The sequence below is a fragment of the Glandiceps talaboti genome, chromosome 11, assembly GCF_964340395.1.
Source record: "Glandiceps talaboti chromosome 11, keGlaTala1.1, whole genome shotgun sequence".
NCBI lineage: Eukaryota > Metazoa > Hemichordata > Enteropneusta > Spengelidae > Glandiceps > Glandiceps talaboti.
The window spans coordinates 18,291,688-18,353,045 of record NC_135559.1 but is presented as its reverse complement, the minus strand read 5'-3'; the positions used below and the strand labels follow the sequence as shown (position 1 = coordinate 18,353,045).

The following is a 61,358-nucleotide window of genomic DNA, read 5'->3' as shown; positions in this document are numbered from 1 at the left end:
TGGAATTATAGGTTTTTGACCAAAAAGATACATTTTCAGACCTAATTTGCATATTACTGAGGGAATCATCATGTCATGAACAAATCTTAATTTACTCACCCTAAAAATGTTTCCACCAAATTTCATGTCAATCTGCCAAGTAGTTTTGGAGTTTAAGTTTTTGACCAAAAATCACATTTTTTACCCGAAACCCACATCTCTGATGCAATCATTTTCATTTGAACAATTTCCCAACTAGACACCAAAAGTAACATGACCACCAAATATCAAAGCAATCGGTCCAGTAGTTTTTAACTTTAAGTCATTTACATACACATACACACATCCACACACACACAGACAGACAGACAGACAGACAGACATACACAGGGCGATCCCTAAAGCACTACTGAACCTCCGTTCAGTTGTAGAAATTGCTAAAAATGGGTAAAATCCCCAATATCAAAATTTTTATAAAATACAGTCATACATTTTTGAAATCCTTGAAAATTTTTCAATATGTTTACATTTTTCCCCTTATTTTTGCATTCCATATAATTGTCCCACGCTAGTAGATTTTAATAAGATCATTTAAAAATAAAATTGCTTTCAAGTTATTTTGAGCCTCTATAAACAGAATACTTTGTTCAAAAAAAATTTCTGGCGACATTTTCTGAAATCATAGCAAGCCTGTCCCTTCATATTTTTTTTTTGAAACTGTATTTGTTGTACACATTTAAAAGTACATTGTAACATTATTTTTCGACTGTCGCACAAAAAATGCTCACGTTGGGATTATAAAGTCATATTGTAATGTATTGTATTGTATTTTATTCATATGTACCATTGTAAGTAAGATCACTACCATGAGAAAAGAAAATCTTTCAGAGGAACATCGAAAATAAAATTAAAAATTTGTCCTCGAAAATTTATTTGGTTAGCTTGTCACACATCTTGTTAAGTTTCTCTCTTTAGTGGGAAAACCTTGTTACAAACATCTGACCATTTGATTATGTTCTGTGGATTATATAGGTAATATTTTCAGTGTGCTGCTTTGGTGAAACCTTTTCTTTAGTATAGTTTCTGTTAAGTGCCTTCGGGCAGTCACTTTCCTTTAACCTTTTGCAACATCTACATAGAATGTATTCTATATTTCCAGCTTCTTTTTATATTCTATCAGACTACCACTATACTTAAAACCTTCACCACTTTCTTTACATATAACCATGCTTTCATTTGTGTGGATGTTTTCACAGTGATACTTTCTTTAAACCCTTGTATGGATTCTTAAATGTTTCTTAAGTGCACAGCTTTGAATAAACCCTTTACTACACTCTTTACATACATATGGTCTTTCATTTGTATGGATTCTTCTATGTGCCTTCAGTGCACTGCTTTGCGTAAACCCTTTACCACACTCCTTACAAACATATGGTCTTTCATTTGTATGGATTCTTCTATGTACCTTTAAATCGCTACTTGTATTAGCCCCTTTACCACACTCCTTACAAACATATGGTCTTTCATTTGTATGGATTCTTCTATGTACCTTTAAATGGCTACTTGTATTAAACCCTTTACCACACTCCTTACAAACATATGGTCTTTCATTTGTATGGATTCTTCTATGTCTCTTTAAATGGCTACTTGCATTAAACCCTTTACCACACTCCTTACAAACAAATGGTCTTTCATTTGTGTGGATTCTTCTATGTACCTTTAAAATGCTACTGCTATGGAACCCTTTACTACATTCCTTACATACAAATGGTCTTTCATTTGTATGGATTCTTCTATGTATCTTTAAATTGTCACTCGTATTAAATCCTTTACCACACTCTTTACATACAAATGGTCTTTTAGTTGTGTCTTTCTCCAAATCACTACTTATAGGAGAACCTATACCAATCTCTGACTTTTTCCTTCTGAATGTCATACATGTACAGTGATTTTCAACATTACTATGTTTGTTGTTTGGGTTTACTGAAGTTTTACACAACATGTTTCCTTTATCATTAATGTCTGAATATGAAGTATCTATCCTTTCTACAGTATCTCCATACAATGTGACATTCATTATTTGAGATGGAAATGGTTCACTTATGAGATTTTCTGCAATAACAGCCCTATGTTCATTCCTGTCCTCACACTGTAAGCACTGAGATTGTATGTTTGTTGGTTGATTATTATCACTTTCTTTTTTCTCTATTGTTATGGAGTTCATCACATAATCATCTGTACTTGTATTTTGTACAAAACCTGTATCAACAGAATTGTCAGGAGAGCCATGATTGTTTGTTCCACATTCACGTGCCCAGTCTGGTACAGTTTCAGAATGGTTTTCTGTTCTTAATAGTTGGTGATTATCAGCTAGGTAGAAGTCGGTTCCAAGTTCTTGGCCTGCCATCACCTCCCCTGAGTCTTGATAATACTGATCATCTCTGGTTTCTGATTTCACACATCTATACTGTCCAGTTGTCATCGCCTCTGAGTTTTGAAGATACTGGTCACCTATGGTTTCTGATTTCACATGTTTGTCCTGTCCAGTTTTCATCTCTGTGTCTTGTTGATACTGGTCATCTATGGTTTCTGATTTCATATATCTATTAGTAAAACATAGGTAGAAATGTTAAAGAAATAACTGATATGTTAGATTGGCTTGTACCTTAGTAAAGAGTAAATATCACTTTTGAGTAATACATGGTTTTCATACAGTCTTCTGTGATTGGCTTAGACCATGTCACATGGTACAATATACATGTATGAACTATTGACCCATAGAGACCTTAATTCACATATTCAATGGCCACTGTTATACTTCTAATTTTAAGTAAATTATTTATGTTGCATTGGAGTCCTATCAGACCAATGAAGGCTTTGATTATACATTTGAGAGCTCTTGGATGACTTACTGAGACTATATTGTGTATACTGTATTTATATATAATCCCATGAAATCAATGTTAGTTTTACGTCATAATGCTCCGAGTATGATTCTGCGAACTAATACAAATTCAAGCCAGTAGGCGAGAATTTGTAGCTCGCGGAATCATACAAGGAGCATTATGACGTAAAACTAACATTGATTTCATGGAATTATATACATGTATTTATCACATAACTAAGTATTTCCCCGTATTTTTCTGAAATTTTAAATCGTATTTTACGAATACTGTATAATTTCATCTCACTATATTCTTCATCGCGTATTAAAAATTGGCGCCCAACAGCTATGCAGATTACATAATTGCGTGACCAGTCGCGAGGTCACGAGTCAAGCTTACCATATACATGGTATCGGTCGTAGTCATAGTGTTCTGTGGTTTCTCAACCAAAATTATCGGTTATAACCTTGCGATGTACATGTAATATCGAATTAAGTTTAAAACATAAGTAGAATTTGTCTGAATACGACTTTTGTGTCGTCATTTTAATCATATTTTCTCGGGTCTGTAAGTTCGGAGATCTGAGCTCGACGGAAAGTAAGCTTGCCGGCTGCTGCTAATGCTACATCGATAATCTACGTGATTTTTAACTAGAATAAATCAAATAAAAATAAAAGTACCTCTATGTATCAAACTCATGCCATCCAACTTGGATACATGTAACGTAATGTATGCATTTACGTTTTGAAAGCACATAATTATTACGATAAACTTGATTGTAGCGTAGGATTGGCACAAACATTTGAACAGTACGGAGAGAAAATAGTTCGGTAGAACAGGGGTGATATGTTCTGAAATCACCCCCTGTTTGACGTCACACAGTAGAAGATATGCATGTATTTATGTGATAAATCACAATATTACAACACATACTTATTTTTGTGTAACGACAGACATGAGTCAATAACCACAGTGTAATTTACGCTCATTTGTGGCTCACACTAAGGGCTAACATTGTGAACACAGTATTTTTTGGTTAGTAATGTTGAAGTGACATACATTGGCACTGATATCATTCAAATATTTACATACAATTACATGGGCAACATTTAGACGACATTCATGTACGGTAACACCTGAAAAGCTAAGAAATTTCTCCTCTTCCAATGTTCTCCCCAGGATTTGTTGATAGGATATAGGCTCATTAGCACAAAATAACATAAATTTATGTGACAAAATAATTATATTCCTAGGTAACTTAATGATCAAATCAAAGTACATCACAATATCAGACAAAAGTAGTACTAGTACCTACACTATGACTGTGAAATACATGTAAATGCAAAAATTTGAATTCTTGCTGCTTTCCCAAGGAGTGTACTTAGCCATGCATCATGGACTGTACAGCGTTTTTGCTGAGGTTGGGAAACCACGGTAACAGAAAGGACTTTACCTGCATGATGCCCTTAACTAAAGTACTACACAATGTACATTGTAGTTGTGATTCCATTTGGTCCCCATTACATTCACTACATTCGTCCCAGTTCATCTCATCCCAATTTCATTTTGTCCCACTTTCAACTTGTCCCAATCATTTACAAATTTAAAAGATGAATGTCGCGATTCCTCTGCAATATTCTTGAAAGTCTCTCATGTAGTGAAACAGTTACCACAGTAGTAATAGTCATGGCATTGTTTGATTTATTTTCAAGTAAGTATTGAGCTTTTTGAAATTTGGGATAAGTTTTTCCCCAGACTGTATTTAATATTAGTAGTGTTAGGAATCCCCTTCTCTTTATTACTAACGGCCCTTTTCAGGGCCACAACATCCTTCAACAAGCAACCTATCGGTCAGAATAGCTCTGCTGTTCTTTTTATTTTCAATTTTGGTAACATGTAGAATGGTTCAGTTGTTCAGCTCTTCACTATGCAGTTTTGTTTTAGCGATGTAATAAAGTGGTTAGTGGTTTCATATGATGTCTCAATATAAACCACATTTTACACAGAAAGTTGGTAAAATATTGTACTTATATACCAGTCACCATTTTATAAAAAAATCTACTGATATGAAAATGAAAATTACACAAAATCTCAGAAAATAATGACTGGGAAATGCACACACACACACACAAAGGATTTTTGAGGTTGGCTATAAATAATTCCAGTGTCTTACAGTTTTAACCCTGGAAAAATTTAATGATGAATGAAATAAACTAGGGATGTAAAATAATTTTGACGCAATTCGAATTCGGCGATCAGGCTAAAAACGTAAACATGTACTACAAAGGTCAATTCAAGCTAAATAACAATGGTAAGATAGCAATGCATGATTAGCCGACATCTACATCAAATTTTAATCAGATTGGGCACACAATACGTAGAATTATGACTATAGCACATTTTGAAAAGTGTCAGTTTACTTAAAGTCTCGTGCACTGATTTCCAATATGGCGTCGGTCACAATGCTCATTAATATATTAATTTTTTTGTTAAATTACAAAAAAAAAAAATCATCAAAAATAGAAAAGATGTGCTGACATGAAATTAACAAACCCGAGTAAGCTACCCTCTGCACATCAACACACCAGATATCAAAGCAATCTGACAAGTAGTATTTGAGGAGATGATGAAAATATCATTTTTGAAAATTTTTTTACAAAAAAAATGAAAATGGCACAGATCAACTTGGCATGAACAAATCAGAATAGCCTCCCCCCAGGGAACATGTACACCAAATATCAAAGTATTCTGACTGTCACTTTCAGAGAAGATGATGAAAATAAAAAAAGTTGACGGACACCTTTGATTCACTTATACTCTATACTCTATACCCACCTATACCTAAAGCTATGCTTTCAGCTTTCGCTGACAGCGGAGCTAAAAAGAGAACTACATGTTGTATAGTTTTACCAAATAAAGTCTTGAGAATAATCTCCCGATATGGATAGAAGAAATTTTCAAGACAAAAACACGAAACACACCTTAAACACCTTGGTAAATTATAAATAAATCCAAGAGAAAATACAAACGGTGGTTTTCCTCTAGTAGCCTCTGTTTGTAGATGTCTACAAACAAACATGAGGTTGTAGTATGGGCTCACCAGCTTCTCCAGAGATAGCTGACATTGCATTCCTCAAACTGGTCATTCAGACTACACCAAACTGACTGACACTTTTCAGTACCTCCACAAACAATTATGCCACCCAAATTTGGACTTTAATGGGTTGTTATTACAGGCAAAACAATGAGGTATGAACGGGCAGCAACAAAGAAGATTTCCAAAACAAATTGAAATTCTTCTTAAATAATTTGACTCAAAGAGGATACAACAAATCAGAATTGATCCGTTCGTTAGGTCCGTTATGAGGGGACTTATCTCCAAAATCAGACACCAACTCAAGAGATTCCTCAAGTCTTCAAAACAACATATATAGTCCCAACATCAAAGCGTCTAAACTAAAAGATGCATTAACAAAACATCGGGAACTGCTAGAAAATAATGTAACCTTGAACCAACTCTACCTGACCAAACCAATCATAGCAGAGGAAACATGTTGTGCTGGAACCTGGAACCTGGCGCCTGTCACCAGCACATTGTGCACATCGTACACATCGTGCTGGTGACAGGCATGACCTTTGACCCAGGCTTTTGACGTCCTCATGACGTGTTTCGGTGTCAAATATATACACGTTCTTATTACCTTTGAAATTGATTGCTCAAACATTATATCAAAACTGTTAACTTACGTGTGATAGCTCATGTCTTTTCCAACAAGTGGGCGTACCCACATGTACACCGTCACGTTAAAGTTATGGCCACATGTACATGTATGATGTATGGTGTAGTACAAGCACGTTATGCTGCTGACAGGCACCGGTCATGAGACACTCCAAAATCTTAAAGACATACTTTTCACAACTAAACTGAAGTCCTCTGTCTCCAAATGCAAGGCTGAAAGTAGCCTTGCTGATCATAATGTGATTGAAATACTAGCATCTCTGCTTGATGAACAATATTAAATGTTAAGCCATACAAATGCGAGAACGTTGTATTGTTAGACATTACTGCAACTGAACAGTGATGATTGACCACAAAAGCCAGTCCAAAACATCTTAAAAGAAGGGTCAACTAGGTATCGACCAGGGGACGTATCATCAATGTCTTCCCTGCTGACCTACCCTAATACCACGGTCAATAACATTGACAAACCGGACACTTGGCTAACTGACCTTTAAACCAATTTATTATACCAATTTAACAAAATAATCAAGTTTGAACCAGCTTTGGAAAATGCTTCCACTTATTAACAAACTTGAATTAACAACCCTGTGGTTATATGGTAAACGCGATTGTATAGATTGCAATTCACTTCGTCCCAATTTCAAGTCGTCCCATTTCAACTCGCCCCAATTTCAACTCGCCCATTTTCAACTCCCCCCCCCCCCCCCCCCCCGACAACATTAGTAAACGTTTATACATCTAAACGATGTTGACTTCGGCAGTTTCTAGCAGTTACGGGGATGCCGTAACTGCTAGAAAATTTGTAACATGCGTAGGAACTAGGATGCTAGGTTGTATCCATGAAAATAGTTCGTAACTCGCCATCATTACTACTGCGTACACACTCAACTCATGCAACTATGTCGTCCGAAATGATGGTAAGACCGAACACTCTTTTTTGAATGTATCACTGTATCACTCTGTAGTTGTCTTTCTTGTTCAACAAACTTTAATATACATGTGCTAATAAGTTTTTTTAATAAATTTATTTGTAAATACGTTTTCAGTAGGGAATTACGTAGACGTGGTCACAAATAAATGTAATAAGCATAAATATAGCGCACTACTTTGCTCTGAGCAAATATTCTTCTGCTCTGAGGTAGGATGAGGGCTCAGTCTCAGCTCTGATCGATAAAGTCACGATTACTACAAAATCTTTTGTAGTAACCGTGATAAAGTCAAGTTTATCAGGAATATTTCGAACGGGCCGTTCGTGTACATCTTCATATACATGGACGTTTTAACTTGTACATGATGAAAAGGTCATCAGGATAGCTTTAACCTTTACGAAATGATTGATTTGGACAATATCTTTTAAGTAAACCTCTCAGGGTCTGACGTAGGGTCTAATCTCTGTAGGCTCTGCGACCTCTGTGATAGAGGGCCCCTCTGTTTGAGAAGTCAACTCTACCGCTGATTTCAGCACATCACAACAATTTTTTTTTTTACTTTCTGTTTGAACATTTTTTTCTCAAGCTATTACGAAATTATTCGTTTTCCTCCATCCAACGACAGATTTTTTTCTTTCACCCCCCCCCCCCCTCCGAAATCAAATGGTTCACCCCGAAATGAACAATGCAGACCATATATTAAACTGACTTACTTCATTGTAATAGACGTAGACTGTGATATATCATCACTTAGGGTGTCATACTCTGTCGATGTCTCCATTTTGACTTGTCTCTGGCTAACACCACGGGAGAGGAAGCCATGACTGCGGTCACCATCTTGTTGTTGACAATCACTTGGGAAACATTCCTCACAGTACTGTCTGTGAATTTGTATAATGTGTAAAGCAAACACACTACTTGGAACTTCTGAGTAGCCAATAGCTTTACTGTTATGCCACACATCGTACGTAACATCTAGATCGATCAGTGTATTGTTTGCACTGACGGGCGCCGCCATGTTTGATCGAAGTAAACCGTGGTGTATTGTGGGATAGTTGGCACTCGCCAGGCAAGCTCGGATTCATATTGAGTACATTCGATTCGCACAGATTGAGATTGACAGACAGAATGACAGATAAAGAAACACGTATTAGATAGACACACAGACAGATTTGAAGTTCAACATTTTTGACAGAAAAATACATTTTAAACGAAATTTGCCTAGTAATGTCACTATTTCATGAACACTTAATGTACACATTCCCAGAAACATGCCCACCACATTTCAAATCAAACCAACATATACCTCGCAATCGCAATAGTTTTATAGTTCCACATATTTGTCTTTACTCTTAAAATACCTTTTTATATCGAATTTGCATATCCTGAGAGCGATGGATAGCATGTAAAGAATCATTCTTTATTGACACTTGCCGTGACGATTCCAACATAATTTCAAAAGTTTGCTTACAGTAGTTTGAAAGATTTAATCATTTTGTCTCACACACACACACACACACACACACACACACACAGAACCATACCTACCCACTCCTGTATATTAAACTCATGATCAATTGAGTTCTGCTAAAAAATGAATTAGTCTTGTTATCATCGAAGAAATTGTGCCTGCTCGGGGCATTCTGGATAACAGTTGGAAGACAACTTTTTCAATTTGATGGTGCTGAATATAAAACATGCCTTCTAAACAAATTTTCAGTAGGATAATTTCGAGCTGGTCACCAATCTCAAATCCCTTCAAACACATTTTTTGGTGATTAAATTCAAAAATACATGCAAAATTTGATACTCATAAAACTTGGTGTAAATACATGCAAAGTTATTTATTTCAGGGCAAAAGGCATACATTCCATGAGATAACATTTTTCTTGTCTGCTAAATGAACAACTTTTGTACTGTAAAATTAACTTTTATTGAGAAATCATACAAATTAACAATTTTATATCAATTAAATGCTTATTAGTCAATGAAATTTAATAAGCACAAATTTTACTCCGTCAATAAAAGATGTACATCAAATTCCAATTCTCATAGGCAAATCCTTGTAAAACAAATAAAAATCAAGGAAAAATTACCCAAATTATGCTAATGAGAGGATTTAATAAGCACATATTTATTACTTTTCATGAGATTGTCCAGAAATTTGAAAAATAATACCTTGAAAAACCAGACAAAATCGATACTTCTGCCAAACTGTAACATTTTGTTTTACTTAATATGTATCACTGTAAGGAAAATCACTACCATGAGAAAAGAAAATCTTTCAGAGGAACATGGAAAATAAAATTAAATATTTATCATCTAAAATTTGTTTGGTTAGCTTGTCACACGCCTTGTTAAGTTTCTCTCTTTATTGGAAAAACCTTGTCATAAACATCTGACCATTTGATTATTTTCTGTGGATTATATAGGTAATATTTTCATTGTGTTGCTTTGGTGAAACCTTTTCTTTAGTATAGTTTCTGTAAGTGCCTTCGGGCAGTCACTTTGTTTGCAACAATCTACATTGAATGTATTCTATATTTCCAGCTTCTTTTTATATGCTATCATACTACCACTATACTTACAATGTTTAACATACATGTATTCTTTACATATAACCATGCTTTCATTTGTGTGGATTTTCAGAGTGATACTTTGTTTAAACCCTTTACCACACTTTCTTTATGTAAAATGGTCTTTCATTTGTATGGATTCTTAAATGTTTCTTCAGTGCATTGCTTTTCTTAAACCCTTTACCACACTCCTTATATACACATGGTCTTTACAAATGGATTCTTCTATGTCTCTTTAAACTGCCATTGATATTAAACCCTTTACCACACTCTCCACGTAAAAATGGTCATTCATTTGTATGGATTCTTCTATGTGTCTTTAAACTCCCACTCGTATTAAACCCTTTACCACACTCCTTACATACATATGGTCTTTCATTTGTATGGATTCTTCTATGTCTCTTTAAATCACTACTGCTATTAAACCCTTTACCACACTCCTTACATATAAATGGCCTTTCATTTGTATGGATTCTTCTATGTGTATTTAGATTGTCACTCCATTTAAATGCTTTACCACACTCCTCACATACAAATGGTCTTTCATTTGTATGGATTCTTATGTGTGCCTTTAAACTGCTATTGCTATTAAACCCTTTACCACACTCCTTACATACAAATAGTCTTTCATTTCTATGGATTATTATGTGTGCCTTTAAAGTGCTGTTCCAAGTAAATTTTTTACCACACTCCTTACATACAAATGGTCTTTCATTTGTATGGATTCTTATGTGTGCCTTTAAACTGTTATTGCTATTAAACCCTTTACCACACTCCTTACATACAAATGGTCTTTCAGAATGTTTTTCTGTTCTTAATAGTTGGTGATTATCAGCTGAGTGAAAGTCGGTTCCAAGTTCTTGGCCTGTCATCACCTCCTCCGAGTCTTGTTGATACTGGTCATCTCTGGTTTCTGATTTCACATACATATCCTGTCCAGTTGTCATCTCCTCTGAGATTTGAAGGTACTGGTCATCTATGGTTTCTGATTTCACATGTTTGTCCTGTCCAGTTGTAACCTCCTTTGTGTCTTGTTGATACTGATCATCTGTGGTTTCTGTTGCCACACCCTGTCCAGTTGTCACATCCTCTGTGTCTTGTTGATACTGGTCATCTGTTGTTTCCAATGTCACACATCTACCCTGTCCAGTTGTCAGATCCTGTGAGTCTTGTTGATACTGGTCATCTATGGTTTCTAATGGCACACATCTATCCTGTCCAGTTGTCATCTCCTCTGAGTTTTGAAGATACTGTCCATCTATGGTTTCTGATGTCACACGTTTGTCCTGTCCACTTGTCAGATCCTGCATGTCTTGTTGATACTGGTCATCTATGGTTTCTGATTTCACATATCTATTGGTAAAACATGCATAGAAATGTTAAAGAGATAACTGATATGTTAGATTACATGTAGTTTGTACCTTAGAAAAAAGTAAATATCACTTTTGAATAATACATCGTTTTCATACAGCCTTCTGTGATTGGCTTAGACCATGTCACATGGTACAATATATGAACTATTGACCCATAGAGACCTCAATTTACATATACAATGACCACTATTATATTTCTAATTTTAAGTAAATTATGTTGTAGAAATTTTTCCCTTTCTATTGTGGTTTAATTGTTGCCACTGACATAATATTCTACATTTGTCTCACACATGCAGCGTTTGCTCTGGCTGTGTATGGGGGTTAGTCACTCTGGCTAATGACAACAACAATGGTTAGCTGAAAATGAAAGTCACAAGTCCACGGTGGGTGGGTTGGGGGGTTGTAGTGTTTCAGAAGCTGAAGTAAGATTTTAGAATTGAAATGTCTGTATTTGGTGACCCTTTTAAATCATCATATGCTAAAATCATGAAATATTTGAGTTGATATGTGTGGACTTTCTGTTAGCAAAAGTATGATATTGTTGCCTTTATATTTGTATATTACTAGAAATTAGAATAAGACTTGTCCACAGAACTTTCTGTATTGTAACCCTTCTCTAAATCTTTTAATCTCTCTAAACTCAATCTTTGCACACTGAATTTTTTCAATCACAGTTTTTGATTCATTTCTCAGAAAAGCTAAAATTGTTTCAAACTAAATATCCACAGATGAGTAGTTTCAAAACTGTGAAAAGTTGTGTATATGTTCTGACATACACATCTCGACAAAATCTTGTATACATGAGACCTGCTATACCTTGCTGCTCAGGACTCCAAAACCCTGCGATAGTTTGTGATGTCATTACCCACTATTTTGGAAAATACATGTTTTCATTGTCGTACAATTTACGATACAAACTACTAACTAAAAGTGTTTTCAGAGTAAAGTTGAACAGAAAGCTAATGATCATACAAAATGTCACCATTTTATCAAAAGGTATATGAGGCTGTTATGCTTTTTTGACAATGCTGAAGAATTCTAGTTGAAAGTCAACATCATGTTTGGCATGTAATTCACACATTACTGTACACAGATATCAATGTATATCATCAGCTTTGGTCGGTTCACACTTCGTCTTTGAAAATAGTTGAGTATTAATGGAGTATATAACGGTGACCTCTGAGATAACTCCTAAGCAGTGAATAATTTTGACACATTCGCTAGTTTGTCGCTCGTTGATGAAAGGCTTGATTCCAAATTTGGAGTCGCCAGTTTGCCTAAAGTAGCATAAAACTGAGTCGCCAGTCAATAAATAAATTTGATAGTTGACCATCTCATCGTGCAATCAGCGGCACAAACACTGCACATGCATATTCAGTTGAAAGAAAATTCAAATAAAATCATTCTGTGAGAAAGCATTGTAGGTGATGCATAATTACCATATGTAGAAACCAAGTGTGAAATTGACAAGGAATGGATAGTTCTGATTATGGTGCGAGTTGAAGCCTGAATGAAATTGACTATCACAGTAAATTTTTCTCCTCTACAGACAAAATGTGGAACCGACCTTTGTCCATGTACTTTTAAATACAACAGTGACATTGCATCAAATCAATTTGTGTTGTTTGACTTGGTATACATGTATGTTATAAGTAAGTGGAACTACATTGAAGATTACTGCATATCTCTTATTAGTATGATCAGAGAATAAGACACATTGTACTAAGCAGCCATTACTGTATGTCTGTTTGATCATTTACTATCATAAGTTTTGTGATGTCAACGACAGTAATGGTGTAGAACAAGACAGAAAACATTGAAGCACATTATTCCCATGATTTATATCTAATTTAGACAAATGACCATACAAAATGTATCAGATAAGAAGTACATGTAACGTCAAGTTTATGATTACAGATAGATCTGTAATCTTTTGGTACATGTAGCATATTTACTGACTGGTGATACAGAATACATGGAATGATTTTGAATTCATCCACTGGAATAAAAAGCTTGTAGACACTATGTTTTCATCACCAGCTCATCTCCCTTTTTGGGAAAAAACACATTGAGCAATTAATCTTTAATCTTTGTATTACGAAGGTGTAAATTTTGTCCAGTCAATCTAGTGGAAATTTGGCCGAACCAAGACATAATTGAAACAGAAAATAACTTTCAGTGCATCTTGCTCAGACCTTTATGCTGTCATAATTTTATTATCAAAAAAAAATGTTTCATAATATGTAAAAAAATAAAATAAAATTATAATCGCACTAATAATGATTTTCCAATATGTCCAACATTTAATATTCATTTACAAATGTAATTGTGAACACCAAACAAACTGTTGTCTATTCAGCTTTGTATAAAGAAATACTGCAGATATAAAGTGACAAAGATGTGTATTTGTTTCTTTAAATACCTCTTTGGTCCACATTAAATACATATGCTCACTGTTTGGGTTGATTTGTTTCTAAAAGTCTTGGATCAGCACGCACCTTTGAAAGAGAAACGTGTCCGTCATCTCTGTCTACCTGAATGGTGGAATAAAGAAATTGCTGATGCCATTCGTATTCGAGACAGAATTGATAAGAAAAACGATTATGAGGCCTACAGATATTGGAGATCAAATGTGAAAAGGTTGATTTTTTGCACAAAACGTTCTTATTATAACAACATCCCGTCTGCTGATCAGACGGACATTCACAAATTTTGGAATGCATTCAAAGATATTTTTCCATCAAAGAAGGTTGCTACTGCAGAACAATATGTAATTGGTCAAAATTATGTAAGTGATCCATCAGTGATAGCAAATTCATTTAGTGATTATTTCAAGTCAGTTGTTAATGATCATCTACCGACTAACAACTCAGGGACATCAAATTCCACTTATAATTTTGATAAGATTATCGAATTAGTTGATATGCGTAAAAGTCCGGTCTCATTTCTTAATATTCCATCTCTGTCGCAGGACTTTGTTACATCTCAGTTGTTGTCACTAGACACTAAAAAGTCCACTGGTACTGATTGTATTCCAGCTCAGTTTCTAAGGATGTCAGCGAATGTTATTGCATCTTCTCTTACTGGTGTACTCAATCACTGTATTAATAGAGCTCATTTCCCCTCTATGTGAAAACTAGCTAGATTAGTCCCAGTCTATAAAAAGGGACCAAAAAACATCCTAAGTAATTATCGACCAATTAGTATTCTGCCTGTGCTATCGAAAATCTTTGAACGTCATATTCATAACAGTTTTAGTGCATATATGGATTACAATAATCTGTTCCTCAGTAACCAATCAGGGTTTAGAGCGGGTCACTCATGTGAATCAGCTTTGATTTCTCTCGTAAGTGATTGGTCGCAACAAATAGATAAAGGGAATCTGACTGGTGCCGTACTTTTAGATCTCAGTAAAGCATTTGATTTGGTCAATCATAAAATTTTGCTTTCAAAGCTCAAACTATACGGTTGTACCGATCATGCATTATTATTTTTTAATTCATATTTGACGCATCGGAAACAATATGTGAAATATAAAGATCATTGTTCTGATATTACAAATGTAGATGTTGGTGTCCCACAGGGTTTGATCCTCGGACCCCTGTTGTTCATTACATATGTCAACGATTTACCTTTATATTTGAATGATACCAGTTCCATATCATTTGCTGACGACACAACCGTATATGCTTCTGATAACAGCATTGTTAAAATTACATCAGCAATTAACAAAGATCTAACGAGTATTAGTCGCTGGGTCTCAGACAATAAGCTCTGTATTAATGGTACCAAATCTAAATCGATGTTGATTACAACTGTACAAAAACGATCACACTTGCATACACAGTGTCTTGACGTTTCTGTTAATAATATACAATTAGACTGTGTAAAGAGCGAAAAATTACTTGGTGTTATGTTACAGCATAACCTGGAGTGGTCTGATCACATAAGGTATATAGAATCCAAAGTAAAGCCAAATCTATATCTTTTATCGAGAATGAAACATTTCCTTACAGTACATTCCAGAAAAATATTTTACTGTAGCTTTATTCTACCCTATTTATGCTACTGTTCTAATGTGTGGGGTACTACATCGGCTGTTAACATTCAAGTATTAGAGCGTATTCAAAGACGCTGTATGAGATTAATTCTAGACACTGATCATACAGTACCAACAAAAGATCTTTATCTTCGTCTAAAATGGTTACCCCTGACATTAAAACTACAGTTAAACAGACTTGTCCTTGTATTTAAAGCTATAAAAAAAGTTGCACCTGATAATGTAAATGCTCTGTTTAACCTATACTGTCCCACACGAATTTTACGGTCAGTTGATCAGTACCTTTTAGAAATACCTAGAGCTAAAACTGAGTTTTTTAAAAAGTCATTTACAGTAAGAGGAGCCAAAGAGTTTAATAATCTACCTGTACATTTGCGTAAAATAGATGCAGTTGATGTTTTTAAGAGGGATTGCTATAATTTCTTATTTACAAAGTATGTGGATGAATCATTTTAAGTCAATTGTACTTATTGTATCTGTAAATGTATTTTAAACAGTCTATTGAAATTTTATTCCTCTTTTGATTGTCACCAATGTCAATTTTTAGTGTTTGTTTGGTATTGAATATTTGTAGTGCACTGTATTGCCGTGTATGTAATTGTGTTGTTATTTTGTATTTTGATGTATCTCGACCTCCACGAAAAGAGGTTTAAAAACCTATGGAGTTATCGAGATTAATAAATAAAGATTAATAATAAATAATAATAATAATACCTAGAGAGCTAGACTTTGGTGCAATGTGGCACTTTCTCGTCAACCAGCCTCATCTGCAAGAAAAAGCCAAAGGATCTGACAAACTTTTCGGGAAAGGCTACAGGATGTATTGTGCTGGCCACGTCAGTAAAGTGCAATACCACCACATGTCAGATGACTCTCCTTACATCTACCTCAAGGCTGCTTTTCTACCATCAATGAGGTAGAGTTTAACATATACTACACACATATCCATTCAACAGTCCACCCTGAACATTCATTCTGCAAAATTTTTCTGTCCTGTCTGGTATTTGTTGTCATGTTGCAGCATTCCTGTTTGCCTTAACACAGAACAGCACAAATATAAGCACACCGTCCTGCACATCACTACCTCAGAAGTGGCATGTACCATACCAACCAGAGAAAGAAGAATATCAAATTTACCAATCAGTGAAGCCCAGTTCATAAAACATGACCCAAGAAAATCCAACAAAAGAAAACCAAAACCAAGACAGATCGACCCACGGCCAAAGAAACTCTAGAAAAACAACTGCGATAGAGTGTTGGCACTAAGATATAAGCTTGAAAAGCTTGAAGAAAAGGGCAAACCAACGGCATTCCTTCACATACTGCCATACGCCAAACCCAGAACTGCCATTGTTCATGACCATGACTACTTGGCCCATCCACAACCCACAACATCAGAAACGACAGTAAATCAACCACCAAATGAGAGCACACATGATAGCGCGACCAGCCAACAACAACTGCAGTCAACCCCATGTAAACAGATCAGAGAACTCTATCAAACAGCAACCAAAGTCAACGCCATTATCACAACTACCAGAGGACAAGTCAGATTCAACATCAATTATACAGAAGCCATCAAATCAAGAAGTGTCTCACAGTATTAGTATTGGTCAACAGTCACCAACATCCCTACTGCAGCCACCAACAAGTCCAAGCTTACCAACTCACGATCTTCACCCACAGCATGCCAACTATCACCCAGTAATAGTATTAAGAAAATAGAAAATGCAAATAATAAATCACAGTCTGTACCACCAAATGAAAAACTGTTACAAGGTAAATCGTTCAGAGAGCAATGTGTTATCTATTAAAAAGGGCAGTATCTTTCTATGAAAGAAGTTCAAGACATTGGGTAATGAGAATTGGTTTCTACACAGGTATGGCAGGATAACAGCATCAATTGTTGGCAGCATTGTCAACATGAGGAAAACAACACCCTCAGACAACATCATCAAGAAAATAATGGGCTACAGTACACGGAAAGGTACACTGAAGGCTTGTCAGCATGGCATAGACTTTGAACCGAAAGCATCCAACGCATATGTAGAATATATGAAGGAGAATGGCCACCCAGAGAAACTGGACTTGCTGTAATGCCAGAGAATGCCTGGCTGGCAGCAAGTGTAGACCGTGTAGTCACAGATCCTACAAGTCAACCAAGTGAGGGATATGCAGAAATAAAAAGTACAAATGCAAATGTAACCATAACCCAGTTGGCAGTTAAAAGAAGTACATCATTTGCTCTTAGACAAGACAAATCAGGAATTCTAAAGCTAAATCGTCGCCATGTCTACTATTACCAGGTGCTTAGCCAGATGGCTGTGACCAAGTGGAAGTGGTGTGACTTCATCATGTGTACTGATACACTACAGGGTACAGATATTTACGTTGAACGAATTTGGTTTGATGAAGTAGAGTGGTATAACACAGTATTTCCTAAGCTCAGAACATTCTATATCGATAATGTTGTACCTGAAATATTGACAAGATGCATTAAGAACGGCCATCCACTTCATCCCGACCTGTACCACTACAAACTTGCAACATAAACAGACACTAAACATGTTGAACAAAAAACAAGTAGCTCAAAATATTATCAGTGTTATCATATTGTTGCAGTTGCAAAGAAAATATTAGCAACAATAAAGTTGTGTGCGATATATTTACAGTTCATTTGGATTTGAAAACAATCATTGCAATATTCTTCCATAGAAGCAGTACTGTTTTTACATATTTTTTTTTTGAGATCTTTTTGTGATATTCGACAATTACATTCTGAAATGACAGTATCTCAAGTTGTTGTACCAATGTAGGAATACTCTGTTGCATTAAATGCATTGATGTATACATAGCCAGTGATGTTTACTTGTAACCAATGTGACCCTTACTTATTTCAGGAACTAAAGGTGGCAAAAAGTTTGTCAATAGTGTACAGACAAAACAAATTTGGTTTGCAAGTCCACACATAGTAACTGGTATGGGTCTATCAAATATATGATAGTTTTTTATCCTTTCCATGCACCTTTCAACATGTATGCGAAGTGAGGCAATGTTCCTTGCAGCGATGACATCTTCAATAGACATTTGCTGACCACCTTGCATAAATGGTGGGATATTTAGAATAGCACCTCTAGCAGCTAGCTGGTCTTGAATGTCAAAACCTTTGTCAGCCATCACTCCATCACCTTTTTCTAGTTTGCTTGGTAGCTTTGATAAAGCAGTGAGTTCTTTGTCAGATATGGAACCTGTAAAAAACAAAAATGATATAATTTGTTAACATATACACCAATAGTAGTAGTATTATTTAACTGTAGAAAAGTACAGCCAAACAAAGTTGGCCTATTTTGAGAGCCAAAGTGACCAAATATTATGGATGGAAAGATTTGTAAAGTTCACATCAAATGACATATAATGTCAACAGATTACACTTGCATAAATTTCAAGGTTGAAATGAGTACAAAATTTCTAAAAATCATTTGCAAATATAACCTGTGTATACTAATATCATAAATATGAGTTTCTTTCTCACAAATTTAAACACATTTACATTACAAATTTACAATGTTTAAATGCAAGTTTTAGACAAAAATGCAATTTTACAGTGTTGTATCTATGTACTTTTAGAAAAATGCAATGGGCTGTTTTGTTTGAAATGTTTTTACTTTGTTACTTGACATAAACATAAAGAGATATGTGTTGTGATTAATAACAATTTTAGAGTATTCCTTCTATCTGATAGCACACTGCAACATTTACATGGAAACATTTACATACATAACTTGTTTTTGAATGCAGGACTTGTTCTGCTATCTTCAATATTTCATAGTACAGTACATTTCAATGTAAAATGTGGATAATATTATGAATTTCACTTTTGTAAAAATTACGAAAACAGTTACAACATGATTGAAAATAGAATTTAAGCACTTCCTGATTGAAATAAACACTTTTAATTTATATTTCATATTCTCTATGTACCTGAGAAGGATAAAACATATTGTGAATGCATGCTAAGTTGTGAAAACATGATACTGAATTAATGTTTCTGAATAAATATAAATGTTTTTAAATATAAATGTACATAAAGTTTTAACGTGGTGTTATTGTCAATGTTTCATAATGAAACAATGTTACATTCAATGTGTGACATACTGACCTGTGTAGAGATCTGATACAAATGACACTGCTCCACTCGGGGTAATTCCTATTAGTGCCTTCACCGTATTCCTACTTTTGTAAGTTGAATATGTCACAGACTGCAAGTCAGGTGACGATGGCATTTCCATCTGGATTTCTGTGGCATCAATGATAACACTCGTTGATGGATACTTCATCTTGAAACACTCGGGCATTGTGTCATCGACAAGTTCATGTGATCGCCAGATATCGTTTTCTTTCAGTTCATAGAACATCGTGTTTATCCATTTAACGAACGTCTTTGATACATATGACACGCTGACATCGAATCGCTCCGCCAAATCTCTCATTAAGAGACCAAGTCTAAGTTGACACATTACCATGAAAAATTGGTTCATTGCTGACAGTTTCTGTGTTGAGAAAACATCATCATTGTAGAAATAATCAAAGCAAATCCCGAATCTCTCAAAATCAGGAAAACCTGTGTAAAAAGAAATGGCTAAGTCGTCATCTTTGAATTTTCCTATCCCAAATTTCTTGGCTTCCATGTCACAATTGTTGCGTTGCAAGATACTGTTTTCTGTTTGCAGTTTATCGTTTACTGACTGTAGTTCTGTCACGTTCCGTTGACACTCTCAGAGTTTCATTAACAATCTGTCAACTTCCCGTTTGAGGAAGGCTAAAACGGCGTCTGCATTTTCATTTTCCGTTTGGCTTTGGGTACGCACGGTCGTGGTTGACATGGAAGCTGTGGTAGCTTCTGGACTTCTACGCACTGTGGTTACGGGTGATTCTAGCTCTGGCGTAAATGTCTCTAGTGTAATTATTGTCCTGATCTTTGGTGGCTTTCTCGGCTTAGGTTGCCTTGACCAAGGAAGCAAAGTGAGGATGTTAGACGTAGCTGTCTTCTTCCCCCCCCGGCAAAATGATTGAACACTGCATATCGCGTATTTTTCGAATCCAACTTCGCGTTGTCGTTTCTCATTAGCTGGAAATAACGCTTCTTCTAGGTTTTCTCCTTGGGTATGCGGTAAAAGTGTGCATTTTTTAAAACTATAATGGCAGCGTGGAACACAGCAGTGCTTCATAGCTGTACATTGAGTGTAACATGTGTAGAGACGCTATACCCTCAGGGGACGCACAGACGCCCTCCCGGTTGAAAATATAAAGGAGAATAGTTGACGTATAAATGCGTTTATAATATACCTAGTGATAATGCTGTGTCATGATTCGCTAGAATCAGTCACATGACAGGAAAATAGAATGACTATTTCCATAGGGGAATAGTTCCACCAACTATTACATGGTCACGTGACCACCGCGAGTTCACAGCAGGTCAAAATGGCAGTTTCGTCTGTCTACAGCATGAGGTATATATTATGAAACACATATTGCCTGGCCTATTTTCGGGCTATAGCACCCGTTTATTACCCCCTAGTGACTGTGAGTTACCAGAATCACATGATATTTCCCGAGGCTGAATAGCACGTGATTCTGGTAACTCACAGTCCCTCGGGTGTAGTAAACGGGTGCTATATCCCTCATGGCCAGCAGGCAATACATGTATGTGTTCACTATGATGAGCGGCGATGCGATGTGACATTGCACTGACAAAAGTCGCCGTCATTCTGCGATTTTTCGTGAAACAAATGCAGACCATAAATTAAACTGACTCACTTCATCGTAATAGACGTAGACTGTGATATATCATCACTTAGGGTGTCATATGTCCATTCCGGTAGCCATGACTGCTGTCACCACCTTGTTGTTGACAATCACTTGGGAAACATTCTTCACAATACTGTCTGTGAATTCGTAAAATATGTAAAGCAAACACACTACTTGGAACCTCTGAGTAGCCGATAGCTTTACTGTCATGCCAAACACCGTACGCAACATCTAGGTCGATCAGTGTATCTTTTGGACTGATGGGCGCCGCCATGTTTGATCGAAGTAACCGTGATGTATTGTGGGATAGTTGGCACTCGCCGGGCAAACTCGGATTCATATTGAGTAAATTCGATTCGCGCAGATTGAGACTGACAGAGAGAGAATGACAGATAAAGAAACACGTATCAATACAAACTTCTTCAACGTAAACACCGTATTCCTAAATTACGTCCAGAAGATGCACAATGGTGCGAAGGCATACTTTCAAACAAAGAATGTTATGAAATATTGAAGTCAATGCAGAAGTCGCCAGGCTCGGATGGCCTTTCGGTAGAATTCTATTTTGCTCTATGGGATGATTTGGGAGACCATTTCATGACCGCCCTTAATTATGCTTTTAATCAAGACGAAATGTCTACTTCATAATGTGAAGCGGTAATTAGTTTGATTCCAAAGTCCAGTCAGACGCTTGAAAATATCAAGAACTGGAGACCTGGAATTTCACTCCTCAACATTGACTATAAAGTTGCTAGTAAAGCAATTGCTAAGAGAATGCGCTGTGTCGTTTTTTCAGTAATTCACCCTGACCAAAGGGCTTTCATTAAGGGTAGGAATATTGCAGAAAACATTCACCTTACTCGCGATTGTCTTGAGTACACAAAAATGACAAATATCCCAGGTGTCGTACTACAGTAGATTTAGAGAAGGCATACGATAGCCTCGAGTGGCCGCTTATGTTGAAGTCTTTGAATCTGTTTGGGTTTGGTCCCTCGATTATTAAATGGGTTAAGGTTTTTTACACCAATATAAAAAGTTGTGTTTTAAATAACGGTCACTCCACCGGTTGGTTCAGTCCTTCTAGAGGTATTAGGCAAGGGTGCCCCCTGTCTACGATCCTTTTTATTATGTCAATATAGCTCCTCGCCATTGCTGTCAGAAATACCGAGGAGATAAAAGGGGTAAAACTCCCTGAAAACAATAGCACAAAAATTGGCTTTATTTGCAGACGATATGTCAATCCTTCTCGGTGACAAAGTTTCTGTTATTGCATGTTTATCAGTTTTTCAGCTGTTTTCTATTTGTTCAGGTCTTAAAATCAACAAGGCAAAAACAGAACTTGTTTATATAGGCTCCATGCGTAAAAATTTAAATGAGTTTCCCATGTCACATAAAAACGGCCCCGTAACATTGGTATATTGGCATTAATATTGCATGTATAGTAAAGTCATCGGTATGTTAGAGAACTTTAGGTGGTCATACCTTGTGTATAATAGAAACTGGAATCTGATGAGATGTGGTGATTTGTAGTGTCAATAACATGTAGTGTCCAAAATAGAAAGTGTATTAATCCCTTCTGACAAGTTCATAGTGACGAGTAGGGAACATTTTAGATTAACTTTTATAAACTATCTATGAAGATTACCATTATGAAACCTTCAAATTCACTTTTGCCCCAAAGTGCAATATAAGTGAAGCACTGATTGTGAAACAGCCAAGCATTTACATGACATGTTCTGTAACTAGTGTGGTAGCTAGGTAATACATATATATGTGTATGTATAGTTATGCTTGAAGTAATAAGTAATATTAAAAGAATTCATTTAAGAAACACGGAGAAGAACAAATATCTACATGTACCACATTTCAGACAAGGCTATATGCCATTGCAGAAAAAGGATTTTTTTCTTCCATCACAATCCAAAACACAATGATCCCCTATCCACAATTTTTAAAACAGCATGACCCCCCTACTGCCAATTTCAAAAACAGGGTGACACCCCCCCCGATCCCCCCAGCCAAAGAAACTGACCGGTCCCTAAGGCCTCAGAACCCCTTCCATATTCCCTTCTAACTAAATTGGTAAAATTGTTGTACACAGCACAATCAATTTCAAATCAGCATGTAGTATTATGTAGTGCTATGAATACAAAGCCAGTATGTAGTGAGGAAAAATAGCTCTTTTATATAAACAATAAATGTATTTTAGTGCCATGCATAAAATTTGTTTCCCATTTTTAGGTGATAATATATCGATGAAGTCTGTGTGTGTGTGTGTGTGTGTCTGTGCGTGCGTGCGTGCGTGCGTGCGTGCGTGTGTGTGTGTGTGTGTGTGTGTGTGTATCACGATTTCCGAAACAACGCCGGCAGCATCAATTCAAACGAAATTTCATAGACATGTTCCGTAGGGTAATGGCCAGAACTGATTAGGTTTTAGTAATAATCCAAAGAATATTAATGACCAATTTGAGTAATTAATCGATCGAATGAGTATAAAGTTGGCGTCAGATTCAGATTCAGGAAGCATTATCTTATGAACGTTATATTGAGCGTCAGATGGCCTCAGATCCGAAGACATGCGACGGACTCAAACCTGAATTAATACTGTTGAAACCACAGGGAAGGATTCTGTTTCACTGTCGTCAGGTGTATTCGGATCTGAGGCTACCTGAATCTGACGCCAACTTTATACTCGTCCTCTACATAGCTCTACACTGAGAAAGACTCTGTTTTCAGGGGTTTTGTACGTGCCAACCTTATTTTGTGTTTCCCTTGGAGCTGCACTCTGCATTGGCTGGACAAACACGAGAAAAAAAAGAAAACTCCGAGGCAGGGTATTTAAGTGATTCAAACTCACCAGAAAACAATTTTTTTTCTTGGCCTTAAAATAGGTTCACAAACAGGTGAAATATTTATCATTGTTTCAATTTCGTCAAATATGGACTTATCATTTTCAAATTTCACACACCAATGCCGGATGAATAAAGAGAAATCATGTCTTTGTAGATTTTCGATTAGAAGTTTAGGAAGTATTATATTGACCACGAACCGTCTACTTTTTACCGTGTTCTTTTCCGATTTCTCTCAATAACAAACTACCACTGTTTGTTGCAAGGCTTGTACATAATTATTTATCTAGCTCTGTATCTCAGGATATAAATACACTCTCACATATTTATCAAGTATAATAATCTATAATTTATACCCAAATCATGTGAGTGGTCAAAATATGGAAAATAGACCAAGCCTCGCCTAGCCTGCGAAGAAAATTTATCAATAATGGTGACCTATACATTGACCTCTATATAATAGTGTACAGTGAGGGCGTGCCACTCAACAAAATCTTGACAATTTTCCTGAAACTCGTGGTGGGACAGAAGGAAGTTCAACACACACATGCCATATCCCTGGTATGTAGGGGATCATGAAAGCAGAGTGAAGTCGAGGATGGCAAGCTTTCCTGTGCTGAGAATAGGAGGCGTGGCAGGCATTTCAACAACAACTATTAACTTTCATTGGGATTTGTCGAATCACAGATATAGAGCTAAATTTCTTGCATAAACAAGGAAATTCCTTACGGAAGGCATTCAGTTTAAATCTGGTTCAATCTGACATTTTTAGAATTGTTTGTATTGGGGAACAAAACAGATTTCATCATAAAAGACCTCCTCTCCCCCCCCCACCCTACACTAAAAGAATTTAGTTTTTACCCTACATTAAACTATTGATCTCAAGCATAAATCAATTTGGGACTTCTAAATTTCAAAACAGTTAGCTTACACACACACACACACACAACCATGCCTACAGCACTCCTGTAGATTAAACCCATGATCAGTTGAGTTACACTAAAAAATGAATTAGTCATGTTATGATCTAAGAAAATATGCCTGCTGGGGGCATTTTGGATAACAGTTGGAAGACAACTTCTTTTTCAATTTGATGGTGCTGAATATAAAACAGGCCCTCTAAACAAAAGTTATAGATTTTACATCTCTCAAATTAATATATTTATACATGTTTGATTCTGGTTTTTTTCTAAAAATTAGATTAAAAGAAACATCTTTGGCCTTTCCAATACACATCTCAGATGTGAAAATTCAATTTAGTAGTCCCTTGTTGCATCATATCATAATTAGGATTTTTGATTTTATGTAATTTTTCCTTAATTTTCAGTAGGATAATTTCGAGCTGGTCACCAATCTCAAATCCCTTCAAACACATTTGTTGGTGATTAAATTCAAAAATACATGCAAAATTTGATACTCGTAAAACTTGGTGTAAATACATGTAAAGTTATTTATTTCAGGGCAAAAGGCATACATTCCGTGAGCTTTCATTTTTTTTGTCTGCTAAAAGAACAACTTTTGTACTGCAAAGATTAACTTTTATTGAGAAATCAATCAAATGCTATTAGTCAATGAAATTTCATAAGCACAAATTTTACTCTGACAAAAAAAGATGTACATCAAATATTAATTTGTATAGGCAAATCCTTGCAAAACAAATAAAAATCAAGGAAAAATTACCTAAATTATGCTAATTAGTGTAATCCATATGCACATATTTATTATTTTTTATGAGATTGTCCAGAAATTTGGAAAATAATACCTTGAAAAACCAGACAAAATCCATACTTTTGCCAAACTGTAACATTTTGTTTTACTTAATATGTATCATTGTAAGGAAGATCACTATCATGAGAAAAGAAAATCTTTCAGAGGAACATGGAAAATGAAATTAAATATTTTATCATCTAAAATTTGTTTGGTTAGCTTGTCACACGTCTTGTTAAGTTTCTCTCTTTATTGGGAAAACCTTGTCACAAACATCTGACCATTTGATTATGTTCTGGGATTATATAGGTAATATTTTCAGTGTGTTGCTTTGGTGAAACCTTTTCTTTAGTATAGTTTCTTTCAAGTGGATTCAGACTGTCACTTTGTTTAAACCTTTTGAAACAATCTACATAGAATGTATTCTATATTTCCAGCTTCTTTTTATATTCTATCAGACTACCACTATATTTGTATGGCTTCTTCTATGTGCCTTAAAATTGCAACTAATATTAAACCTTTTAACACACTCCTTACATACAAATGGCCTTCCTGTTGTATGGATTCTTCTATGCATCTTTAAATTGTCACTCCTATTAAACGCTTTACCACACTCTTTACAACAAATGGTCTTTCAATTCTATGGATTCTTATGTGTGCCTTTAAATAGCTATTCCTATTAAATCCTTTACCACACTCCTTACATACAAATAGTCTTTCATTTCTATGGCTTTTTATGTGTGCATTTAAACTGCCGTTTCTAGTAAACTTTTTACCGCACTCCTTACATACAAATAGCTTTTCATTTGTATGGATTCTTATGTGTGCGTTTAAACTGCTGTTCCTAGTAAACTTTTTACCACAGTCCTTACATACAAATGGTCTTTCATTTGAATGGATTCTTCTATGTACCTTTAAATCGCTACTGCTATGAAACCCTTTACCACACTCCTTACATACAAATGGTCTTTCATTTTTATGGATTCTTCTATGTCTCTTTAAATGGCCACTTGTATTAAACCCTTTACCACACTCCTTACAACCATATGATCTTTCATTTGTATGTATACTTGCATGTCTTTTTACATGGCTACTTGTATAAAACCCTTTACCACACTCCTTACAAACATATGGTCTTTCATTTGTATGGATTCTTCTATGTTTCTTCAGTGCACTGCTTTGCTTAAACCCTTTACCACACTCCTTACATACATATGGTCTTTCATTTGTATGGATTCTTCTATGTACCTTTAAATCGCTACTGCTATTAAACCCTTTACCACACTCCTTACATACAAATGGTCTTTCATTTGTATGGATTCTTCTATGTACCTTTAAATCGCCACTAGTATGGAACCCTTTACCACACTCCTTACATACAAATGGTCTTTCATTTGTATGGATTCTTCTATGTACCTTTAAATTGTCACGCTTACTAAATCCTTTACCACACTCTTTACACACAAATGGTCTTTTAGTTGTGTCTTTCTCCAAATCACTACTTGTAGGAGAACCTTTACTAATCTCTGTGTGTCCAAATGACGTATTCCTTCTCAATGTCATACAGTGATTTTCAGCATTAGTATGTTTGTTGATTGGGTATACTAGAGTTTTACACAACAAGTCTTTTTCATTAGTGTCTGAATATGAACTATCTATCCTTTCAACAGTATCTCTATGCAATGTGACTTTAATTATTTGAGTTGTAAACGGTTCACTGATGAGACTTTCTGCAATAACAGCCCTATGTTCATTCCTGTCCTCATATTCTAAGGACTGGGATTGTTTGTTTGTTGGTTGATTATTATCACTTTCTTCTTTCTCTATTGTTATGGAGTTCATCACATTATCACATGTACTTGTATTTTGTGCCAAACCTGTATCAACAGTATTGCCAGGAGAGCCAAGATTGTTTGTACCACATTCATTTGCCCAGTCTGGTACAGTTTCAGAATGGTTTTCTGTTCTTAATAGTTGGTGATTATCAGCTGAGTAGAAGTCAGTTCCAAGTTCTTGGCCTGTCATCACCTCCTCTGAGTCTTGTTGATACTGGTCATCTGTGATTTCTGACTTCGCATGTTTGTCCTGTCCAGTTTTCATCTGTGTGTCTTGTTGATACTGGTAATCTGTGGTTTCTGATCTCATACATCTATCCTGTTCAGTTGTAACTTCCTGTGAGTCTTGTTGATACTGGGCATCTATGGTTTCTGATTTCACATGTTTGTCCTGTCCAGTTGTAACCTCCTGTGAGTCTTGTTGATACTGGTCATCTATGGTTTCTGATTTGATATATCTATTGGTAAAACATTGGTAGAAATGTTAAAGAAATAACTGACATGTTAGATTGGTTTGTAGAAAAGAGTAAATATCACTTTTGAATAATACATTGTTTTCATACAGCCTTCTGTGATTGTCACATGGTACAATATATGAACTATTGACCCATAGAGACCTTAATTTACATATACAATGGCCACTGTTATATTTCCAATTTTAAGTAAATTATTTATGTTGTATGGGAGTCCTATTGGACAATTGAAGGTTTTGATTATACATTTAAGAGCACTTGGATGACTAACTGAGACTATACATGTAAACTGCATACCACGACATTACAATGCATACTTATTTTTGTGGAAGGACAGACAAGAGTCAATAACCACATTGCAATTTAAGCTTATTTGTGCATAAATTAGCATAAATTTATATGACAAAAGAATTATATTCCTAGGTAACTTAATGATAAAATCAAAGTACATCACAATTTCAGACAAAAGTAGTACGTACACTATGACTGATATACATGTAAATGCTACAACACTGAATTCTTGCTGCTTTACCAAGGAGTGTACTTAGCCATGCATCATGGACTACAGCTTTTTTGCTGCGTTGTCCTTGAAAGTCTCTCATGTAGTGAAACATTTACCACAGTAGTAATACAGTGTAGTCATTTGATTTACTTTCAAGTAATTATTGAGCTTTTCCAAATTTGGGACAAGTTGAAATAGGGACTTCAACAGTTGACGTATACGGTATAAATGCGTCTAACGCCAGCAACGGTCTATGATCAGCGTCGATGCGATGTGACAATTGCACTCACAAAAGTCGCCATCAGTCTGCCATTTTTCGTGAAATAAATGAACAAATGCAGACCATAAATTAAACTGACTTACTTTATCGTAATAGACGTAGACTGTGATATATCATCACTTAGGGTTTCATACTCTGTCGATGTCTCCATTTTGACTTGTCTCTGTCTGGAGTGGTAGCCATGACTGCGGTCACCATCTTGTTGTTGACAAACAGTAGGGAAACATTCCTCACAATACTGTCTGTGATTTTGTAAAATGTGTAAAGCAAACACACTACTTGGAACGTCTGAGTAGCCAATAGCTTTACTGTTATGCCACACATCGTACGCAACATCTAGATCGATCAGTGTATTGTTTCCACTGATGGGCACCGCCATGTTTGATCGAAGTAAACCGTGGTGTATTGTGGGCACTCGCCAGGCAAACTCGGATTCATATTGAGTCAGGGGCATGAGGCAACAATTCTGGTGAAACTCGAAAATGATAATGATGTCATACAGGTAATAACGGCCCAAGTTAGCTATGAGTCACATTTACATACTTACTTCTTTATTTATAGTATATTTTAATACTCATTATACCCGTCTACACATATTTGTTATTTTGGGTATAAGGTCAGAAATGGAATGATTAAAAATATTATATGTATGTACTTATACACTTTCTGGTCTTTTAAAACCAGATTTAAACTGAATGCCTCCCGTAAGGGAATAACTAATTATGCAAATAACTCATTAAATAAAAAAACAATGGTAACAGGCTTTGTTTTTGGACAAGCGTGCTTTCTTAGGTTAATGTATGTAAGAGTGTTAATTACTGAATATCGTTCATTATTCAAAATACTCATTAAAGGTAAAAGTTGTAGCAACAAACTTCATAGGACAGGTGTGTATTATTATGGTTGATATATGTATCATATTATACGAAATTTGAAGCTTGCATTTTTAAGATACAACCTAGTTACCTAAAATCATTAATTATGCAAATTTTTCATTAAAACTGTAAGCTATATCAAAAGTTTTATAGGAGATATCCGCTTTGTTATGGTTAACGTATGTACTAAATTGTATTGAAATTGAAATATGCAGTCTTAATATAAGATATAGCCTAATTACCGAAAATCCTTAATTTGGCAAATTATTCATTAACACTAAGGTACATCAACTAACTTTATAGGACATACACAATTTGTTATGGTTAATGTATGTACTGAATTGTATTGAAATTGAGGTATGCAGTCGTAAGATATAGCCTAATTACCAAGAATCATTAATTATGCAAATTATTCATTAACACTGAAAGGTACACCAACAAGCTTTACAGGACACATGTGATTGTTATGGTTAACGTGTGTACTGAATTATATTGGAATTGAAGTATGTATTCTTAAGATATAGCCTAATTACCGAAAATCATAATTATGCAAATTATTCATTAACACTGTATGGTGCATCAACAAACTCGATAGGACATATGTGTTTTCTTATGGTTAACGTATGTACTAAATTATGTATAATTTGAAGTATGTATTCTTAAGATAGAGCCTAATTACCAAAAATAAATAATTATGCAAATTATTCATTAACACTGTATGGTGCATCAACGATTTTTATAGGACAAATGTATGTTGTTATGTTTAACGAATATACTAAATTATATTGAAATTGAAGTATGCAGTCTTAAGATATTGCATAATTAGTTGATTTCATTAATATGCAAATTTCTCTAATTAAACATTAACAGATCTGGCTCAAAACCTAATCAGATCTACCTATTACCCTAATGATTATACAGTGGGCCTTGCTAACTCGCGCCTCGGTAAGTCGCGGATTCGGCTAAGTCGCGGGTGTCACCTTGGATCCCATTTTTTCTTTAGTTTTCCTATTGTTTTCGGAACTCCTCTTTGTGTATTTTTTTTAAACAAATGGCACGTCTGCCAATTTCAAACTCGTTGGTGTTTCGCTGAAGAGGTGTCGCGGTTGACTTTGATGTTAGCAATCGCCTTCTATTTATTCGGACTGCCTCACAAGTTCCTTATGCACTTCTCGGCGAGTCAACAAACATTTTCGTCTGGCTGGTGAACGGTGCATTGATCGTGTTAGATTCCAGTCGCAGGATTCGACAGTCGAATTCGAACATTGTCCACAAAAACAAATTAATAACTAAAGCTTGTCTCGCATTAATATATCGTTTGATTTTATTTGATTGATTTAGAAGTCACCTAAAAACGTTTTGTTTCTTTAAAATTTTGAGGAAAAACGTCATTTATGTAACGAAATTTCGGACTACGAATAACTGAATACGTTCATCACTTGCGTCTCTATGTTTAATATCTACCGACTTCATGCGTCACGCCACGTGTTGCCGAACCTTGTGATTTCTCAACTCAACCCCATCATTTAGGAATGTTACTGTACTGAGAAACATAAAAAATTAGTTGTTGTTTTAGAATATATAAAACAAATCCCGTTATTCGATGATATAAAAGTCAAAACTGCACTTCCGCAACCCGGAAATTCAACAGCATTTCTTGGCCCTAGCATGGCCGCCAGGCCTGAGCTTGTAAGTTGTACTGTTAGTTTGTCGACCGTGCAAAAAACAAAAAAGAAAGTCTAGCCGCGATTGATGCTTTGAGAGTCACACAATTGTACGATAATCTTCCTCAGAGATTTACTGTTAACCCAGGACTGTTACAATATTACGTCCATCACAATAAATTTCGAATACATACCGTCATGTTCGTGAAAAGATTTACTGAATATTGAAACTTTGATTTCGTGCGTATCTTATTGGTTTTTTTTATGAATATCGCCCATGAACTTGCACTCATAAAAACATGTACAGTACTAGTTTCATCAGCACATTACTGAAGAATGAAGAAAAGCTGACGTGTGACGTGTGTTAATGTGTGGTTATGAATATATAATGAGCACCTCGCTAAGTCACGGTTTTTTTGATGGACCCAGACACCCGCGAGTTAGCGAGGGTCTACTGTATATCCCAAATTTCATTACAATTGAGCCAGCCAATTTTTAGAAAATGATGACACAGACACACACACAGACACATTTCCCTTTTAATACCTCTCGTACCCTTACGGGAGGTAAAAATGAAACATTTTTTACAAAATTATAATAATCGCAGAAAAAAAGTTTATATTAATATGGAAGACTCCAAAAATTAAATAAAGGAAAAAGAAAGTATACGGATAGACATGGTGCAAAATCGACACTTAGTGCACTCGCGACAGCTGACGTGCTCCGCTGCTTGGCGTGCTCGAGCTCAAACGTATTCCTTGCTTAAACTTGTATTATATAATAGCATTACCAATTCCAGTGAATTTTGTGATATCATCGCTGTACATTATTACTGATATTAATGTACTCCGTTATTGGGCATCGCGGCCCCGGAACGAGCATAACAATACAAACTTATGTCCGTAAGGCAATTTTTTCGAAATGTATGTTGTTACTTATGATTGTCATTTCTGCTGTTTAAAAATACAACGCATTCATGAAACAAATTCGTGTTCACAGCAGTTCATTGAAGTGTATATGTGTGTGTATGTGTATATATATTCATATGTCGCTATGTCAGTATTCAGCATCCGGGCTGAACATGGCAGACGATGTTCAGAGCTTTGTATATTATACGTTGTTTTGCGTTTTTCGGTCTACAAATTCACTGGAATTGGCAAAACTATAAAATGATAACAATAATGTACGCCCTTCCAGTCAATAATGGACTGAAGCGAACTTTGCACTCCATAATGGGCTCGGCTGTCGCCTCGTCCATTATTGTTTAAATACAGAGGGTAGGACGTGGCTTCGAATAAATCAATCACAAAGCTTGAAATCGGACATTAGTCTATCTGCTAGACCTCGGATGTTCTTCCGATAGAATACGACACACTCCCGAACATCGCTATCGAGGATGGAACATCCAAGGTCTAGCAAATGTCATCAGGATATAAATAACTGCCAATCAGAGAACCGTATTAGCGACAAGCACAAACAGAGGACAATAGCTAATTTTTCATGTATAGTCATCTTAAGGAGTGGCTTGTAAAAATAACCACCAATGCAGTTAACTTAAATGTGTGAATGACAACGTCTACACACTCATCAAACACAATTACCATAAACTGATAAGACATAGTAATGACATAAATGTGTTTGTCAACACCTGCATGCAGAGATTGAATATATTAAAGTATATATATGCATACATGGCCCAACCCACTAATCTCAATGGAATGTCCGGTCTGAAAATGACATTCGCTAGACTGTTCGGGCAAGCCCTCACTGCGAACTTCGTTCGCTTATAGTATGGAAAGAAAGCCCGAACGTCTAGCAGCAAGACTAATTGAACATGTGACCCATGAATTTTCTCTTGAAGCTTGATACCACCTGCTGCCCTCTTGTGGTGAGATATATATTTCACATGCTGCAGTACTAATGGTACATTGTTGTCTATATTCACATCATTCGATATTGTTATAGACACCAGAATTGTTGCCTCATGCCCTTGATTGAGTAAATTCGATTTGCGCAAAAGATAGATTGAGACTGACACACAGAATGACAGATGAAGAAACACATATTAGCTAGATACACAGACAGATTTGAAGTTCCACATATTTGACAGAAAAATACATTTCTAAACCAAATTTGCCTATTTGTTACACACACACACACACACACACACACACACACACACACACAAATGGAACCAAATTAAACTACAGGAGAAGTAATTTACCATGTGCACATCCACATAATATCTTTCAGCTTTGCCACAACAAAATACACTTCCAAATAATGTATGTAGTGCATAGCATAATTGTTTCAATTCTGGTATTTTATTATGTCTATGGTTTGATATTTTATGCTTCTAAATAACCTCCTACACTGTCTTATTTTCACCTTTGGAGTTGTCTCCGCCCAATGCATCATTGTACCATATATATATTATTTATTTGCCAGAGGTCGAAATGTTTTTACATATCAAGTGAGGAAAATGAAATAATCAAGTAATCACATTGCCAATGAGAAAAAAGTATATAAAACAGAATAACTTGAACTTCTGGGTGGACCACAAAAATAGTTTGTTCAAACTAGTCGAGTTCGAGGCCAAGGAAAACATATGCTTTTATATCTCCACTGTTTATAGTATTTTATTTGCCACAAACTCAAAATCATATCAACATAACAAGAGAGAAAGTAAAAAAAGACAGTGGAATAAATATTACACATAAACTGATGGATGAATACAGAGTTTATGGCTGGACCACAAAAATAGTTTGAAACAAACTAGTCAAGTTTGTGGCCCATACTACAATTGATTAAACAAAATAATCAAAGCAAAAACAAAAACAAATTTGAAATTAAAACAAAAACAAACAAAAAACAAACAAAACAAAACGCGTTCTCATAAAAAAAATATAACAACTGGCATTAAATGCAATGTAAGGTAGAAAAAGCTGAATTAAGTTTGTAACAAATACTGTTTTAACTGAGATTTAAAAGTAGTCCTGGATTGTATTTTTTTCAATTCTTCAGGCAAGGAGTTCCAATGTTTTGCAGCTGCATACTGAAAATTGTGTTGCGTCAAAGTAAGATTTACTTTTGGAATGTAAAAGTTATCTCTCGTTGTATTCCGAGTGTGATACGTATTTGGTGGTGTGTTGAAATAGTCGTTAACTGTTTGCGGGAAGTGACCGGCCCTCAAATCAAAAATAAATAAAGAAGTATTAAATTTGCATTGTTGGTGGACATTTAGAATTCCTAGTTGCTGAAAAAGAGGGGAGGAGGGAGCATCAATATTTGAAAAAGTTATAAAGCGAATAACTTTCTTTTGAAGGTTTAAGATAGGCTTGAGAAATGTATTGTATGTATTGCCCCATATCTCTATACAATATGAGATATGGGGCAAGATCATAGAGTTATACAGCAGAAGAAGAGTAGATTTAAGTACGTAATAGCAAATTTTGGAAATTAGGCCAATAATTGGAGAAATTGCTTTCCTAACTTTTTCAATGTGTGATGTCCAAAGCATATTTTGATCTAAACACACGCCAAGATAATTGGTTGACGTTACTTGTGAAATTTGTGAGTGATTGATGCCCAGTAGTGTGACAGAAGGGGTGGCTAAAATAATGCTTGAGTTTCAATTGGCGGGGCTTAACATTTTATGAGAAGAGAAGAGAGGGTGAGAGGAAGTACACCATTTGTTTAACCGTAAATTGTGTACATTTCCTAACTGTAGCTATGCAGTCAAATTGCATGAGATAGTATTAAGATGACTGAATAAGTTCTATCTAAACTCGACCTGAAATATTTAGCTATCATTATATATGGTTTGTTTCATCCTTGTCAAGCATTGTGAAAAAATGAAATCGACCTCTTTACCCAATGTGATGGGTTAGGTTACCCGTTGACCAGCATTTTTTCTGACCTTACACATATTTAATTGCATATGCTTAAAAATACATTATGTAAATTGTATGCAAATTTATGTAAATTAGTAGTTTTCTGACTTGTAAATGCAAGATTGCACCAAGACAAAGTTCTGCCCCCTAGGCAATTTGGTCAGGCTACGGCCCTGGTAGTAGTATGTAGTGCTATGAATACAAAGACAGCTGCAGTATGTAGTAGTATGTAGTGCTATGAATATAAAGCCAGTATGTAGTAGTGTGCATTACTATTAATAAAAAGCCAGTATGTAGTAGTATGTAGTTCTATAAATACAAAGCAATAATAATAATAATAATAATGTTTGGTTTCCCACTCCATGCTCAAAGCGCTTTACAATTTTACCCCTGGCTCGGATCAGAACGGCACAACAGCCTTTAGTCTTCCCCAACTCCCCGGGGAGCATACAATCCATTTTAAGCGCATAGGATTAAAGCCTTCACATTGCAACCTACATCCTACCAGGTCCCCAGTTATACAGCTGGGTTGACTGAGGTACAGTCGTGGACTTTAGCCATACAGAAACAAACAGCAGGCAGCGACAGGGCTCGAATCTGCAACCTGTAGATTCCAAGCCGGTCATGCTAACCATTCATGACTCCACAAGTATGTAGTATTATGTATTACTATGAATACAAAGCCAGTATGTAGTAGTATGCAGTGCTATGAATACAAAGCCAGTATATAGTAGTATGTAATACCATGAATACAAAGCCAGTATGTAGTAGTATGTACAGTAGTATGTAGTGCTATGAATACAAAGCCAACATATAGTAAAATGTAGTTCTATGAATACAAAGCCAGTATGTAGTAGTATGTAGTGCTATGAATACAAAGCCAGACTATAGTAGTATGTAGTGCTATGAATACAAAGCCAGTATGTAGTGGTATGTAGAGCTATGAATACAAAGCCAGTATGTAGTAGTATGTAGTGCTATGAATATAAAGCCAGTATGTAGTAGTTTGTAGTGCTATGAATACAACGCCAGTGTGTAATAGTATGTAGTGCTATGAATATAAAGCCAGTATGTAGTAGTTTGAAGTGCTATGAATACAACGCCAGGATTTTGATGTTACTTGGCAAAATGTGAATTTTAATTTATGGCCAAATTCCTTGAAGGTCAAGGTCAGTGTTATTTGCCAGTTTGTCGACATTTCATAGAGAATATGGGTGTAGAAACTAATATATAGTCTTTATATGTACTAAGCTTCCGATGCTACTAGGCAAAATGTTAATTTTTATGACAAAAATGGTCGCCATTTGGATGTTTCTGGAAGAATCAAGAAATGAAGTGACATGCATATGCACAGGATCGCTATAGTATTAGATATTTACCATGTTTTGGTGACATTGGCCTGCGAGTATTATGATAGAGGTGGGCATGGACGGATGCACGTACATGACCCTAGGGAGTAATGTATCTAAATTATTGAAATAAAGTGACATGCATATGTCACCTACAGTACACAAAATGTATGCCAGGACTGATTGAATGTGAATTATGCATATCAGGAATAGGACTGATAACAGTAATTCCTATAGTCCTCTCCTTGCTCTGTCTAGTGGGAATAAATACGAATGGAAACTGTGACAATAGTATAATAGTGCTTTATTGAGATCTATAAAATTGTATCACCTTTCAAAAAATATAACAGTTGAAACATTTTCATGATGATATCAATAATTAACAAACATGTATACTAGTATATAATGTACACATATAAACTCGGTATACGTAAAATGTCTATACTGGAATAAACAGTGCTCAATACATATGTATGTAGAGTTGTGTAAATAACACAGTATCAAGCAACATTCACAAGTACAGTTGTTTCATGCTGTTGCGATCATCACACTGATCACTGTGTTATATATATATATATATATATATATATATATATATATATATATATATATATATATATATATATATATATATATTATATATGTGTGTGTGTACATTTTCATAAAAGTTATTAAAAAATTGGGTTGCCATGGAAACCAGGCACAAATATTTACAAAAGGAAATACATTGGGAAAAAATCTCCATACGTGCGAGATGATCATGTTTCACATCATATGACATAATCTACTTAAATGTTGCTCAGTTACCATAGACTGCTAAAACAACTTTGGTTTGTTTGGCACAAGATTTCCCCTCAGGAAAATAGAGTGTAAAGGCTTGCAATCAAAGTAAAGTATAACTGTTCTCAGAGCAAAGTAAATTGTAACTCTTCCCGCATCAAAATAAAGCATAATTTTTCCCAATCAAAGTAGAGTATAAGTGTTCACCAATCAAAATAAAATGTAACTGTTCTCCAATCAAACTAAAGTAAAACTGTCCCCCTATCAAAGTAAAGTACAACTGTACCCCAATCAAATTACAGAGTAACTGTTCCTCAATCAAAGTAAAATGTAACTTCCAAAAGCAAAATAAACTGCAACTGTTCCCTGGTTAGTCTAGTTCCAATACAGAATCGTTACTATTTACATCTCCACTCACAGTATAGTCAAAGTTGTTACTCTACAAGTCCTGAGATGCACGAGCTGCAATTTAATGTAATTTAAAATTCATACACACCCACCCAAACAGTCATTAACATCATACCTTTATTTTTAATGAATCACAAAATTCTAACCAATAACACAGCCCACATAAAGATAGTGGTTATTGGGGCAGTTATGTAATGATTTGTCAGCTTTGTGTACTACTTTTACACTGTTCATCACTATAGCAGCTGGGGTTCACTGATAGGATGAACAACATTTTGTGCTGATTGAGGGACTTTGACAAGATGTGGTTTAGTGTGAAACCAAGTTGGCATCCAGACTATTCCCTGTCAGAGTAAAGTGAGACTATTCCCCTAGCAAAATAAAAGTAAAGTAACATCTCTAATCAAAATAAGGGTTAACCTTTCCTCAAAGTAACGTGTAAAAGTTCCACAATCAAAATTGAAGTGTAAATGTTCCTCAAAGTAAAGTGCAACTGTTCCCCAATCAAAGAAAGTGCAACTATTCCCCAATCAACGTAAAGTGTAACTGTTTACCAATCAAAGTAAAGTAACTATTCCCCATCAAAGAAAAGTGTAACTCTTCCTAAATCAAAGTAAAGTGTAACTGTTCCCCAATCAAAGTAAAGTGTAACTGTTCCCCAAAGAAAAGGGTAACTGTTCCTCAATCAAAGTAAAGAGTAACTGTTCCTAAATCAAAGTAAAGTGTAACTGTTCCCCAATCAAAGTGTAACTGTTCCTCAAAGTAAAGTGTAACTGTTCCTCTATCAAAGTAAAGTGTAACTGTTTCCCAATCGAAGTGTAACTGAATCCCAATCGAAATGTAACTGTTCCTCAATCAAAATAAAGTGTAACTGTTCCTTAATCAAAGTAAAGTGTAACTGTTCCTTAATCAAAGTAAAGTGTAACTATTCCCCAATCAAAGTAAAGTGTAACTGTTCCCAAATCAAAGCAAAATGTAACTGTTCCTCAATCAAGGTAAAGTGTAACTGTTCCCATTCAAAGTAAAAGTGTAATCAAACTAAAGTGTAACTGTTCCCCAATCAAAGTAAAGAGTAGCTGTTCCCCAATCAAAGTAAAGAGTAACTGTTCCCCAATCAAAGTAAAGAGTAACTATTCCCCAATCAAAGTAAATTATAAATGTTCCCCAAAGTAAAGTGTATCCATTCCTCAATCAAAGTCAAGTGTAATTGTTCTTCACGCAAAGTAAAGTGCAACTGTTCTTCAATCAAAGTAAAGACAGTGCAACTGTTCCTCAACCAAAGTGAAAGTGTAAATGTTTCCAAACCAAAATAAAGTGTAACTGTTTCTTAATTAAAGTAAAAGTGTACCTGTTCCTCACCCAAAGTAAGGTGTAACTGTTCCCCAATCAAAGTAAATTGTAACTGTTTCCCAATCGAGGTGTAAATATTTCCCTTTCAAAGTAAAGTGTATCTATTCCCAAATCAAAGTAAAAGTGCAACAGTTCCTCAATCAAAGTAAAAGTGTAACTGTTCATTATAGTAAAGTGTATCTATTCCCCAATCAAAATAAAGTATATTTATTCCAAAATCAAAGTAAATTGTAACTGTTCCTCAAAGTAAAGTGTAGCTGTTTCCCAATCAAAGTAAAGTGTAACTGTTCCTTAATTAAAGTAAAGTGTACCTGTTCCTCAACCAAAGTAAGGTGTAATTGTTACTCAATCAAATTAAAGTGTAACTGTTCCCTAAGCAAAGTAAAGTGTAACTGTTTCCCAATCAAAGTGTAACTGTTCCCCAATCAAAGTAAAAGTGTACCTGTTCCTCAACCACAGTAAGGTGTAACGGTTTCTCGATCAAAGTAAAGTGTTACTGTTCCCCAATCAAAGTAAAGTGTAACTGTTTCCCAAAGTGTAACTGTTCCCATTCAAAGTAAAAGTGTAACCCTTCCTCGATCGAAGTAAGTGGACATGTTCCCAAACCAAAGTAAAGTGTAAATGTTCCTTAATCAAAGTGAACGTGTACCTGTTCCTCAACCAAAGTAAGGTGTAACAGTTTCCCAATCGAAGTGTAAATGTTTCCTTATCAAAATAAAGTTTAACTGTTCCCCAAGTGTAACTGTTCCCATTCAAAGTAAAATTGTACCTCTTCCTCAATCAAAGTAAAGTATAACTGTTCCTTAATTAAAGTGTAACTGTTCCCTAAACAAAGTAAAGTGTAACTGTTTCCCAATCGAAGTGTACCTGTTCCCCTACCAAAATAAAGTGTAACTGTCCCCCAAAGTGTATCTGTTCCCATTCAAAGTAAAATTGTACCTCTTCCTCAATCAAAGTAAAGTGGAAATGTCCCTCAAAGAAGGTGTAAATGTTCCCAAACCAAAGTAAAGTGTAACTGTTCCTTAATTAAAGTAAACGTGTACCTGTTCCTCAACCACAGTAAGGTGTAACGGTTTCTCGATCAAAGTAAAGTGTAACTGTTCCCCAATCAAAGTAAAGTGTAACTGTTTCCCAAAGTGTAACTGTTCCCATTCAAAGTAAAAGTGTAACCCTTCCTCGATCGAAGTAAAGTGGAAATGTTCCTCAAAGAAAGTGCACATGTTCCCAAACCAAAGTAAAGTGTAACTGTTCCTTAATCAAAGTGAACGTGTACCTGTTCCTCACCCAAAGTAAGGTGTAACTGTTCCCCAATCAAAGTAAATTGTAACTGTTTCCCAATCGAAGTGTAAATATTTCCCTTTCAAAGTAAAGTGTATCTCTTCCAAAATCAAAGTAAAGTGTAACTGTTCCTTAATCAAAGTGAACGTGTACCTGTTCCTCAACCAAAGTAAGGTGTAGCAGTTTCCCAATCGAAGTGTAAATGTTTCCTTATCAAAATAAAGTGTAACTGTTCCCCAAAGTGTAACTGTTCCCATTCAAAGTAAAATTGTACCTCTTCCTCAATCAAAGTAAAGTGGAATTGTTCCTCAAAGAAGGTGGAAATGTTCCCAACCCAAAGTAAAGTGTAACTGTTCCTTAATAAAAGTAAACGCGTACCTGTTCCTCAACCAAAGTAAGGTGTTACAGTTTCCCAATCGAAATGTAAATGTTTCCATATCAAAGTAAAGTATAACAGTTCCTCGATCATAGTAAATTGTAACTGTTCCTTAATTAAAGTAAAGTGTAACTGTTTCCCCAATCAAAGTAAAGTATAACTGTTCCTTAATCAAAGTAAAGTGTAACTGTTCCTCACTCAAAGTAAAGTGTAACTGTTCCCATTCAAAGTAAAGTGTAACTGTTCCCATTCAAAGTAAAGTGTAACTGTTTCTCAATCTAAGTAAAGTGTAACTGTTCCTCAATCAAACTAAAGTGTAGCTGTTCCTCAATCAAAGTAAAGTGTAACTGTTCCTTACTCAAAGTAAAGTGTAACTGTTCTTCAATTAAAGTAAACTGTAGCTGTTGCCCAATCAAAGTGTAACTGTTCCTCAATCAAAGTAAAGTGTAGCTGTTCCTCAATCAAAGTAAAGTGTAGCTGTTCCTCAATCAAAGTAAAGTGTTTCTATTCCCAATGAAAGTAAAGTGTAAAACTGTTCCTCAATAAAAGTAAAGTATCACTGTTCCCCAATCAAAGTAAAGTAAAGTGTAACTGTTCCCTAATCAAAGTAAAGTGTAACTGTTTCCCAATCGAATGTTTCCCTATCAAAGTAAAGTGTAACTGTTCCCCAATCAAAGTAAAGTGTAACTGTTCCCCAAAGTGTAACTGTTCCCATTCAAAGTAAAATTGTACCTCTTCCTCAATCAAAGTAAAGTGGAAATGTTCCTCAAAGAAGGTGGAAATGTTCTCAAACCAAAGTAAAGTGTAACTGTTCCTTAATTAAAATAAACGTGTACCTGTTCCTCAACCAAAGTTAGGTGTAACAGTTTCCCAATCGAAATGTAAATGTTTCCCTATCAAAGTAAAGTATAACTGTTTCTTAATCAAAGTAAAGTGTAACTGTTCCCATTCAAAGTAAAGTGTAACTGTTCCCCAATCAAAGTAAAATGTAGTCATCTCCTTATAAATATATACATGTAGTTGTATAGTCAGTGACCCTCGCCTCATGAAAGTATTTTCTCAGAAAAGTCAAGTATAGCTGTTCCCCTACTCAATGTATAACTGTCCCCAATAAAAGATGCATGGAGGTGATATAACAATTTTGGTACCCATATGGATTCTAATCTATATCAAATCTTTAGGTACAATTAAAAATAACATGATACATAACGTATACTAACTAGCATTAATTATATCCCAAAAATCATCATTATATCAAAAATGGAAGAACAAGTTGAGTTTTCTCTTTGCGTAAGCTTAACAATCACTCAAAGATTGTTTGTGTTAGTCTTTACAGATATGATTAACATTGTGGTTAATTTGCTAGTTTGGTTAATGGTGAAGGGTTAGGGTTAGGTGCCTAGACTAGAGGTGACCAAAGCATACGCAAAGAGACTGAGCAACACAGTCTACCAAATAAATACACTGAAGATTCGTATGGGTTAGGTATTCTTCAATTGTAATGGTATGATAAGAATGAATTTCAAATTCTCGATAATTATGACTAGTAATTCTAATTCAAATTTTGTGTGCAAATTGTCAGCAAATATTCTCCTTGTCTATCTGCTAGACCTTGGATGTTCTTCCAATACAATACGACACTCGACCGAACATCGCTATCGAGGATGGAACTGTTCGGGCAAGCCCTCACTGCAAACTTAGTTCGCTTATAGTATCGAAAGAAAGCCTGAACGTCTAGCAGCAAGACTAGTATTCTCCATAATCAAACAAGTGAGAAGGCTAGTTTTAGTTTTAGAACATAAGATGGCACTAATTAAGTACACTGTAACATTGTATCACAATTGCTGGCCTGAAATTAATTTTATATGTCAGTTGATATAATAGCAGAGTTTAAAGTTGCATGTGCTATATCATTATTATTGTTGCTGGGGTTTACATACCTTAGAATAATACTAAACAGCGCACTTGCAATCCGGAATGAGCATGCTCAGATGCAAAGGCCTGTGGGATTATGTGTGGTTATCGTAATACCTAATCTGGAGCTACCAATAAAATAAACCTTCCATAAAGGTCAGGGTGACTATGAATTGATTATTTGTGGTTACAAACAATGTAACAGTATTGTTTACAATACTAATTTATTTAGCATTTATTATCCCATTCCCCATGATGCAACATTCAACATGGCGGGTTTGCAAGTTCCTATTAATCTCGCTTCTTTTGACTCCAACATCAATTAGTTAACATATTGCTAGGAGTGTGGTGGATATGTTTCCATTGTCCCCATTTTGTAATATATATATATATATTTAATGTGCACTTTAAGTCTTGTTGGACACCCCAATAAATACACAAATCTCGTCAGCCATTTTAGGGTGCAATTTCACATTTTCCACTAAATTTGCACTCATCCTCCACTGAACAGGTCTTCATCTTTATTATACCAAATGGATTATCAGTCTCGTAGTACCAGACATTCCAACTAAGTTGTGTCTAGGGTTAACTTTAAGTTGTTCTGTTACCTTATCACCATCTATGGTACAGTCACTTTGTCTTTAACAAGTTCCCTAAAGTTGACACCCTAGTAACACCTAAACAAATGCATCAACTTTAGCAGTAGGTCCAGTGATTTCAAGCTTTAAGTTATTCACAAACACAGACACATGTATGCACTACATAACTTTATGAGTGTACGCAGGTCCCTCGTCTTCAGGTCAATTCAATGTAAAAGACAGTGGCCATAGGAGGGGATTAGGGCTTTGCTAAATAACCCCAAGAATAATCTAGAGACAGATTGTTATTGTTTAAGGATACAGTAATCTTCAAAATTTATAAAATTTCTCAGAATTTACAATCAATAATTCCTCAACACCCATGTTTCCCATAGCATCATATACCAGGTAACCCGTCAAATCTTCTAGCTAGTATGGCTTTTAAAAGAGATCTCAAATATTCAAACCCAGGAGCTGTAATCAGTTTTCATTCTTCTTTTTGTCAAATACACTCTGCATGTCAATGGAAACAGTTTAACTATTCCTTTCAATGGCTGAATTGTTTACTAATTATTGTTGATATTGTATTTGATATTTGACAAAACAATCGTGAATGGGTTATGGATTTGTTGACAAATAATAAATACATGCTTCACATGACAGTTGATAATGTGAGCAATAGTCTTGTTCATTTTACAACTTCTGTTTCTCATAAAGACCACCTCTATGCTATAGGTAACTCATTTAATACATGTCGTTGTTGGTGCAAATGCTGCATAGTTCTTCCAAATGACTTGGAGATGTTACAGACTATTAATTCTTACCATGACAAGCTGACCAACCCTGATAGTAACTGTAGACTTCTTCCTCTTCCTGTACAACATTAATACTGTGGTGGATTGGATTGCAAAGAGTGTTCTTGGTGATGTAACTGGTAGTCTTAACTTCTTCCTCTTTCTGCACAATTTTTACATCTTGTGGTGGATTGCGACAAGTGTTCTTGATATAATGGTGCACTGTAGTCTCGACTCCTTCCTGTAAAATATTTACTCTGCTGTGGTCTGTGACGTGTTCTTGGTGATGGATCCAAGTCTATGATTGTATTTCTGCAGCAACTGTAGCTAATATTGGGCATACATGTAGTTCACAATTGAGGTGCCTCTGGGTCAGTGGGATGCTGATGCCTACAATTCAACAATCATTAACATCTATATATCAGTGAATACAAAAATAATGTGTTCAGGACATTTCATGAGCAGAAGGGCAGTAGACACCAATTTTGGCAGCTGTGTGCCATTGGGGATGCATGACAAAAAGGTAATGGCAACCTCATGTATGCATTTTTATATTGATGTCTGGTTGGTCATTGACAGCTTATTTTATTTTATTTACTATCTGACAATAATCAAAATCAACTGTGGTAGAGAGCATAACAGATGTTTCTAATAGAAATAATGTGTGTTGATCACGAAATACTAGACAAAGATTAGCACAGGTTTTGAAACTAAGAAAGATCAGCTCTAAATAGCTTTTCATATAGTTTGCAGCATATTTGAATTCTGGCAGGTGTCTATTGCACATTCTGATTTTTTTGAGTTATCTGAGTAGAAAGAGAGAGACTTACAGGTAAGCCATGTCATTCATGGTCATGCTAAAACAATACATTGATTATCTCCAGATTATCATTGTCTTGGACGTTAGTTCATAACTGATGAACATAATAGAGATCTTGTGAATGAAAGCTGGACAGAGAGTGAAATCAACTCACCTTGCAGACAGTATTTTGCAACTCATGAACAAAGAATGTCACAGTGATTGGTGAATAAAAAAAACAATAGTCTGCAGAGCAGTATGCAAATTATGATTAATACTTTGAGATTGATCATTAACTGTGGCTGGACAATGGGAAACAGTTAATGAAATACTTGTTTCACTTCACATGGAGCAACACGTGGATGACTGCATTGCTAAATGAAACAAGGAAATCGCTACAAAATGTTGCAGATATATCCATACTCCATCCTTTGCATTGTGACCAATACTTTTCACTTTTCGATGTAAAATCTAATTGCATTGTCAAAAAATAAACATGAAATTGGCATTAAAAGATACAATGAAATAAATATGAATTTCACCGATCATGGAGCCTGCTATCTTGGATGTGTCAGATGACAATTCATGCCATCATTATTGGGACAGATATATATAGGAAATATGACATTATTGTTTCAATACTGTGACAGTTGGCATTGATGACATATTAGAAAGATATGGCAATGTGACAAACTCTTTCACACTGAATCGGGCACATCAGCTCATTTAACTCTTCTATAACTTCACCAGTATCGTTACCCATTCAATTTGTATGGCCTGGCCTGATTGACAACATATCTGGATATCAAAGGCATTAGATTTCGATCAGTTTGAATAAACATTTTTTTTCATTGAAGATGGTAGATGTGAACAAAAAAAACACACATCACAGAGGCCAAAAGAGAAAATGCAATTGTACATTGTGTGTTATCGGTGAGTTTTGACCAACCCATGGTGTACATAGTCACAGTACCTTCTAATCTCATTCCATGCATCATTGATGTACAATATTGGTGACCCACAAAACCAACCAACAAATAAATGAACTTGACAAGCAAACCAACTAACCGACTAACCAACAAACCAGCCAACAAACTCAAAGGACCAACCAACTTACCAAACAACTATAAATAAGAAAATAAATGACTTAAACAACAGACAACCAACTAACGCAGACAACAAACCAATCAAGATAAAAAAAATATCAACCAGCCAACCACCAACCAAATAACAGACAAACTAACCAACCAAATGATGACAAATTCAACTAATAAACGAAATAAACAACTCATCAACCAACCAACAATACAAACCAGAGGGTGATGTGTTTATATAAACTATTGGTCTGCCAGAACTTATTAATAAAACAGAATGTATTACAATTTCTTACTGGACTTCGTGATGTTTGGTTCTCCTGTACACTTGCATCAAAAAAGATTTACCCAATCTGATCAATATCTGATGCATTAAATAATATGTTGTCATTCAGGCTGTGCCATAGAAACTGAGGGTTTGACCGGACTAGTGAAGTTGTGGAAGGTTTTGCAAGTGCTGTGCATGATTCAGTGTGAAAGAGTTGGTCATATGTCTTCTTATTCCGATATGTCTTCTATGTCAACTATCAAAGTATTGTCCCAATAATACCCTACATCCAATGTATATCTGTATCTATGTTCATGCCATTAACTTTCATCTGACACACTCAAAATAATATGATACATGACTGGTGAAATTCATATTCATTTCACTGTGCCTTTCTAGCCAATTGCATGTTCATTTATTCTCAATGAATTCGATTTTGCAAGGAAAGGTAAACGCTATCGGTCAAAATGCAAAGCACAGAGGATGGGTGAATCTACCACATGTTGTGGAAATTTCTTTGATTCTTTTATTGCATGCAGCCATCCAAGTATTGCAACATGCAAACCGACCTGAATAATATATACATATCAACAATATCCATATATGAAATTTAAACACTGTCTATTGGTTTTTACTTTTCATAGATTTGTATGGACATATTTACCTGTGTTCCACTGTGTGCTTTTATAGCAAATTATTGTAAGAGAATTTGAAAAATACTGTACAACTTAAGAGCTGTCAGCTTCCATATTTAAACTTGAAAGTTACTAGTATCTGACTTGAACAGGAATAACTCCAGTTGATAAACATTATCATCAGATAATTCTACCATCTAGTGAGCTTAAATCAATTTTGTGTATGTGCAATCAGACAACGGCAAAGCTTTAATGGTTGAGAAATCCAAATATAACAATTAGATGAACTTAGGGTGAGGTTTTTTTTTTTTTTGTTTCTCATCTCCAATGGAATAGTCAGGCGGGTCGGGCGGGCGAAATAAAAAAAAGGGGGGCAAGAAAAAAAAATGTATTTTTTCAGTTCTATTCTCTGTCCTATCTGTCCTGTTAGTCTCTATACAACTTCATTTCTCTTCTCTTTATTGAATTCCTTGTTACAAGTCTCTTGCCTTCATTTTAGCAAGGTTGACAAGTCTGTAGAACAACTTTGTAAGAAGATGATTAAATACTTATCATCCTGATGGGTGTATATCTGTAGCCATGAACTATTGTGTGATTTTATCAGGAGTACTAATACATTCGTCCTATTAATCAAAGTGGCATTGCCATCGCTAACAATGTTTTCAAGTTATCCAATTTGAACTTTAGTATGAAACTTTTTGAAACACTTACGTGATTGTCATCAGTGTGCTAGATGAATTTTCATTTATATAAACCATTACTTCTATGAAACATTTTTCTTCAGTGTGAACTTGTGGGTGAGAGGGGGGGGGGGGGGTTAGACGGCGGTGTTCTGCCAAGGTTTCCAACAAGTGGGGACACAGGCCCCTTGGTTCCAAAAAGTGGTGTCATTTGACAGGGAGTGGGGTCAATTATTATTGTCTATGAAATATTCATATAAATTATCTCAGACCACTATAGAGATACTGTGGTCTGAGATATTCCATTACGTATAGACCATTACCTAACTACATAAAAAAATTCCATTCATAATAAGTTCCCAGTAAGCTATTTTTTGAAAATTGTGTACTACACATTACACCTTAGAAAAAGAAGGCAATTAAGATTATGTAATTTTAAGTTATATATATATATATATATATATATATATATATATATATATATATATATATATATATATATATATATATATATATATATGAATGATATATTGTTTAGAAAGATTGGACAGCCAGGTAGTCACAATTTTTAATCTAAATATCAATGAATAGCAGTGCTAAAATTTATAATTCCTTTTTTTCAGACAAGGACAATGAACAACTTCAAAATAAGTCACAGTGAACATATGATTGAATAAAAACTTTGAGAAATCCTAAACTTGTAACCACTTGTTTCATTTTTAAAATTGTTAGTACACTGCTGTGTTTATCATTCCCTCTTCAAATTCATGACATTTTGAAGAAAAAAAATCCCTGACTTTAAAAAGTAACAAATGTGAACGAAAAACTTACAAATAATAGTCAAACAAACTTTAAAATAATTTATTTGTTATTAATTAACCGTTACTGGCTGTGTATCATGATTTGGTCCTGCTATATCAAATGACAGCATAGTTACGTACCGTAAACTTGCAATGATACGGAAAGCTGACATTAGGTGTCCTTGAAACTCAGAACTTGAATCTTTAACTACAACTATCAACAAAGTCAAAGTTGGGCTGCTCTGTAAATATTACATTAATTTTTTTCTGATTTGCACAACAAGTTCGTTCTTCATGTCTGACCGGGCGCACATACATCGGCCGTCTATAGTGGCCATGCCAGTGATTACGCATTGATTCAGTGCCCAACATTCACATGTGTCACTAGCACTGTCAACATCATGCAACACGATCCCCTAACACAGCTTTTTCGGAATCAAAATACACATGTACTCATTTAATTTAACCCATCAACAAATGAAAATCACAACCTGTCCCATAAATTTGGTTCACGAAGGCTTCTGAGCTGTGGCATGGCAGATAGATGTTCCGATAGCAAGTTCAGTGTTTCGCACACGTCAGTGATTAGGTCAGAGGTCACGACAGTGACAGTAGACAAAACATGTGACGAGAGACGTCCATTTCGACGTTTCATCTAATCCCTCTAATGTTTTAATTTGTAGATTAAGTTTATCAAAGTTGATCTTTTTGTGGCATTTTTATGTTAACAATAGAACTGCGCGTTGTCACTGTATCTTATATGATGTCAACAAAACTTTCCCTTACGCAGTCAGTATACTTCTTGTGGGATTCACGTCGAGTCAGAGCCTGGCCTGGTCCGGCCGTGGACTTAGATAATTTTGATGTCTGCCGTAAAATGAATGCGCCAAAGCGACGCAAGGTGGGAAAATTATTGCTTCATTTGTAATTTTAGGGGGCCAATGTCGCAAGGTCGTGGCCTCTGCAGAACTGGCCTAAGACGCCATGGGGAACCTTACAATTTTGCTGTGCTCAGGGATCGGTCGGAAATAAAAAAACTTTTTTTTTTCTGATGTCGGAGCTGCAAATTAGGGTCGGTCGGGAGATGAGAAACAGAAAAATAAAAAGGGCCGCCCTTATCTTGGTTGTCTCAAACTTCATTAGCTTACAGGTTACTGAAATTTCTTGATTGATTTTCATTGACAAGTGCATCCATGTCCTTTTACCTGAAAGGACAAAAAATTGAAGGATTAACATTAAAAGTGGAATATTAAGTAATCAATGACAAATTCTTATATAGAATATATATATATATTATATAGAATATATATATATAAATTATTGACAGATACAATTATCACTGCTTGATACTCAACAACTTTTACATTCCTAAATCCTTTATTTCTTGATGAAGAATAATATGCAGTTTGGAGTGATTTGGGTCAGACAATTCAAACTGAACAACACTCTCCTTACTTTAAACAGCATGGTAAATTTAATCACAGTCGTCACCTGGTGGGTTCGAACCCAGACGACAGAGGTAAGAGGCGTATGAGCTAATCGCTCAGCCAACGACAACCCTAAAACCCCACTGATATACATGGTTAAGGGCGCCATCAGTAAATGGGGGGGGGGGGGGTCGGGCCCAGGTTGTTATGTAAAATATGACCCTTCCCCCATCCCTTCTATTACTTTTGACCTTCACCCTGTAATATTTCAAAAACATGGTTTACGTACTGACACTAGTCCCAGAATCATTAGTTTAAAGGACTTAATCCCACCGCTGCCACCATGTTGACATTTTGAATGGTATTGGATATTTCCCAACTACTAGCACTGTATAGAATGTGTTAGATCTCAATACCAGTGTTTGGATCTCACTGACTGAGTTTACACAACAGCAAGAACTTTAACACTCAAAAACTAGATGGCCACACTCCCAATATATTGTCGGGAATGAGATCAACATCTCAACAACAGCATTACAATATATCTTACCCAACTGTTCCTGTTCTACTCCTGTGAGACCCACTTTGACTTCTCTCCTCACATCACACCTGACAATTAATTCAGTACATGGTTGTCAGCAGTGACTTGATTGACATGGCCTGATATTATTGTACCCATCCTAACCTTCCTTCACACTCTCCCTATGCGAAGTGGCAGCAGTAGGATGCCAAATTCCCCCAAAATACAAAATAATGAGTCAAAGTAAAATGTGACCACCTGGTATACTATTTTCTAGAATTGAATAAATTTACTAATTTTTGAGAAGGGAAAATATTTTTATTTAGTAATTTACCAGTATTTGGTTTCAAAATGTAAGTAAACTCAGGCAAATAATTGTAATAGGTAAACTTGGGGATAATAATGAATTTTGGGCAAGCGAATGAGCAAAAATGCTATTGAAAGCTGCATCAACTGGGAAACGAGTATTTAATTTATTCACTCTGTGCTAATTTATTCAAAGAATGTTTTGTACTGAACAAAGGAAAGCTTCTGAATTTGCTTCAGCACAGTCAAAATTACAATGAATTTTGCTGTAACTGTAGAAAATACCACAAATAAAATTTCAAATTTAATTAAACAAGTGAAAGGGTGAATTGGGTGAGTTGGAGTAGGTAGCAGCTCGGAGCACTATCAAAAGGTAGCAAAGATCGCCATGGCCTTTAGTTCACACCACATGGGCGGCAAATTTAAAAGATGGGCAACTGCTCAATGAAGTCCGTGAATTTCTTTTCAAAACCTACTAGTTTGGGCGGGGACTTTTGGTTCGAAACAAGTGGGGAGTTTATCAAAATTTAGTAAAAATTCATTGGGCTATAACACTAATTGTAATTTTTAGCGCGAAATTCCGGTAGTATTCGGTGGTCTCGCAACCATGCTACCAAAATAACAGCATTTTTCTGTGAAACACTTTGCAACAACCAGTAGGAGTTTTATACCCAAGCACAAATTCAAACAGTGCACTTGAAACTAGCCAACCCATCTTCAAAACTCGCTATAAGTCAAACAAACTTTCGCCTGTCATAGTCACGTCTATGCATTGTATGGGAGTAGTTCGACTACTATACAGGAGAAAAGTTCACGCCGGCTCGGACGCTGACATCACTTCAGTTTTGTATTTTCCTTAGTAACAACGAAAGCATTCTTACCTGAAAGTAATTGCTGTTAGTATGCAGGTAGGTACAATCCAGATAATGTCTTCGTCCAGATGTAGAGGATACGGCTATGAGCCCCAACTCGTAGCTGGCCGCTAAGTCAAGACCACGAGGGACGTCTAAAGACATACGTCTATTGTATTAGGGGAGAACCAATTGATTCTGGGGGGGGGTATGGAGGAAGGTACGTATTTTCAGTCAGAGTGACAGCAATTTTTTTCTTCTACTGTCAGTCCTGCATCAATTTTTTTCTCTCAAATGGAGTAGCAGTGCAATTTATTTTTTTAATAAGTCATTAAGTTTGTAATGCGTTGTTCATACCTATACCACGTCACAATGGTTCACAACTGTACGTGTGTACATTATTATTATTATTATTATTATTATTATTATTATTATTATTATTATTACCTCCAAATAACTTGTTCTGTGCAAGTAGAAAAATTAGCAGTTAGTATGAAAGACGTCTGTCTACCAACCATACTTCTGATACTTAAATTCGTATGTACAAAAGATGACTGGTAAAATATCCCTGAGGAGCTGACTGATCTGGGGAGTGCTATACTCCTGACCCCTGTGAATTACTTTCCTTTAAGCCATCATAGTAGTACCAGGAACCAGAAGAAACTATCTTGCATGTGTAATGTGGCACTAGTTTATTGACTCCTGTCTTGTTGTTTAAATTGTCTTAATTTACAGAATCCAAATAGTCCCCTTTAGATATTGACTTGCGTCATTGAGATATTACAACAAAAATCCTGAAATATGTTTTCTTGGGTTAGAAAAGGAAAGGAAAACTTTGTGTGCACTTGGGTTCAAAGCAGAGCTATATAGTGCATGCTTTAATGATAAGTGCTGGAAAAAAACAGGAATTTATACTTGTATTAAAAACATTTGCGCCGCCAAAGAATACATGAGAATAAGGTTTGTTCCAAATTTGCTCATTTCTGGTGCATTGTGACAATTTTTTTTTCACTTCTGTCTGTTATGACAAATTGTTTTTCTAAAGCCATTACAGGATCAAATTTTTTTTCTGGTTCACCTGGAAACAATTTTTTTTTCTCAAAATCCTCCATACCCCCCCCCCCCCAGAAATCAAATGGTTCTCCCCTTAGCTGCTCGTTCGTTCTGACCTCGTTGTGGTTTTTTTTTGTATTTCATTCCTCATCGTTGAGGGCGTCAGTCATATGGTCAGTCACTCGGCACAACACTCAGCACGGCTCATATATACAACATGGATGTATTTTGCATGTATTCCGTATCACCAGTCAGTAAATATGCTACATTATAGTACATATACCAAAAAAAGATTACAGATAGATGCTGTAATCATAAACTTGACGTTACATGTACTTCTTAACTGATACATTTTGTATGGTCATTTGTCTAAATTAGATATAAATCATGGGAATAATATGCTACAATGTTTTCTGTCTTGTTCTACACCATTACTGTCGTTGACATCACAAAATTTATGATAGTAAATGATCAAACAGACATACAGTAATGGCTGCTTAGTACAATGTGTCTTATTCTCTGATCATACTAATAAGAGATATGCAGTAATCTTCAATGTAGTTCCACTTACTTATAACATACATGTATACCAAGTCAAACAACACAAATTGATATTTGATGCAATGACTCTGTTGTATTTAAAATTAAAAGTACATGGACAAAGATCGGTTCCACATTCTGTCTGTAGAGGAGAAAAATTTACCGTGATATTCAATTTCTGTCATGACATTCAGTCAGGCTTCAACTCGCACCATAATCTGAACTATCCATTCCTTGTCAATTTCACACTTGGTTTCTACATATGGTAATTATGCATCACCTACAATGCTTTCTCACAGAATGATTTTATTTTAATTTTCTTTCAACTGAATATGCATGAGCAGTGTTTGTGCCGCTGATTGCCAGATGAGATGGTCGAATATCAAATTTATTTATTGACTGGCGACTCAGACTTGTGCTACTTTAGCCAAACTGCCGACTCAAAATTTGGAATCACGGCGTTCGTCAACGAGCCACAAACTAGCGAATGTGTCACAATTATTCACTGCTTAGGAGTTATCTCAGAGGTCACCGTTATATACTCCATTAATACTCAACTATTTACAAAGACGAAGTGTGAACCGACCAAAACTGATGATATACATATTGATATCTGTGTACAGTTATGCATGAATTACATGCCAAACATGATGTTGACTTTCAACTAGAATTCTTCAGCGTTGTCAAAAAAGCATATTACAGCCTCATATATCTTTTGATAAAATGAATCAAAAACTGTGATTGAAAAAAATCAGTGTGAAAAGATTGAGTTTAGAGAGATTAAAGATTTAGAGATTAGGGTTATAATACAGAAAGTTCTGTGGACAACAGTCTTATTCTAAAATCTAGTAACACACAAATATACATGTGAAGGCATCAATATTGTGCCTTTGCTAACAGAAAGTCCACACATCAACTCAAATATTTCATGATTTTAGCATATGATGAATTAAAAGGGTCACCAAATACAGACATTTCAATTCTAAAATCTTACTTCAACTTCTGAACCCCCCCCTCCCAAACCCACCCACCGTGGACTTGTGACTTTCATTTTTGGCTAACCATTGTTTTTGTCATCAGAGTAACTAACCCCCATACACAGCCACAGCTAACCCTGCATGTGTGAGAGACATTTACAAAATAGTGTCAGCGACAACAATTAAACCACAATAGAAGGGGAGAAATGTTTAGCTTTTCAGACGTTACCATACATTCATGTCATGTAAATGTAGCACATGTAATTATAAATGTTGCAGAATGATGTTAGCGCCAATGTATGTCACTTCAACATTACTCACCAAAAAATACTGTGTTCACAATGTTAGCCCTTAGTATGAGCCACAAATGAGCTTAAGTTGCAATGTGGTTATTGACTCATGTCTGTCGTTACACAGAAATAAGTATGTGTTGTAATATTGTGGTATATAGTATACACAATATAACTCAGTTAGTCACCCAAGTGCTCTCAAATGTACAATCAAAGCCTTCATTTGTCCAATAGGACTCACATACACCATATATAATTTACACAAAATTAGAAGTATAACAGTGGCCATTGAATATGTAAATTAAGGTCTCTGTGGGTCAATAGTTCATATATTGTACCATATGACATGGTCTAAGCCAATCACAGAAGGCTGTATGAAATCGATATTTACTCTTTTCTAAGGTACAAGGTTATTTCTTTAACATTTCTACCCGTGTTTTACCAATAGATATATGAAATCAGAAACCACAGATGGCCAGTATCTTCAAAACTCAGAGGAAGTGATAACCGGACAGGATAAATGTGTGACAACAGAAACCACAGATGACCAGTATCAACAAGACACAGAGGAGATGACAACTGGACAGTATAGATGTGTGAAATCACAAACCATAGATGATCAGTATCAACAAGACTCAGAGAAGGTGATGGCAGGTCAAGAGCTTGGAACCGACTTCTACTCAGCTGATAATCACCAACTATTAAGAACAGAAGACCATTCTGAAACTGTACCAGACTGAGCAAGTGAATGTGGAACAAACAATCATGGCTCTCCTGGCAATTCTGTTTGTCTTGCACAAAATACAAGTACAGGTGATGATGTGATGAACTCCATAATAATAGAGAAAGAAGAAAGTGATGATAATCAACCAACAAACAAACAAACAAACAAACAAACAAACAATCCAAGTCCTTAGAATATGAGGACACGAGTGTACATAGGGCTGTTATTGCAGAAAGTCTGATCATTGAACCGTTTCCATCTCAAATAATTAAAGTCACATTGTATGGATATACTGTAGAAAGGATAGGTCGTTCATATTCAGACATTAATGATAAAGACAATATGTTGTGTAAAACTTCAGTAAACCCAAACAACAACCATAGTAATGTTGAAAATCGCCGTATAACATTCAGAAGGAAAAAGTCAATTGGACACACAGAGATTGGTAAAGGTTCTCCCACAAGTAGTGATTTGGAAAAAGACACAAATAACAGACCATTTCTATGTAAAGAGTGTGGTAAAGGGTTTAATAGAAGTGACAATTTAAAGATGCATACAAGAATCCATACAAATAAAAGACCGTTTGTATGTAAGGAGTGTGGTAAAGGGTTTAATAGGAATGACGATTTAAAGGTACATAGAAGAATCCATACAAATGAAAGACCATATGTTTGTAAGGAGTGTGCTAAAGGGTTTCATACAAGTAGCCATTTAAAGACACATAGAAGAATCCATGCAAATGAAAGACCATTTTTACATAAAGAAAGTGTGGTAAAGGGTTTAAACAAAGTATCACTCTGAAAACATGTATGAAAATCCATACAAATGAAAGCATAGTTATATGTAAAGAAAGTGGTAAAGGTTTTAAGTATGGTGGTAGTCTGATAGAATATAAAAAGAAGCTGGAAATATAGAATACATTGTATGTAGATGTTGCAAAAGGTTTAAACAAAGTGACTGCCCGAAGGCACTTAACAGAAACTATACTAAAGAAAAGGTTTCACCAAAGCAACACACTGAAAATATTACCTATATAATCCACAGAACATAATCAAATGGTCAGATGTTTGTGACAAGGTTTTCCCAATAAAGAGAGAAACTGAACAAGAGATGTGACAAGCTAAGCAAACAAATTTTAGATGATAAATATTTAATTTCATTTTCCATGTTCCTCTGAAAGATTTTCTTTTCTCATGATAGTGATCTTCCTTACAATGATACATATTAAGTAAAACAAAATGTTACAGTTTGGCAAAAGTATGGATTTTTGTCTGATTTTTCAAGGTATTATTTTGCCAAATTTCTGGACAATCTCATAAAAAATAATAAATACATGTATATTGATTACCCTAATTAACATAATTTGGGTAATTTTTCCTTGATTTTTAACACAACTGAATTGAGGTTCAGTAGTGCTATAGGAATCGCTCGGAGTCTATCTGTGTGTGTGTGTGTGTGTGTGTGTGTGTGTGTGTGTAAACAACTTAAAGTCAAAAACCGCTGAACCAATTGCCATGATATTTATTGGGTCCATTACTTTGGGTGTCTAGTTGGGAAATTGTTCAAATCAAAATGACCTTATCTCCGGTTTGTGATTTTGGTCAAAAATGTGATTTTTGGTCAAAAAACTACTGGGCAGATTGGGCTGAAATTTGGGTGAAACATTCTTCAGGTTGTTTTTACTAAGACTTGTTCATGATATGATTGTCCCATCAGTGATATGCAAATTAGGGCTAAAAATGTGTCGTTTTGGTCAAAAATCTATAATTCCAAAATCACTTAGCAGATTGGGCTGAAATTCAATCGGAATGCATCTAGGGATGTATGGACAAAGAAATATTAACGATACAATGATTCCATGAGTGCAAATTAGGTGTAAAAATGTTCATTTTGGGTCAAAAACTTGTATCTCAAAAAGTACTTGGTCAATGAGACTGAAACTTCGTGACATGTTTCTAGAAGTGTTAAATTGTAGATTTTCTTCAAAATAATTTGACACAATGGGCCCTGCAATAGCAACCATGACCACGCCCTTAGCAACAAGCAAATGGCAGTATATTTTGGTGAAATAACAATATCATCCGGTAGGCAAGTGAGTTGTTGCAATTGTATGCAAATACCCCTAGCAACCTCGACCTTGACAATGCCCATAACAAAACCCAAAACGATGGTGTATTTCACGAAGATAACAACAAGGATTCTTAAACAAGTGAGCAAACATTCAAAAAGTGTATTCAAATATGCCTAGCAACAAGACAAATGATCACATATATTGCAAAGATAGTCATTATATATTACTGTATGTCTTAGACTCAAATACAGAGTTTGATGTTTAGAAACCTTACATTATTTTCAAGTAAAACCCAACCAAAAGTTTCCATTGCTGAAATGGAATTTGACTCAATACATGGCTGTTGCTATGGTAACACATTTTGGGGGAAGAGCATTTATGTGTACCGGCTGATACCTATTACATGCAAAAAACATATACGCGTTGAACCTTAGCACATTAAAAGTTTAATATTATACACAAACCCAACACATAGTATCTTTATTTTATCGAACAAATATCTTCCTACACCATGTTACATATTGTGCTCTAACTTACTATGTACTAATTTTCATCTCTGTCATCACCAATTTCCGTATTCCTGAGACTATAACGAAGAGTTTGATATACATATTAATCTGGTTATTTTCCCGTTTCGGTATCTCAAAAACTAGGCCACTAAGTTTACTGGTCTCTGTTGCTGCACTCTTTAGAAAATTGATTGCTTGACTGCACCTCACCAAGGTATTCCTGTTTGAGTGTTTGTTAGGAGTTTAGTTACAACAGTATATATCCATTGACTACAATACCATAATGTATATTAATAAAAATTAACACCAAAGATTTTACCAAAATTAACGATATGTCCATACATGTTGATTTCTTCTCAATGATATATCCACAGACACCGATTTCTACTCAATGATATGTCCATACATGTAAATTTCTACTCAATGGTATGTCCATAGATGCCGATTTCTACTCAATGATATGTCCATAGATGCTGATTTCCACTCAATGATATGTCCATAGATGCCGATTTCTACTGAATGATATGTCCATAGATGCTGATTTCTACTCAATGATATGTCCTTAGATGCTGTTTTCTACTCAATGATATGTCCATAGATGCTGATTTCTACTTAATGATATGTCCATAGATGCTGTTTTCTACTCAATGATATGTCCATAGATGTCGATTTATACTCAATGATATGTCCATAGACACCGATTTCTACTCAATGATATGTCCATACATGTTGATTTCTACTCAATGATATGCCCATACATGTTGATTTCTACTCAATGATATGTCCATAGATGCTGATTTCTACTCAATGATATGCCCATAGATGTCGATTTATACTCAATGATATGTCCATAGATGTAAATTTGTACTCAATGATATGTCCACAGACACCGATTTCTACTCAATGATATGTCCATACATGTAAATTTCTACTCAATGATATGTCCATAGATGCCGATTTCTACTCAATGATATGTCCACAGACACCGAGTTCTACTCAATGATATGTCCATAGATGCTGATTTCTACTCAATGATATGTCCATATGCTGATTTCTACTCAATGATATGTCCATAGATGCTGATTTCTACTCAATGATATGTCCATAGACACAGATTTCTACTTAATGATATGTCCATTAGATGCTGATTTCTACTTAATGATATGTCCATAGATGCTGATTTCTACTCAATGACATGTCCATAGATGCCGATTTCTACTCAACGATATGTCCATACATGCTGATTTCTACTCAATGATATGCCAATAATTTCAGACATTTCATTGTTGTCTTTATCAGAATGGCCTGTCATCACAACTGAATATTAATTTACACTGTCAGCCATTTAAAACACTACTTTCTCGACTTCTCGATGTCTTCTAAACTAGACCACTTCTACGTTTGGAAATGAATGGAAAGAGATAAATTATATTAAATTACATAATTGTATTAATTAAATTATATAAATAGAATTACATGATAAATTATAGTATATTTGTATTAAAATACAAAAATAGGTAAATGAACGTATATGACAAATAATCTTCGTATAAACTTGATCTCAAAAACATAAAATTAAAATATTGACTGAAGGATGACACCACTAATCAGTGAATTTATCTTCTCGATTGGTGAAATATTTGACACAACTGATATCAGTAGGAGTTGAATAAATAAAACGTTTTAAAGATCACAAACATCAAAATTTCTAATAAAGAACTTTTTTGAGTAATTCGATAGGTAGCTTTGTTCACAGAAAGTGTATTTAAATCACTTCTGTAATAGTTGAAGAAACACTCACCTCTATCATCTTTATTCCAGTCTTGAGGAGATCTTAAGGAGAGAGACATGTCCCGCCGTCATCTTTCTTCTCTCCATTGTCTGTTGTCATTATCTCAGCGCCATCACCATCATGGCGTCTTGAACCTGAAAATTTGTTTTGAGAGATCAATTTTAGTTGTTGATTACACATTCTGAAATAGCGCCCTCTATCCCTATATAGGACAATTCACCTTTCACTGGTTACAACGTTGTGAAAGTTTCATATTTCATTTTTTTTAAAAACGTTTACAACTGCAACGAGTTACTATACGGTACTTGATATTGTACTTTCCAACATATTACATAGTTAAGATAAGAATATGAATACAAAGTGAGATTCTTTTTTTTTTCTTTTTTTTTCTTTTTGTGCTGGGAATTGCTACCAGCGATTTTCTTTTATGCAGACAAATATACACAAACAAACAAACAAACAAACAAACACAAATGCTACAGAGATCCATTCGGGTTTGGGACTACGTGACAGGGTTATGTTGCACGCTCTATATCACGTTGCTGTGAAACTGTCAAAGCTTTCCCAGTCAGGCCACAGGCTATCCCAGATCAAAAAGTGTTGCCGTTAACAACAACCTATGTCTGTTACTGTAACTCGCTGAGAGGAGAGAGAGAGAGAGAGAGAGAGAGAGAGAGAGAGAGAGAGAGAGAGAGAGAGAGAGAGAGAGAGAGAGAGAGAGAGAGAGAGAGAGAGAGAGAGAGAGAGAGACAGAGACAGAGACAGAGACAGAGACGGAGACGGAGACAGAGACAGAGAGACAGATAGAGAGAAAGAGAGAGAGAGAGGGGGGAGGGGGGCGAGAGCGAGAGACAGACAGACAGTCAGAGTTAACTTCGTTTTTCGCCTCTCAAATTTACTTGTATTAGTTCTTGCAGATCTTTGATTATGCCTTAGTCAGAGAAATGGATGTACAGATGTAGATGATAGATATAGACTACAATTACTTTTAGAAATGTAAAACATGTGATGAGAGATTTTTGTAAACAAATACGACCAACACTACTATCTTATAAGTGCTATTCCCAAAAAAATGATAAGTTTGATAAGTATATGAAAAGCATTATCGAAGATGGTGATTATTTCACAATAAAATTAACTACAACAACAACAACAACAACAACAATAACAATAACAACAAATATATACATAATCTCTTGCTTTAAAAAGTTTTTATGTTCATCAAACATACAACCTAAACTGTGCAAAGAGCGCATCTCAAGTTTGAAGAACAAAATGAATGAATTCAGTCTTGAGTAAATATATCGTTTTGAATATCTTATTTGATAATAAAAGAGCTTTCTATCTTACTATAAAATCCACCATATCAATTCTTTAAGATCAGCAGCACTTGTAGTGGAATGATAAACTGCATACAAGACGATACATGTGGTATGAACTGGAACATAGACGGCTTCACGTACCCCAAGGACAGGGCCAAGAGTTGACTCCCTCACTCCAAGCCAGAGCCAGAAGTCGAGTGTCTCAAAATTTACAAATCAAGAAAACTTGGAATGTCTATTGTCTAAACATGACTATATGTAAATTACGTGAAGGGCGCTTAGGTCCGTGAATTCGAAACAATAGGGCCGAGGCACATTGAGGACAATTGTATTCCAGGCACACTATCTTTTAAAATACTAAACATGCAGAGTCATGACACAACAATAATCTCGTAACATTACAGATTAACCAAGAAATACTTACAGTACAGGTGTCGATTTTG

The 61,358-nt window shown here is 35.4% G+C and overlaps 1 protein-coding gene across 1 annotated transcript; it reads right to left on the bottom strand.

Moving 5' to 3' along the window:
• Positions 1 to 906: 906 nt before the first annotated feature.
• LOC144442097 (uncharacterized) lies at positions 907 to 29,377 on the bottom strand. Its single transcript, XM_078131366.1, is given in 4 exon segments — positions 907 to 1,835; positions 10,382 to 10,884; positions 26,521 to 28,201; positions 29,082 to 29,377. Coding segments are annotated over 4 exon segments (3,069 nt in total). The 3' UTR covers positions 907 to 1,246.
• Positions 29,378 to 61,358: the final 31,981 nt, after the last annotated feature.